This window comes from Danio rerio, chromosome 20 (genome assembly GCF_049306965.1).
Source record: "Danio rerio strain Tuebingen ecotype United States chromosome 20, GRCz12tu, whole genome shotgun sequence".
Lineage (NCBI taxonomy): Eukaryota > Metazoa > Chordata > Actinopteri > Cypriniformes > Danionidae > Danio > Danio rerio.
In genome coordinates this window covers 31,815,841-31,887,929 of record NC_133195.1, presented here as the reverse complement: position 1 = coordinate 31,887,929, position 72,089 = coordinate 31,815,841, and the positions used below count along the sequence as shown (strand labels likewise).

The window sequence follows — 72,089 nt, the reverse complement described above, 5'->3', positions numbered from 1 at the left end:
CAGTGACCAGTCAAATGTGAATAATGACCATCTCTAGAACTGTGGTGATAATAATACCATTTAGAAGTTTTATTTATTCCCTGTGGATTTTTAAAACCTGCTGTTTTAGAGGGCTTGGTAACTTGTGTGTTCGGTGGCTTGTCACAAAAGGACAGCATATCTATAATTCTGCATATAATTTCTCCAGCAGGTTTGCATGAGGCCATTAACTATGGCTTTCTGTCAAATTAGGTCATCGGAAGATTTATCCGGCAATATTTTGAACATTGCAACTCACAACCTTTTTTTCTATTTTAAAAGATGGCTGTGTAATAAATTTCATGGGAATATCGATCCCTTTGGCTGGTTTACTCCCTTAATAAAGAATTCGGCTACAGAAATGATTTGCAAGCAGTACATCTGTCATTGCAAGTCTATGACTTCCAGTTCTGATGATTGATGAAAGTGGCCTAGCAATACATAAACCAACACACAAAGCCCAAGTGCTCTGAACGAAAGAAAGAAAGAAAGAAAGAAAGAAAGAAAGAAAGAAAGAAAGAAAAGACTTTAACAACTAATTAATTACAACAGTTCAAAAACTGTATCAGGTTAAAAAACAATTAAAGTAATTTTTTTAAATAAAAGAAACATGTATATACAAAAGAAAAAGAAATAGAAAAAAGAAAAAATAACAAGTAAATAATAATAATAACAACAGTTACAAGAAAAACTAATTCCACCAAATTTACAGCAATATCACAACGTCCTTCTTTATTAGGTTGACATAAAATACTTCCAACACCCCATACAAGAAAGAAAGAAAGAAAGAAAGAAAGAAAGAAAGAAAGAAAGAAAGAAAGAAAGAAAGAAAGAAAGAAAGAAAGAAAGAAAGAAAGAAAGAAAGAAAGAAAAAAAGAGAATAATTTGAAATAAAAGCAAACAACTATCAAAAAAGAATAAATAGTTCTAAAAATGTAAAAAGCAAGTTTTATAGAATTAAAATAAGCTAAAAGAATAGTTTTTAACATAATATAGCATACACTTCATATATAAATGTATATATTTTATTTTAAGACATATGACATATTCATTCAATTTGATGGATTACTTTTCCCGAATATACAATATACCACGATAAAAAAATACATGTTAAACAGATAAATGGTGTGTACTTAAATTCAAGATTAGTGTGTGATAATTATGTTCTTTCAAAAAATAAATAATAATGATATAAATGATAAGAATCACTTTTTTAAAAAGCCTTGAAATCTATATTTTTTTTATATAATTTAACTATTCTCTATGAATAGGCCCTGTGCATTTTTTCTGTAATACCAAGCTCTAACAGAATGTAATTGACAGAAAATCTGAACCAGTCTGACATATTAAGCTGCATTTCAACCAAACTTTACCAACCAAACTTGAAACTTGAAAGGATGTCTCGATCAGGTTTTTTTGCCCTCGAGTCCAAAGTATTTGATTTTGAATATCTATACTCTCAGAAATAAAAGTATGCGAGCTGTCACTGGGTTGGTACTTTTTCAAAAGGCAAAAATTTATACCTAAAAGGTCCATATTAATATCTCAAGGGTCAAGTAAGAATCAAGTAATATATAACATCAATTCTTTACTTTTGGACTTTAGTGCAACAGTAAAACAAAACAAAAAAATCTAATATAAAAACAAATAGCATCTCAACTTAAAATACCCAGCAGGCAATCCCCAGTTTACATATCTCACAGATTGCTATGGCAATGTTGTCGTCATTAGCTTTACAATACCTCCAGACCACAGACATACTCGCGCTTTCCTTTTCAAGCTGCTTCCGTGTTTTACTTTGCCAGCATTTAACCAAAAGCATCTCTGCAACAAAGTCATGTCATGCCACACGCATTGCTATTTCTGTGTGAAGTCAAGAAAGAGGTCTAACTCTGTGCCACCGCATAACTATTGATGTGTTATAAAATGATGAGAATATATATTCACATATACAGTCGAGTCTTAATCAGGAGGTAACTCCATGATCAGGCCCAATTTCTGATCACAAGATCGGATCTGGACATCCCTACTTGAAACAATAAAATTATAATCTAATATAGAGAGACTATCCTCTAATAAAGTAAAATAAATCAGACCTTTCAGATACTGATAACATGATGCTAAACATAGCACCTTGTTTATTTTAAACTTAAAATCCCACACATAGATATATAAACAGACTCTTCAATACATCAATATAATCACAGCTGTTTCTTCTTTTAAACAAACATATATCACATTTTTTCCTATATGTCTAAACATTTCTTGGAAATAATCACAGTTACTCAGGGTGTAACTTTACTTTTACTATCCACATGCTACATCTAAACTTTCACATAAGGCCAACCAGCGAATCATTCACAAGAGTCATAAGGTGATACTTTTATTGAGCATGCAGTTTCCCAGGAATGCACTAGAAGGGCAGGATCTTTGTGGATGAAAACTCCTCCCAATATAATGTATGTGTTGAGTTACTGGAAGTGAGGCAGCAGAGGATGGAAAGTGAAAATGGAGACAGCATTAATGAATGAGGGGTATGTGCCAACCACCGTCCATAGTCAAGCATGGAAGACACAGCAGGGAGAGCTGCAGATGAAGTTTTATGTACAGTTAAAGGGATGCGAATTCAGTGATGAAAGACTATGGGGGTTAGGGCCCAACATCTCTGGTATTTATTGTTATTCTCACATAATTTTGGGTAACCTTCTGAGAACATTATATCATGAGATTTTTTGTTTTAAACAAAAAATTATTTTAAAAAATCGACATTCATTTATTTTTAAATTGCTATTTTCTGCGATAGACGTCATGGAGTATGTTTTAGTGTTTTTTTTTCTTAGATTTAAACCTAATAGATTTATTTTTTTTATATAGAAATAGAAATTTGATTGATTGATTGATTGATTGATTGATGATTTTTTTATTTTAAGAAGAAAAAACCCTTTCCATTCAGATAAAATATATACAGTTTAAAGACCATTTTGAGGGATGTGAACAATAACAATGGTCCTGACATATTTCCTGTTGTACATTTTAAATTTCCATTGTTACTGAGTCCAAAAAGTTCCACAGATTGATAAATAATCTTACGATAGCTGTTATAACATCAAGTTATAATTGAATCGCCTCTTGTTACAGATACAAACTAGTTTGATAACAAACAGGAAATGTTCATGGGTCAATGACATCCCCACACTGAAATGGTCTATACTGTATGTACAACATTTAACATAATAACTTTTTTAACAGAAATAAATAAATATGGGAGACAATGCAACACTTTTTAACCGCTTTTTAAAGCATGCGTTTATAAAAAATAAAATAAAATAATAATAAAAACTTTAATAAATTATTGAGATTAATCCACCTCCCTCCCCTAAAGGCCCACATGAAGGCAATTTTTAAAGGAAAAATGCCATTTGTTGCCCATTCATTTGTTTTACGTGTTGTTCATTAAAAGGTTCGGACACTGCCAAAAACAATGTAATACTAAAAGAATTACATGTATGTGTTCCATCAAATATTGCACAATAACGTTTGTATCTCACGCAACTTATATCAAGGTCAGCGGCATCAGGAAACCCACTATTAGCTCTCAAGAGAGACTGATAATGGAAAGGAAACAATCAAAACCAGGTGGAGCAAAGCATGTTTAAGCAGTTAAGACATTAAATGCAGGGAGAGCGTGGAGAAAACACATGCCTGAAGGCTCTGAGATGTGACCCCTAACGGAAAAATTGGGTTTAAAATCCTGTATTAGAGTGCTGCAGAGAAAAGAGAGAGCAAATGTAAAGACCTCATTGACCTTTAAAAATACTGCATAATGGCAGTTCTGCAAGATATCGAGATCACAATTATAAATGTTAATTATATTTTATTTAAACAAAATTTTTTAAAAATTGTTAGGGACTGTTTAAAAAGTCCACACAATACATTTAAATAAACCTGAAATTGGCAATCATATGTAATTTCATGCACAGCAGTTAAGAAAGCATCTTATTATAGGCTGCGTCTGACATCACATACTTCAATGCTATATAGTATGCTAAAAACAGCATGCGAGCCGAGAATTAAAAAAAAAAAAAAAGGATGCGAGAATTACCCGGATGACCTACTACTTTCGGCGAGACTCTGAAGTGTGCATACGATGGACACTACGCTATCCTATGATGCACCGCAAAAGAAATCACGAATAATAGTAAAGCCACGCAACTGACACAGGTAGGTTACATGACCATGACAAAATGGCAGATGTAGTATGTCGGAACAAAACATACTTTTATACAGGGCTTGACATTAACTTTTCTGATCATCAGCCACTGTGGCAAGTAAATTTCCTACATTACTAGCCACTCGCCATTTTCATTAGCCACGCTTTTGTTGTTTTATTTTATATGCATATATTTGACTTTGGCGTGCTAAAATTACTTTATTTAGATGTTGTGCTGTCCACATGCCCCTTAGTGTGCATGAGCAAATGGGTTGTATCGCATTGCAATTAGTTTTTATTTCACTTGACTTTTCCGGGCTCAAAAGGATTTATCAAATTTAGCTCTGACCATACCAAAAATAAACAAATTATTGTTTCTTAGCCACAAATTTTTAATTTTAGCAAAATATAGCTGTATACGTGCGCTTTTTTTATTCAACAACTGATCTTTTAAAAAAAGAATTACATTTAAATAAAATAATGTTCTCATGTATCTAAAATATGCACAGTAATCTGACCTGGCTAAAGCTCCCAGATCACAACGTTAAATTTAACGTTTCATCTCAATGTTAAAAAATGCTTCTAAATCATCACATTTACACCATCTTTTCAGTTTCAAGTTTCTTCTCAGTTTTGTGTGGTGTGGTGCTATTTAGTCAACTTTGATTTTGCGTTACTTTCTGTTCTTTCCTGCTGTCAGTGGAGCAATAAAGCAAAATGACAAAAAGCTGATCCCGAGTGGTCCTGATTTAAGCATTCGAAATTCTGATTGGCTCACAGAAAAAACCTTATAGAGCCAAGGTAAAGTTCGACTTCGTTGATTAAAACCTTTTTTGTTTTTTAAATAAAAAGTCTTAAAATGTAAGCAACCAATAAAAAAATCACATCATTTAAATAAGTTCATTCATTCATTCATTTTCTTGTCAGCTTAGTCCCTTTATTAATCCGGGGTCGCCACAGCAGAATGAACCGCCAACTTATCCAGCAAGTTTTTATGCAGCGGATGCCCTTCCAGCCGCAACCCATCTCTGAGAAACATCCACACACACATTCACACACTCATACACTACAGACAATTTAGCCTACCCAATTCACCTGTGGGGGAAACTGGAGCAACCGGAAGAAACCCACGTGAAGGCAGGGAGAACATGCAAACTCCACACAGAAACGCCAACTGAGCCGAGGCTCGAACAAGCGACCCAGCGACCTTCTTGCTGTGAGGCGAGAGCACTACCTACTGAGCCACTGCCTCGCTCTTAAATAAGTTGTCATTTATTAAGAATATGTGAATAACTCCAGTAGAGTTAGATAGAACCTTATAATATTTAGAAGGTGACACAGTGCATTAACTAATACAACCTTATTGTAAGTGTTACCAATTTAGCCCAAAATTACAGATGCAGAAATTTTGACTGTTTTAAATGTTTAATTGTTCAAATATAACCCTTATATGTACCTAAACAGTTCCTAAATGAGTATATTTTATTCTAACATTGTAATTTTATTCAAATGACAAAACACAAATTAGTTCCTGCTCCTTTGAATACAAGTGCCTCTTTTGCCTGCAACTTTTTGCTAACAATGACTAATGCGTTTGATAGCAAAAGCATTACTTTACTACAGACATGTCTCCCAAAACAACATTTTCACTGCAGTTTTGCTCTGCTTGCTGGACAAAGTGGGGTTCACACCTACTTGGGCGGTCTAGTAACTTGTACACAGACCTTCAAAGCTTAATTCTAAAATCTAAATAGTTCTTTTGAATGGAAATATGACATGACAAAAATTCAACTCAACTTACATGAACAGTAGGAATGACCACTACGGCCTTATAGTAGTTGTATAATTCTGGTAGTTCTAGTGTTATCTTAGTCCCTCTTCTTTGTAATTCATGCTGTCATTACAGTACAGAACATCACTTTCAGCATTATCTAGAGCACTGAATAAGCAATTGTTTCATGTCAAAGAAAGGAAGACAATCAGACTCCCTTTTAAAGGTTTTAATTTTAGTTAGGAATACTAATCCTGGTCTGCGCAGAAACCTGACCACCCCACCACACCAATAAGTGAATGCTCGTGTTACACACAACACATACAGTACTGTACAGTGTTTGAACAGTGAACAGTTGTTCTGCCATGAACAAAAGGCCAGCACAACCTCATGCCATACCTGACCGATTTCAGAAATCCCCTAGACACAAAGCGGGAGTGATGGACAAGTCTCTAAGTATCTTGTCATGCAGTGTCCAGCCCGCAACCCCAATCATCCCTCTCAACACTGATGCAAGTAGACCAGCAATTACATAATGGGCTTATAAACTGCATAAAGACATAGAGAACAGCTCTGTTTCGTGCCACAGGGCTCCTCACCTATGTCCTGCCACAGAATGCCAGGAATGTCCTGAGATCTCCCATTCCAGGGGGTCGCAATAGGAACAACATGGCATCGGGCCAACTGAGAGAAAACAGAGCGGTTATTGTTCCATTACTCAGCGATCCGTTCACCCCCTACAAACGCACACACTCATATGCAAACAGTAAAATCCAACAATTTGTTTTTGTTTTGAGCCAATGGCTTGTGCAAGCAGCAACTCCCATTGGGATGAAGGTGATGATAGCTTGAAGATCGAATTCATCAGTGCATATTATAAACCAGCAGCTTGTGCAAAAAAACCCTTGTAAAAACTGGCAGCTCTAAAAGACGAGCGTGAGACATGAAACCAGAAAGTGATTATTATAAAATGATTAATTATGAGCGATGGTGTGGGTCTTTTCCCACAGCTGCCTTAGCAAAACTACATTTTGGATAATTCTCACAAATAACATCAAGAAAGCAATTCAGTCATGATGTATGAGTCCTGCAGAAAGACCGGAGACAAAATGTGCATAGTTAAGAAATACCAGACACTGAATGAAAAAAACATGCCATCATACGAAACGCATCATTAACTCGAAATGACATTAAGTAGACTGTTGACACTGGAAATGAGTATTTATGCTTTAAGTTCTTTCTCATAGGCACAAAATCTCAGTGATAAAGCGTAATACAAATGACATGAACAGAGAGATCCTTATCAGCAGAAAACCACTTTCTGAAATGTACTCTAGTTTGATCCAAATAAACAGAGCAAGGACATTTTCAAAGTATGTCTGATAATATTTGTTCTTCTGGAATAAGTCTTGATTGTTTTATTTTTGCTCTAATTAAAGCAGTTTATAATTTTTAAAGTCATTTTAAGGTCAAAATTATTAGCCCCTTTAAGCTTTTTTTGATAGTCTACAGAACAAACCATCATTATACAATAACTTGCCAAATTACCCTAACCTGCCTACTTAACTTAATTAACCTAGTTAAGCCTTTAAATGTGACTTTAAGCTGTATAGAAGTGTCTTGAAAAATATCAAGTAAAATATTATTTACAGACATCATGGTAAAGATAATATAAATAGGTTATTAGAAATGAGTTACTAAATTATTATGTTTAGAAATGCAAGGAATATATAGACAACAACATAAACTAAATATAATGTCTATTATAAAGCACACCAAACAGACACATACAATGAGTCATAGTCCCACTTGGTTCCTGTTTTATCAAAGGTCAATTCTTCAAATAAACATTACATCATCTAGACTGGTGGTCCAGGTCTGCAGCAACTTTCTAGAGGCCAGAACACATATCTGCTGATTAGCAGACAAATCGCTGACATCACTTTTCCTCTTGGCATTGTGTTCATTCATGTAAATGTGATAAGTGAGACCCGGAACTCCTATAGATTCTTAAACAGTTGATGATAAGGGTAACTGGTGCTTTTCTTAAGCTGATCAGTGTGCCTTCCTGATCGTGCAGTTTAGATGTCAATTTTTCAGTTAATTTGGGTGGCATTGAACATGCACAAGAAAGCTAAGAATTTTTCACTTAAGAATGTTGACTTAGACACAGGAAACTAAATGTGATTAAATGTTTAATATGCTCTACAAGATGTTTTGGTACATAAACTGTAGTAACACTGAAAGACATCTTAATATAGGTTGTATTGAAAATTGATAGCTACATGTTGATCAAAGAAAATAAACATACAGACAGCGGTAAACAGAAATATAAAGAGGAAAAAACATCAAGCTGTACATTTACATTTTTACCATTTAATTTCTGCCTCATGCATGTTTTTTTCATTTTATTTCATGCAAATACTACTAATTATTATTTACTGAAATGTTTTTATTATTATTATTATTAATATCATTTTTATTATTATATACTGTTTAGGTATTTCTAAGGAAAATGAAAAAATATGCATTGTATCTCCTGTATATATCACTTTAATATATACAGTATATGTCACATATAAAGTGAATGTGAAAAATTGTCAAAAGATTCGGAAAACCTTTTAGCCATTTGGATCAAATACTAAATGTCCTTACCAGGAGCAGCTACTGGCAGTACAAAAATGTAATTTCCAAAAAAAAAAAAAAAAAAAACAGGCTTAACTGTAAATGTTGCGCTCTATGTAATGATTTATTAATGCAAGACTCAAGGGAGCTTTTCCCTAAGAATAATAGACTGTTTAACTTAAGTGTAACTGAGCTTAAAAGTCAATCTTATCCCACTGAATCACTCACAGGCCCATGACGCCTCATAAAATGGAAAGGATATTTTCTATTTATTATGTGTCATCATTTTTAGCCATATCCCATACAGTACGTTTAGTGCTTTAAGTTCTAAAATTATATAAGACAAAAAAAATAAAAATAATTCTTCAACTTTTTGGACCCCAATTTCTGATTTGGAGTACAGATATCTCAATATCTTGAGCGTCTGAAACCACCACAAAGAATCCATTCCTGAAAAGTTTGCAACAGCCAAATGAAACTTAACTGGATAATTTTATTTCCAGACAAGTCTTAAATGTCCAGCACTAGTGATCATAATCTGTGTACAAACTGAACCTGGAATAACAGGAACGTGACATCATCTTTCTAATCTGTTTTCATTATGCCTTCTTCTGCAAACCAGGACAGTTGGTTATGCATATGGCAGACATGAGCTATTCAGATGCATAGAAGAGTGCAGTTTAAACAGACAAAGTTGCTTTGAAACATGTTAGTCATATCTGCCATTTGATTTATCAGTATCTCATGAAGAAATGATCTAGGCAATAAATGGAAGAACATTTGTGGAACGACATGTTTCCTTCTTTTTTTATTTGCACTGTCATAGCTATCTTTCCATCCATTTATTTTTATACACATTTTGGGATATGACATAAAAAAGATGCACGGAAAGACCAAGATGTGGATAAAATCCTAAAAAGTGCGCAAAAACCAAGTGAACTTAAATGAAGCAGATACATTTTTACATGGTCATCAGATATGAAAATGATGGAAACATATTGAATGTATTTCTCAGTGTGCAACTGGGTAGTAATTATTATATGAATGATTTTGATAAATTACTATCATCTTTTACAAGGGTACAAAGAGCAAGAGAGATTCCCTAGTTGCAGCGATGTTCGTTCTTATTATTGAAGGTTTGTTAAGTTTCCTATAAAATTACCATTTTATTCTCTTGAACACATGGGATAGAGCTTTATTCACACTTTTTAATGCAAATATTTGAATTTTCAACAAAAAAATGGCACTCTGGAAGAAAACTTTGACATTTAGCCAACAATTTATTGGCCAAAATGTTTCATTCATGTTAAAAAACTGCCCAAAATACGTGTCATCAATAGTGATGCACACATATTGTCAGTCAAACTAGTCTTTTTTAACCCTCTCTTTTCTCCTATTACAACAACACACTTTGGTTAATCTCATTAGGTTTAAGGTTGCATTTGACCCGAGAGCCATTTCTCAGCTCATGCTTTGACTCGGTGGATGAACAGCGAGATCACAGACTAGTTTGAAGAAGATAATATCTCCTCCAAGGCTTGTTTGGCTGAGGTGTAAAACTCACACTGGTCTCGCCTGAACTTCAGCGGGGCAGTGACCTCCACTGGCCACCCACCGGCACACAGAACAGATCGCGTTTGTCAGAGATTCATTCCCTGGATGGGACAAGGAAGTTAAGAGCCACTCTGTGCGGTCTGAGAACATCTATTTATGGCTTTTAACCTGAGCATGAAAACGACCCAGACTGATGTGGTGGTGTGATGTTTCAGAGCAAATTCCTTTGACTCAGGAATTCAGAGCAAAAGAGGCCAGATGAATTTTAGTCACACTTGAAAGTGAATGGAAAATAAACAAATGTATACTTAGTGTGGATGACAATAAACCAAATGTAAATTTCAGAACGCTTTGGTATTTTGAAAACACACTGAGGGTTATATAACGTTTGTAGAGTGTACAGAAAAGCTTAGGTTTTGAGTTTATAAACAATAAACTAAGATTAAAGTGTTCAAATAACAGAAGAAAGCACAAAACAATAATAATAACATAGCAACAACAACAACAACAATAATAATAATAATAATAGTACAGTCTAAGTGTAATATTTACATAACTATTGGCACTTAAATGAAGAATTGTATTAGTTTTTACTGTCAAATAATAATAATATTAATAATAATACAAATAATAAAGTATAAATAATTTAAAATACTAATAAAACAATTATAATGACTATTAGAGCTGCAAGACATTGCAAAAGTCTCACATTACGATATGTTGTTATTTTTATATATATATATATTGCAGTTTCACCAGACTACTTGAATATGTCCATTAGTAAAGAAGTTATATTTTTAGATTGATTCTGTAGTGGGAGTGTGTCAGGATAAAATCTAACAATCTATTAGCATAGATATATAGAATCAAGAAAAATGTACATTTGAATTAAACAGTGATTTAGTGTATTCACATACAGTAATTGAATAATAAAAATTAAATGAATCATTATTAAAGTTTACAAACAGTACAATTTCTTATTCCTCAAAATCATTATACAGTCACAGGCCTCAAAAACACAAGCAATGATAAGATATACTAGAAGCTCAACACTGCATATCCTGCTATGTGACTATTGCAAATTATCATATTGCAATTTCTATGCTGAAACGATATATTGTGCAGCCCTAATGAAAATTATTGTTATTGTTTTAATTTATTTAATAATCTATCATTTATTTATTAATTAATTATAATTTATTTTAATTAATTAATTTATTTATTTTCTTTTCGGCTTAGTCCCTTTATTAATCCGGGGTCGGAATTAATCCACAGCGGAATGAACTGCCAACTTATCCAGCACGTTTTTACACAGCGGATGCCCTTTCAGCCGCTCACACTAATTCACACACATACACTACGGACAATTTAGCTTAATCAATTCACCTGTACCGCATGTCTTTGGACTGTAGGGGAAACCGGAGCACCCGGAGGAAACCCACCAAACGCAGGAAGAACATGCAAACTCACAGAAACGCCAACTAAGCTGAGGATCAACCCAGCGACCCAGCGACCTTCTTGCTGTGAGACGACAGCATTATACCTACTGCGCCACTATGTCGCCCTTCATTTTTTTTTTTATCATTAATTAACAATTTTAATTAAAAAAAATAAATTAAAACTATACAGACTTACTTAAAAATAAGAATTGCAAAATTGTTTAAACAGAAAATATAAAAGTTCTACACACTGAAGGTTTTATAATGTCATTAGGGTGTACATAAACTCAGGTTACGAGTTTATAAACAATAAATTAAAATGAAAGTGTTTAAATAACACTGCAAAACAGTATATAATAATAGTACACAGCCTATGTTTAATTATATTTACTTAATTTTTGGCATTTAAATGAATAATTGTATTATTTTTTAAATTCAAATAGTAATAAAGTTTAAATAATTTTCAAATATTACTAAAACAACTATAATGGCAATTGCTGTTGTTGTTTTAATTAATTATACTAACTAAATCTAAATAATTAAGTATAGCTAAAATTAACCATTTAAGCTAGTTATCACACTAATATTTTTCTTTTTCATTTAGTTTACCAGGCAACACTTTATTTTGATGGTCCATTTGAGTATTAGTAGACTGCCTGCTTTATATCCGTTCATACTGCTCATTCATCAGACATTTAACTGACTATAAGACACTTATCAACATAACTTACCCTAACCCCAACCTAACAATCTACTTATAATCTAATAATAATTAGTTGGCATGTAGATGCAATGTAACTTAAGTTCAACAAACGGACCATCAAAATAAAGTGTGACCATTTACCTTAATTAAGAACTTAAAAACTATACTTAAAACTAAAAATAGCTAATTATTAAAACAGAAAATATAAAAGTAAATTCTAACTACTGCTCAAATTATAACCGATAAACGTTAAACCACACAAAATAACACTGGAGTGAATAAATGTCTTTAATTTTATGTGAACTATCCATTTACTTTTTCCTGCAAACGATACTTTCAGAAACAGACACACAAGCACATCTGAAGAATGTCTTCCCTTCTTATGTGTCTTAATTCATGTCTTACATAAACATGTCCATTATGGCTTACACCAAATCTCAAATTCAAAGCACAACATTTATGAGGCCTTTCCCTGAAGAGACGACCACAAATGCAAACATTGGTAATTGAGAAAACCAGCTCGTCAAATAGTTCTGCACCTTCAAAATAAGACTCTTACATAATGTTTGTGTGAAACATGTCACTCTCGAATATTATTAGCCATAATAGCTTAAGACTGGAAGGTATTACAGATAATTGCTAAACATATGCTACAGAATCCTACAAATGTGATTTAGTCTGAAGCTCAGACTGTTTTGTCATACCTTACAGACAGAAAAGCCACAAAGAATCCCATGACGCTGCCAAGCAGCTCCTGCATGACTTTATTCATCAGGCGCAGATATGCAATACACCATAGGATCTGACCACCATTTGATGAGATTTCCGTATTTACTCCAAGACTACATAATCTAATACTCTGAAGCGTTTGTGTAAAAGATGTACAATTCCTTGCGGAGCACATGGCGAAAGTGTTCTTGTGTTTTTATTTGCACCTACACTTAATAAAATAGAAGTCTTTGTATCTATCTGGCTCTGCTGTTATATCGATCTGTCTGTCAACAGCAGGTGTGTTTTTCATGTCTAAAAGGAATGTTTAATAAGAAATTAAAGTTGTGTTATTACTTTACTCACTCTTGGACACCAACACTGGATCTGATTTTCTTCATAAAAATAGATTTGTCCAGATTTCTTTTGTGTTCACAGAAGAAAATACTGTTTTTTTTTCTGAAATTATAGTTTATTTGTTTATTTGTTATTTGTTGAAATTATAGTTTATTTGTTCAATTTGGTCTGCTTCATGTGAACAGTGACAAAATGGCCTTTTGATCTGATGACACTGATGTGCCCAATGATTTAATAATAATTTCTTTTTAAAGATGATAGTAATACTATCAGAAGATTTTTGAGCATACAAGTTACAAGGATTTGCAGGTAATCTAAAGTGTGGTGCTTTTTTTTGCATTCAAGAAATAAAATAAATGGCAATTGTTAGATGATACAAGACATGTACAAAAAGTGAGAAAATGTTATACTACTTTGGAACGTGCTAAATGAATAAATTGAATTTTTATTTCAGATCTATTGCTTTAAGATACTGTAAGAACTTTATTGGTTTGTCCGTGTTTACAGTACATCATCTGTGACCACAAGAACTGTATTAATTTAAGGGCTGTTTATACCTGATCATTTACAGTACAGTAAATGCCCTCAGAAATGCATTAGAGACAGATATAAATCCGATGACTCACCAGTTCAAGAGGTGGACTTTGAAGCAATGCAGATGACACTGGACAGGTCAAAATGCATCTGGTTGTTAAAACCATATATGGCACATACAGTGTATCGGGAAAGTATTCATAGCGCTTAACTTTTTTTACATTTGTTTTTTAATGTTACAGCCTTGCTCCAAAATAGATTAAATTAACAAATTTCTTCATAATTTTACACACAATAACCTATAATGACAATGTAAAAAAAGATTTTTTGAAATTGTTGCAAATTTATTAAAATAAAAATCCTGAAAAATCACATGTATATAAGCATTCACAGCCTTTGCCATGAAGCTACATTCTGTTTTCACTAAGGTACATTCTGTTTCCACTGATCATTCTTGAGATGTTTCAGCAGCTTAACTGGAGTTCATCTGTGGTAAATTCAGTTGAATGGACATGATTTGAAAAGGCATGCACCTGTCTATATAAGGTCCCAGGGTTGACAGTGCATGTCAAAGCACAAACCAAGCATGAAGGTAAAGGAATTGTCTGTAGACATTCAAGACAAGATTGTCTCCATGCACAAGGCTGGGAAAGGTTACAGAAAAAATTCTGCTGCTCTGAAAGTTCCAATGAGCACAGTGGCCTCCATCATCCGGAACCACGAAGACTATTCCTAGAGCTGGCCGACCATCTAAGCTGAGTGATCGGGGGAGAAGAGCCTAAGTCAAGTAGTTGATCAATAACCTGATGGTCACTCTCTCTGAGCTCAGGGCTGTATGGTAGAGTGGGCTGTATGGTAGAGTGGCCACACAAAAGCCACTCCCGCCTGTCATTTGCCTAAAGGCATCTAAAGGACTCTCAGACTATAAGAAATTCTCTTTGAAGTGAATGCCAGGTGTTACGTTTGAAGAAAACCAGGCACCGCTCATCACCAGGCTAATACCATCCCTACAGTGAAGTATGGTGGTGGCAGCATCATGCAGTGGGGATGTTTTTCAGCAGCAGGAACTGGAAGACTTGTCAACGTTTCAAAACTCCTGCACTCATAAAATGACTTTTGCAGCATGTTAAAACTACTTATTTTTAAAATGAGTTAAAACAACAGTTAACAGTTAAGTTTTTGAGATGTACATTTTAATTGTTTTATGTTCAATCCACTTAAATGTGTTAAAAACCAACAAGTCAATGTAATCAAATTGTGTTGAGACAACATGAAGGAACTGTGTGGAACCCAGAATTTTTTACAGTTTGTAACCTTCATATAAAATCATTAGTACAGACAAATAGCTAACATTTCCTTAAAATCTCTAACAATAAAATAAAATGAGCGTTTTTATGATGCTACAGTATAGTATACCCTTTTTAAATTTGCATATAGCATGAGATTTGAAGATCAGAATCATAGTCATTTATTAAAGACACATTTATGTGGACAATTGTTTAGAACAGTTTTTACTAATAAGATAACTATCTGATTAGAGAAAATGCATTAAGTAAGGAGGTCTACTACGACCAGTGGTGGAAAGAGTACTGAAAAAGCATACTTAAGTAAAAGTACCATTACATGCCTAAAATTGTAGTGCGAGTAAAAATATCTGTTGAAAATATTGCGCAAAGTATGAGTAAAAAGTAGACCTTTTAAAAGTACTCAAGAGTAGTGAGTAGTGATTTTTACACTGTTAAAAGCTGATTCATTTGCATGTAATTTATGGATGTGTGTAAACATGACATTCTGTAGTGCATTTAGTCACTTTTCAAGAGTTCACACTTAGCTGATGATTTATAAAAGCTTGTTTGGCATGCTGTCCCGGGAGAGAGCCCCGAGCTCAAGGGCTCCTCGAGCCCGGGGCTTCCTCCCGTTGGCAGAGCGAGAGGGAAGCCTGAGCTCGGTGGATCTCAGAACTCCCCTGCTGCGGTACCTAAGGGAACACAAGGGGTTAGACAAAAGCTTGATTGTTATGTATGTTGAATGTCTTTGGTTGGTGAGAGGCAACCAGAGAACCTGGGGAAAACCCACGCGGACACGGGAAGAACATACAAACTCCTCACAGAAACACCCACCTGTCCTGTGGAACCAGGGCTGGCAGTGTTCTTGCTGTGGGGCTCACAGTGCTAACCACTGGGCCGCCATGCCGCCCATTCAGAGGTAAAGGAGGAGAATATTGGAGGAGGGGGGTTTCTTCTAAACGAAGATAAAGTGAACTGAAAACTGGCTATTTACAGTAGCTTAGGGCTCATATGATTGGAAGATAGTGATTAGCAAATGCGAGACTGGCCGTGATAAATCATAAGCACGTGATCCTCTTAAAATTAGTTTATGAATAAAGTTCACTTATTTATAAGATGCTAATATTAGGTTAGATTTACATTGTGACGTTAGGTGACCAAAATTTTATGTCCCACCGACGTTACTTTGACGTCTAATAATGACGTGAAATGACATTGATATTTGGTTGATTTTAGCTTGTGATAGAAAGTGACCAAAATCCAACGTCGAGCCAACATCTTAAACCAACGTCATATTGACTTTAAATACTAATATTTATTTGTCAGGTATGGCAACCAAAACATCTGATAGACGTCATAGTGGTAATAACCACACAATCTCAAGCTGTAACATCATTAGACGTTGATATTTGGTTGATTTTAGGTTGGATGTTTCCTAATCCCCACACACAAGAAAAAATAAAGTAGTGACGGCAGGTTGAAGAAAAGTAGTGGAGTGAAAGTACTGATACTGCACTTGTAAATGCAAAATGTACTTAAGTGAAAGAAAAAGTGCACAGTTTTAAAACTACACAGTAAATTACAATTCCTCAGAAAAAACTACTTAATTGCAGTAACTTAGTCATTTGTAATTTGTTACTTTACACCACTGACTACGACCAATCAAAACTGCCTGAATTGTTGTTTTCTGTCAAGTGATTGTGAAGTGTTTTGGATTAAAGAATAATCTGAGTAAAGCTGAAAACGTAGCCTTCAAAATATAGTTTGAGTCCCGTCAGCTGACTGTGGACCTCACATTGAGACTCACCCATTCCCAAATGATTATTGTGGATTGCAACTAAATCGCGTATTGTCTTCACCCTGTTCTCGAAGTAAGCATGACCAGTCAACACTAATCGCACAAGATTAGGTCAGTTCAACTATTATTAAGTGGTTTCACTCAGTCACCTGCCAAAATAATACAAGTCATTTGACCCACTGAAAAGTGCACAGTCCTTTCAGATCTTCAACCTACATAAGGTCTACGATGTAAAGATTTTCAGTGACATCAAAGTTTTGATTGTTGACTTTGGTCTCGTGTAGCACAGGCAGATCAAAGGTAATCTTGATTTATGAAGCTGTCATGATATACTGAGACACTGACATAATGATAATGTAAACTCTACTTAAGTGCTACAATAGATCTGGAGCCACAGATACACATCTCGGTTTCCTTTCTCATCAATCTTCACATTCTCGCACAACTATCATATTGATAACTATACAATAGAGCTATAGTCATATATCAGGTAACATAATAGGTCTGATGCACAATGTATAGAGGCATGATTCTGCAGTATCTGACATTCAAGACTGAAGTCAGACAGTAGCAAGTGGAAAAAAATGAAGAACAAGAAACTATGCAGAAACATTAGCCATACATAAACAAAATCAAAGAAAAAAGAAAAATCGAATGGATTTTTTTCCCTGAGCTTTGCTTTCTTAACATCTAAAGAGGAAACGACTTCCATCTTAGTGAACTGAATTCCTGAGGGAAACTATTCAGAGGGAGACAAAGAGCTTCCCGCAATTTATGACGATATTATTATATAAATATTATTTAGAAAAGAATTAAACAACATCCATCAGCTTACAAGAGGAAAGTCATGTGAGGAAGACATGAGATATAAACCATTTGAGCTGATTGATGGTTTGGTTTAGTTATGCGTGCTTCCTTTGGGTGACAGCTTAAGCGTTTTCATCATTTGAAGCCCTGTCATGGCACAGGAGATAAGAACAGCACGCGTGTGAAGCTCACAGGAGCAGCGTGACAAGTTCAGGAAGCATGTCGGCTTGAGACTTATCAAAGTTAAGCCTTCTTGCCTGATCCAATATCTGCCACACCATTAACCACTTCATGAGCTCCCAGACACAACAGAACACTCCCTTGACGTGCAGATTGGTTTGTTATTTAACAGGTCTTAAAACAACACTATAGGCATGCCAAATGAGAGAAAATTGTCTGAAAATGATTTTTATTTTATGTCATACTAACAATGTCCAAGCATGCAGCATGACCATTGACTTCCATAGTATTATTTTGTTCCTGTTATGCATGTCAGTGGCTGCTAATTTTTAACAATCTTCAGAGGAAAGAAATCCACAAAAGTTTTGTACCACATGGGTAAATAGGGGGAAAATGTGCATATTTTGAGGATGTGTGATCTGATGTGATGCACTGGGAGGTTTTTACATGAGCAGCTGCTGTTTGCAGTATTTTCATCTTTGGGTGCCTTGACATGATCTTAGTTGCTGTAAGTGCTTTGAGTGGTTGTATAATGTTTGTTGTAATGTTTGGAAATGGATATTGTGCCACAGATCTTCCCCTGTTTGCAAAGAGAATGATTTATAAATCTGCTGTCAAACAAGCATTTAGGAAAAGAAGTTTCCCTGCAGTTATCCACCAAAATAAAAGCTTTGAAACAACCATAAATATTGTTTTTATTTTTTTTAATAATTATTTATTATTTTGTTATTAAATTGTACAAATTTTAAATATTGTATATACATTTATAAAGAGGTCATGAGTATAACAACAAACACAACAATAATAATAATAGTAAGAATTGTTGTATGAAAACTAAATTATTGTTATTATGAAATACTTTGCTTTACTTTTATAGTCAAAATTATAGTGATAATTACAAATTGAGTGGTGTAATTTTTTATAATATGATTAAATTATTTCAATTAAAAAAAGCTTATATATACCGTATATATAATGTGTATATAATAATAATAATAATAATAATAATAATAATAATAATGTATATTTAATGTGTACTTCAAGAGTTCCCACTTAGATATGCTTGGCACTTATAGCAGGTTTGGCATGCTGTCCCGGGAGAGAACCCTGAGCTCGGAGATATTTGAGCCCAGGGCTCCCGCCCGGTCTAGAAGCATATCAGGAGAACCGAGATCAGGTAGGTCTCGATCGCTCCCCCTTTAGAAGGGGAGAAAAAGGAGGAGATGGGGTGGAAGGGGGGATTCTTCCAAAATGAAGATAGTGCAATGGGGAGAAAGTGATCCATTTATACTAAGCTAGGATCATTCTGATTGGATTATTACTGATTACGGATGAGTGGCCAGCGGTGCACAATCATATCACGTGCTCCTCTCGAAATTAGTTTATGAAACTTCACTTCAAGAGTTCCCACTTAGATATGCTTGGCACTTATAGCAGGTTTGGCATGCTGTCCCGGGAGAGAACCCTGAGCTCGGAGATATTTGAGCCCAGGGCTCCCGCCCGGTCTAGAAGCATATCAGGAGAACCGAGATCAGGTAGGTCTCGATCGCTCCCCAAAAAATGCCTCTAGCTCGGGACAGCAGCCGAGTATTTCAAAGAATTTCCCCCAAAAAGCTAGAAAGTTTTTACTATATCCGGCTGCTGGATATAGTAATTAAGGAATGAAGAAAGAGTAGGGGGCTCCAGTTGGAGCAAAGTTTGAAACTGACTCCTGTGGAAGCCAGAGCGGGGGAGGGGGTTGGGTGGAGACTAGTGAAGGGGGGCCATAAGGGGTGGGCGGGGTTGGCTCATTAAGAGTCAAAAATGCTCGAGGAACACTCCAAACAGAGATAGAGCAGGGAAGTGGCAGCGCTATATATAAATATATATGTATATATGAGAGAGTATATAAATATATATATATATAATGGGATAATCTAAGGCCTGGAGGGGGTGATCAGGAGACTTCTGAGTCAGAATGGGCGCTGCGGGAGTTGGGTGCAGCAATTTTTTATTTTGCCATCTCTAGCAGAAATCGTGAAGTGTGATTTGGGCGGTGGAGATTTCTGCTAGAGGGTGAGTGGCAAGTTTGGCCAGACTCTTGCTGGAGTCGATGCTCGTGGAACACTCCGACTGGAGATGGAGCGGGGAGTGACAGCGCTCTATATAAATATATATCTATAAACGAAAGTCCATAGATATACATATATAATGAGTTTCAGTGGCCTGGGGGGGGCAGTGACTGACCCCTGCGGGGGTCGGCGCCCGGGGAACAGGGCAAGCTGGCCTACTCTAGCAGGAGTCTGGGAAAGGGGATTTGGACAGTGAAGACTCCTGTTAGAGGGTGACGGGATAAGTTAGGTGCTCGAGGAACACTCCGTTAGGAGATGGAGCGGGGGAGTGACAGCGCTATTATAAATATATATATCTATGTACAGGTGTATATAGATATATATATATATATATATATATATATATATATATATATATAAATAAAGATTGCTAAGGCCTGGAAGGGACGGTGAGACGACCCCTGCGGGGGTCGTAGCTCGGGGTAACACTTCTGCAGAAGTCAGAGCTTTAGGGGGGGGCGGGGTCCGGCAGGAGTCGGGAAATGGGAGGGGGCTGTGAAGACTCCAGCGGAAACGGCCAGGGTGGCGGGGTGACGGGGGGCTTGGATGAAACTCCAATTACCTATGTGGCTGGGGGAGGAAACTGAGTGTTACTCAGGCTAGAAGGAAGAAAAAGAAGAAGGTGGCTGGGTCACACCCTCGCCCTTGAGTGGATGTGGGATTATGGCTGACAAGAGCCATCTGGGCTTCTTTGGGGGGCCAGTGGCTAGGACGCATGTCTTGAAGGCATCAGGTGACCACCTTTCTAGGATCTGGATTTGTTGCTGCCCTTTGTACTTCTGTGATGGCTGCTCATATTCTGAAACATAGTATACAGGAATAAGAGAAGTAATTCAACACCTTTAATACTTTTCCCACACATTTAAAGACCTTATCACCATTTTCAATCAAAATAGCTGGCGAGATTTATCTTACGGAATATTTACTAAATATTAAAATGTAACAAATGAATCCAACTAAACATTCGAATACAGACACATGTATATTAATATCTAGCCGATTCGACAGGTTGTCACCTATAGAGCTGCAGACTGATAGTGTTGCAGTAAACAAGCGGCAAGCTGTCAAACCTTAGTAGAATTTTACTGATTACGTAACTACCTAGTATCCTGATATTCACGGCTTGAATAGTCAAACTTTAGCATACGATGATACCTTGTTTAACAATAAATGTATTACCTTGTAAAAGAATCTAAGACTTTCTAATACTTTAAGCCCTCAAACTCCTCTATATTGACTTATCAGCCCCCAACACCTTCTGATACTCCGGAGACACCCTGTGTAAGAGTGACTGATAGTTGATCTGGGGGATACCTGTGGAGCAAAGAACTGCTATAAGCATCTCTTAAATCAGAATCGTGTGACAGGGCGGTTGTGTCATCTATAAATGGGAAAAAGGGGGGGGGGGGGTGCAGAAGGAGAATGAGGCTCGGCGGAGCGACTCTGCTATAGCGGAAGTACAAATGATAGTCAGCTTTGGAGCGTTATGAGTGCTAAATATTGTCAATAGTGATATGAAGAGTAAATGGGGGGGGGTGGTATATGTGAATATGGTATCAAGGGTGTGGGCTGTATAGGCAGAAGTATCGTTGCGAAGAGTGTAAATGCATTAGGAATGGATGAAGAGTGTGATGGGTTGAATGAGGGCAGTTTCAGGAGCTGGCAGTCTTGAACTCTAAAATGGAAAACAAGAGAGAATTAGAAATGAAATCTTAGCAACATGGCACATGTACAGCAGACATGATTAATTGTATTGGCTGATATTCGTGGGAGGAGTCTTCATAAGTGTATGGATGATTGTGAATGGAAGCGCCTTTGTTAATGCATGTTCCAATACTTAATGTCACAATGTGCTAGGGTTGTAGAAGTGGGCATTTGTCCTCCTGCAGGGTGGTATTTAGAAGGAGAACTGAGCGTATGGGGCGTTTCTATGCTGGAAGTCCAGGAAACCTCTTGGAGAGCTGGTGAGATGATGATGGAGTGGAGTTTAAACCCCTTACTGATATAGAAGTTTTTAAAACTCGAATGTACTTAACACAAAGTATAAGTATGAAAAGCTACTCCATGGCCAGAAATGTCCTCTTGTTTGTTGCAGTCGAGCAGGAAATTGTTTCCTTACTGTCATTATAAAATGACTGAAATTCAGGTGTATTGAGAGTCACAATTGGCGTGAATCAAAAGGGTTACTGCTTGATGTGTAGGTTGTCTATCACTTGCTGGATAATACTCATTTCAGAATTTTATTTATTTATTTATTTATTTATTTATTTATTTATTTATTAATTTTTATTTTTTATTTTTGTAAATATATGTATATATAATTATTAATAAAATGTAAATATATCAACTGCCTACATCAAACTTAAAAAACGATGTTGCCACTTAATAGGAACTGTGTGAATGTAATGTTTATCATGGCTTTACTCCATCCATGATAAGTAACATGTCTATAATCTCAACATGATTATTTGGCCGGAATCAAAGTCTCTGCAAGCATTCCATTCATGAATTTGTCGGGAGAGAAGGCGGGACCGTCTCCAGTTTTGGAAAGCTCATTGGATGGTGATACTTCCCCTTTAAGCTATTGGCTCCTTGGAGTCACGGTCAAGAGTTCAGAGTGCAAATGCCGGCGGCCATTTTGTAGATCAGATCGCTACAATGTTTATGCGTGAAAGTATGGCTCCACTCTCACCAGCAGCTGGTTTGGATATCAGTGCACCTTTTCATGGATGTATATCGACGAATGAAGGTGTTATGGAATAATGTTTATGGATTAGATTGCCTGGTCATTTGCCTTCGAACTATTTCAGCTGTCAGAATGTTATGGATCTGCTGACCAGCGGGAGGCTGAGAGGTGAGTTCTTCATTTAAAGCGTTCTATTCACGCTGATCTCGCCAGACTTCCCTTTAAAGCATGCACGTTACCGAAAGTGGACCGTTAACGTTAGGTGATCTGTGAGTTCGGCTTCTCTCCGGTGGCTTGAATCGCCGGCGTCATAAGTTTAGACGAAGTTGTGGCTTGTGTAGTGAAGGGCAGATGAAGTAGAAGATGGAAGAGTTGATATGCCGGCTTCCTGCGGGGATTCTGGCTCGATTGCTGGCGAGGCAGCTGCTGGAGTTAAGGGGAGAGCGGGGTTCTGGTTGGAGAAGTTGTTGTTGTTGATTGTTTGTTCTTCCATGCCAGAAGGTTGAATGATGCTGAAGCGTAGTTTAAATGCTGGAGCGTTTGTAGCGGGAAGCATTCTTCCAAAATGAAGATAGTGCAATGGGGAGAAAGTGATCCATTTATACTAAGCTAGGATCATTCTGATTGGATTATTACTGATTACGGATGAGTGGCCAGCGGTGCACAATCATATCACGTGCTCCTCTCGAAATTAGTTTATGAAACTTCACTTAATAGTGCACATACAGTTTGATGGCTGGTAAAAAAAAGTGCTCAAAAACAATTTTTTGCTGGTAAATAGTCACCAACAATTGAAAAATGTCACAAAATATTATTTTTAGGTCATTTTAGGCCATATTTTATTATTTAGGCCATGTTATTTACCATTAGACTAGGAGTCCTGAGTTTTGAGATGTTATGTCTGAAACTTTGTTGGTATAATTTTGTCTTAAAGTATATGAAGAACTTCAGATGTGCGTAGAAGAAGCACAGAAATGCATTTTTTCAGGGTCCGAGCCAACATAGCACTACTAGCAGAAAAAGGAAAAGGTGTGGGTAGAGTAAGAAAACACTCATTTTCCAAATGGACGTGGCTCCTGTTTTTAATACAGCAGGGGACTCATTTATAAAGACACGTGTACAAGCACCCAAAACGTGAAAGATAATTTCCTAAATGTTCCTATAACCACTTGAGAAAATAAAATAAGAAATTAAACCTCAAAATTTTGAATGTTACAAGACTTCTGTCTGTTTGTATACAGATGATCATATACTGTAGGCAAAACACAGTTTTATGCACCTGTCGATATTGATGTTTTGGGCACTTTTTTGTTTGCATTTCATAAGTTTTTTTATTTTAAAGATTAAAACTTTAACACTTTTTGGTGTTTCTTCTGTGTTCCTTTTCAATGTATGTCACTAAACATTTCCAATTCAGCAGTCCTTACACACAGCAATACATACACCAACACTACAGAGTTTTATTCATTTGTAAATGCATTTTCTTCTTGCAGTATTTCTGAATTATTGCCTGAAAAAAAAATAAAGTCCTAAAAACCTCTCTGTAAAAAGCCTTGACTTTTAATACTGACTTGATCCAATGTTCAAATTTTTGTCCTAAAGAAGTGTGTCAAATAGGGCATATCTAATTAAATAATGCCTAATTTGCAAATACAATTTCAGCAATACATATTAAAAATACATTCAAAGACAAAACAGTCATTTTAAAGACCGCATGAACCAAAAGTTGCTGAAACTTTTATTTTAGTATGTTTTTTTAATTTTATCTGAAATAAAAATATTGAGAAGGGGCAGGGCGGGGATTTCTTTTTGTGCATCATTCCCCTGTAGATCTAACGGAAAGAGGGGTTAAGAATATTATGGCTGTAACTGTCAAACTGACATCAACATGCAGAAGGAAATAGTCAGATTTGAATGAAGATTACCAAAATAAATATTGTTCTTTAAGTGGATTCACTTGCATAGATTAATTGTTCACCTAAATGATAACAATATGAGCTAGCAATATAACCATTGTAAAAAAAAAAAAAAATCACAAGGACTTTAAGTTATAATTTAAGTCTCACAACAGTATTTCTTCAGACAAAATTGTTAGCAAAGACACTTAAAAAGGCAAGAGGCTCGAATACAGGGAATTACAAAAAAAAAATATATATATATATATATATATATATATATATATATGAATATAAATGGGTGACCACACAAAAAGGATTCAAATGAATAACAAATTGCCCATATTTAATTTATTAATTCATTCAATAACTCTCTTGAACTTGAACAACTCCCTGTCAGCAGACATAAAATGTTTGCACGCATACTTCTCTTCCTTAAAAAACTCTCACATTTTCTGCTCAGTGTTAATCTAGGCTCCAATTCATGGATCTGATTGTACGTGCGTTTATAAACGAGGCCCTGGAGCTTAAACAGATGCCCAATCTTACTCATCTGCCTGACAAGATAATTCATCACATCTTGCAATGAGAACAGAAAAGCTGTTCACCACCATCCCAGAACATTGTCTTTTAGCAGATGAGTGTGCTCATGTTTAAATTCATAGCTTGCCTACTTTGTGACGCAGTTTTGTGATGCATTGACAGAGGAAGATTTTGACAGAGGTGAAGGCTTGCATTGACCTCGACTGACTTTAGTATTTTTGACAAACAAACATGCTGAGGGGTTTGTTGCTAGAGGAACGAAGCTGTAAGGACTGGCATGCTGAACAACTCATGGGCAGGAGAGCAAAAAACAGCAAGATTGGACAAACAGCACAGGGAAAGTACTAGTCAGTTGAAGCAGACAGAAAAATATGTTTGTTTTTTTTTACAACAGAGAGAAGATCACACTGTGTCCAAAAGACACACACTCACACATGCATTAAGTTTAGATTGATGAATACATTTATTATATTAAACAACTTTAAATACGTCATATTATAATCATATCAAAATTTATTTGTTTATTTTATCATTTATTAATATTAAATACTTTAGAAGTTCCCATTAAGTGCTAATGTGAAGAATCTATGTATAATTTTCTAAGCATGATACCATTTTGCCTAAGTAAAATTACATATTCTGTTTTTGCAGATTATTGGATTAATTTAGGCAAAATTATGAAATTTAAAATCTTTTTCAAGTATTTCCAAAGTGAGTTTTTAACAGAGCAGTGGCATTTTCAGTTTTTTTTTTTTTTTTTTCAATTATTGATATTTTTCTTGAGGAACCTTTTCTTTTTTTAATCTTGGCTAGAACACAAACCTTTTTTAAATATTTATTTTTCGGGTCAGGATTATTATCCCCTTTAATATGATTAGTTTTTGATTGGCTACAGAAAACACCACTGTTGCCTACTAAACCCAACTTGACTAGTTAAACCTTTAAAGTGCACTTCAAGATTAAAAAAACTAGTATACAGTATAAACTAGTAAGTAAAATATTATGAACTGTCATAATGGCAAAAACAAAATAAATTAGTTATTAGAAATTAGTTATGAACAATATTATGTAAAAATGTGTTCAACAAAACATGAGAAATATTTGAATAAAAATTGTGTTCAACTGTATAAATTATAGTTATAAAATAACTAAATTACCTGGACAAAATATTTTTGTAAAAAGTCAGTTTCAATATATGCTGTATTTTCTGAAAGCAGGTCTAAGTACAGTGTGTTATGCATCAATTTGATCAAATTTGATCAATTACTTATCAAATACTATTTACTTCACTCAAGACTTATACAAAAGTATGGGGTTAATTATTTTTTTAAATAAAATTATTCTGTTCCATTCACTAAAAATTGTTAAATTGGTAAATATTTATTAAAATGTTAAATAGCTGCTTATTGTATGTAGTTTAAAATGAAATTATTACTCCATTCATTATTGTATTACCATTAAATAATAATAATAATAATAATAATAATAATAATAATAATCACTTTTTTTTAATCAAACTATTTTTGAAGTTATTTTATAGTACAATAACATTTTATAGTGCAATTTTACAATTTGTAATGTATTTTTAATTACATAAATGTAGCCTTGGTGAGCAAAAGCCTATTTTAAAACAGAGATGGCCAAACCAGGGCCTGCAGGCCAAAGGTGGCCCATGGTAACCTTTGATTGGGCCCACTATCCCATCTGAGAGGGTGAATGATGAGGATGGTTTAGAGTCTGTAATTTCTAATTTAATGTCCTCTTTTTGTTTGTTTGTTTGTTTGTTTGTTTGTTTGTTTGTTTGTTTTGTTCAAAACGTACTTTAAAAAAAACACTTACTGTCACCCAACGGATAGAGAACAATGCAGAGACATCAGTGAGCAAATAAAAGTCAAAGCCAGGTTCTGCTTGACTAGTGTATTTAGCATTGAACTCCACTGTGTTATAAAGGTTTTTCTTTGTATTGAGATATCGTTTAAAATTAAACGTCATTAGTATAATGGTCCACGGCTCTCAATATTTGGTTTTTGGCCCTTCATACGAAAAAGTTTTGGCACCCCTGTTTAAAAACTTTTAAAAATCATACTGACCCCTTTTGAACGGTAGTGTAACTCTGAAGTCTTGTTAAGTGAAAGTGGATGGGTTTATTGGTGGAGCAGGGCAGAAAGCTAGTGCTGACAGTGTATCTCACTCTGACCATTTTTGGCAGCTCTCCCAGACGAAGGTCTTGGTGAGCTCTCAACTTCTGTCATGGAGTCACCAGGACAAAAACAGCGCCAGTTCGTCTGCACTGTCTGACTGAGCCCGTACCCATCATCTCTACTGTTCCCATGAGTATCAGGCATACACAGGCCACAGACCTGTGAAGAATTGAGTGTTTTTTTCAGTATTAAAAAATAAATCAATTTGACGTGATAGGTTAAACATGATAGATTAAACTTCTAAGATAAGAGGCAAAAAAACGTTGTGTTATGAACTGCTTTATTAGAATATTGTACATATTTAAAAAATCATTATAGAATAAAGAAAATATCCAAAATACACTTAGAAGTGTTTCTTTTGTTGCACATTATTAGTTTGTGTAAGTAGATTATTTCCAACACATACTTTAAAGCAGACTTTCTCAGAAGTATTATTATTTTTCTCTTGTATTGGGTCATAACATTTTACAAAAACCATTTTACCAACAGTCTTGTTTATTTCTATCTATATTATGAAGGATATCACTGAGACGTGTACAACTAGAGGAAAAAGGTGATACTTATCTCTACCCCATTCACCTGCAGTGTCTTGTTTCAATAATTGTCAGTCAAAGAGTTAAATAGTTCATGGAAATAATTCAATAGAGTAAAGTACACTGTTAGACTGCTGCATTTTTACAGTTATTCATTGCAGTAACACTCAGTAAAATACCACATACATTTTTTGAGTTCACTACAGTCATATGCGCAGCATTGTGAGTCATTTTAGAACTTTAACAGTAATTTAATGCATATTAGGAATATTGCAGTATTCTGCTGTTATCAAAGTAGTCAAGTACTGCTACTGTAGTTGAAGACAAAATTAGACAGTTAATAAAAATAATTTCACTTATTTGGAATTCAATAGTAAAATTAAAAGTTTTGCACTGCTAGTGTAAAATGCATAAAAATTACAGTATAAGTACTGTAAAAATTGTCATATTGTAAAATTAATGTAAATTATTAATTAACTTCAAATTAATTTAGGACATTTTACTATAAAAATAAGTTGCAGTAAGGCTATTCTACTGTAAAATGAAATTGCGGTAGGGCCCTGCTACTGTAAAACACATTTACATGTAGGTTACTGTAAAGGGGCAGTTGTGGTAACTTGCTGGCAACAGTGCTGTCAATAAGTTAAAGCAAAATACAACAAAATGTCTAATGGTGTAAGGTGATTTAAATGATTACAAAATGAATAACAGACTACAGAATAGGGTTGTCCCGATACCATTAATTTATGTTACGATACTATACCAGCTGAAGTATCATGATACCAAGTAGTATTGTGATAATGTAACTCTTCTTATTCTTTGGCCTTAGTGGCTCTTTGGAACAAGTCCTCCATTTAGACTTGTCCATATGATAATGACTTTTTTACACATTCCGGCCGGCCTGTCACACTCATACACTTTGGACAATTTAGTCTACCCAATTCACCTGCAGCATGTCTTTGGACCGGGGGGGAAACTGGAGCACCTGGAGGAAAACCACACGAACGCAGGGAGAACATGCAAACTCCTCACAGAAATGCCAACTGAGCCGAGGTTCGAACCAGCGACCCAGCGACCTTCTTGCTGTGAGGCGACAGCACTACCTACTGCGCCACTGCTTTGCCCTATTGCATACCTCAAATTATAGAGTAAATTGTCAGAAATACTATATTTTATATAACAGGCCTACTTGAAGTTAGTTCATAATTCCCTTCTTGAATAAAGTATTATTTGCTCGGCATTTCACCTAAAATTTATTCTTTTTTTTTTTTTTGGTATATTTTGTAGATAACTGACCAACAAAAAACATACATTTAAATAAAGATACTAATTATACCAAATAAACTTTGTTACAAAAAGAGCATTTTTCCAACACAATTATAGGCTATATGAAGTGGTCAAAAATTGTCTCAATATTTCCTGTTGCTATTTTGAGTTTTTCATCTATTGTTTTTTTTTCACTCTTATCAGGTAACAATCCAAAGTCATTTAAAATTTCACTTTGTGAGTCATTCTTTTTAAGAGATTGTCGCAGTTGTTGTAGCTGCTAAATCATATTTACAGGAGCAGAAATGAACCGATTCATATGTGCGTTCGAAACGTCAGAAAACGTGCAACCTTAAAGGGTTCCAGAAACTATTAAAATAAAATGGTTTATTGTTGCACAAACATGAGAGCATTTTAGTGACCTTTCCACATGCAACATTATCTTTTGTAGATCGACCATTAATGACGATATACTACCATTTACAAACTACAGCAGCACCGCCAGTATTTTGGAGCCATAGTATTGCGATACTACCATAGTACCGGTAAACTGTGCAACCCTACTACACAATACCAAATAGATAAATAAATTAGATTAATACATTATATAAGTGCAGGCCGGTAAAACAGAGGGTCATTCCAGGCATATGAGCAAATAGAAAAGATCAAGGAAAGGACACAAGGTGCATATTCACATTGGAGAACATCTGCACATACTGTACTGCGAGTGAGTCAGGAGAACCAGCAGGCACAAACCATGAACTCGGCAGCCAGATTGCCTTAAACACCATCATTATTCAACACAACATGTTCCATATTTCAGTGATGGCTTCAGAAAGCTGCAAGTTTTTTTGGGCCTTCAACTGGTAACGTGGAAATGTATAAGGAACGCCAAGAACATTTCACAGATAAAATGATAAATTTTGGTGCTAAGTCTTTAAAGAGAAACATGTTAGCATGAGATTTTCTGTTTGTTAATGTGGTCTCAAGAGTTAAGGAAACGACTTTGAGATTAGCTACTGTACTTCATATATTTTCTTCATGTAGTTTTTAACAGAAATTGACTTTTAATTTATGTCATCTAGCTCTTGGACAGACAAACACAAAAATATGTCAATACAACTTTAAGCAAGCAACTGAGAAAGAAATTGGATGTGTATCATTATTGGACATATACTAATTTACCAACTTCTGTATGGTTAATGTTTATTTAACAAAAAGGGAAAATCTCTCATTGCTCTTGACTGAGTAATTCTGTTAACTATTTATTTGTACAGTTTGATTATTACTCTTTTTATTAGAACATCTACAAACTTGAAAAACTTTTTATTAGTTTTATTAAAGTTTTTATTAGGGCTATTGCTTGAAAATTGTTTATATTTTTATAACTGACTTTCAGAAACAGAAGAATTGTGATATCTAACATGGCATGTAAGATTATTTGAAGTTGCTGTATATTTTTATTTCAGTTTAATGATGTATTTCCAACTTTCAGTCACATCAAACTAACGAATGAAAGAGCATATTTCTAAGCATATTTCGCCCCCAAGCTGTCAAAATTATACCAATAGAGAAGGACTGCCATCCCAGAGACAAACAAAGGGTTAGATTTTGATTATAGATTAACAAAAACAACAACAACAAAAACACACAAAAAGGCTAAGAACATGCACTAGCAAAATAAAAATTGTTAATTTGGATTTCATTTAATATATCTTTGCTAAATAAAAAAAAATTAAAAAGTATCTTTGCTAAATAAAACAAATGAACACATTGACTGTTTCTTAATTCCATGAATGCAGAGATAGGACTTGCATTCTCATGGAGAACGTTCTTGGTAACCTTGAAAGAAAGAACTGCGAGAACACACAGCATCCTGTGGGAAAATGAGATGCTGCATTCTTGCAGATGGTCATGTGACCTTCATGTGTTTTAAATAAAAAAAAAAATTTAAATATTACAGCATTCGTACAACGATTTGTTGTTTTTTCCCTTTTCATTATATAGTACCCAGAATAGCAAAGTCTACTAAAAGAGGTCGAGCCTTCTCATTTATGGCTCCTAAACTCTGGAATAGCCTTCCTGATAATGTCCAAAGCTCAGACAAACCCTCTCAGTTCAAAACCAGATTTAAGTCTGTAGGATGCACTTCTCCTGTCTTAATGCACCCGACATTTTGCTAGAAATACACACATATGCTTCACATGTTTGTTTTTATGTTTGTTTATATAACTTGTTTATTATAAAAACTTCATTTTTGCATCTTTTGTTTAAACAACAATTAACAGCAGCTACGCTAAATATTTTCTTGCTTGCTTGGTTTGGGATTTGTGGAGTTGCACATTAATGGATTTGCACTTAAGTGTTTGGACTTTCAGCAGTAAAAATTAAACCACACTGAATTAAACCAAACTGAACTTCAACTCTGAAAACTGGATGCAAGATTACTGAAGGATGTATATTCAGAAACAGCCCTTGACCACAAATTTTTACATATACTGCTTCTAATAATCAATTATGGTTAGCAATAAAAAATAACCTGATATATAATTTCACAATGCTGAATCACCAAATGCATTTATATAATTGCATTAAACAAAAATGACCTAATGTGAATTTATGTGAAGTGTAATTAGTGGTGACCTTACCCATATGGACCAGTAACATATGTTAAGTGTAATGAAAAAGACTGCAGCGCTACATTTCCACACCTGGTTATAAGTTACTGCTTAATCTGACACGGACATCTGGTCACAATAGGCCTAAAGTATGCGAGGCTCTTCCAAAGAGGAGTTCCCCATTCTGGAAAAAACCCAAAACAAAACAAACTTTGTTTAACAGGAAACAAAGCTTTCACAGGCCTAACTCAGGTTTTGTCTATAATGATTTAAAAAAAGAAAAAAGAAAAAGCCAAGCTAAGCTCTGAAGAACATGTGGAGACTTGAACAGATCTTTGTGCAAAACAATTCGTTAATACGAGACAGCACTGTGAATAAAAAAGGCCTCAGCATTTTAGATATAATAGAAAATGCAAATGATGAACATGCGCACGGTAGCTACCTAGTCTAATTTTAAACCTGAATGACTCTCCCTTTGGCTAATATTAAACTAACAGGTGTAGGACTTTTACTGGCAGTAATATGTTCTTGTAAGGAAGTTTATATGCAAACCTCAGACTTCTAAAACAAGACTATGAAAATGAGGTCAAGGTTATGGTCAGCTAACCTACATTCCTCTACAGGGGACCAAACTGGTGAAATATTAATTTTAAGCTCTCTGATGGGAAAACATTTTGAATCTGTACACTACTTGACAAAAGTCTTGTCGCCTATCCAAGTTTTAGGAACAACAAATAATAACATGACTTCTAGTTGATAATTTGTTAACAGAAGTAGCTTATACATAAAAGGCAAAGGCCTCTACTGTAGATTACGCTGATTTTACCATAATAAAATATGATCATGCCTTGATTTTTAATTAATTAATTGGGACAGTCAGGTCTGACTTTGCTTAGACAAAAGTCCTGTCACTTAACAGAAATAATGTACAGTATAGAATATAAAGTCATGGTGCAGTAAAAAAAAAAAGAGTTAATATTGTGTATGACTCCCATGAGCTTGGAGGACTGCATCCATACATTTCTGCAGTGACTCAAATAACTTATTAATAAAGTCATCTAGAATGGCAAAGAAAGAGTTCTTGCAGGACTTCCAGAGTTCATCAAGATTCTTTGGATTCATCTTCAATGCCTCCTCATTCATCTTTCCCTAGACGTGCTCAATAATGTTCATGTCTGGTGAATGGGCTAGCCAATCCTGGAGCAACTTGACCTTCTTTGCTCTTAGGAACTTTGATGTGGAGGCTGAAGTATGAGAAGGAGTCTCAGGCTGTTGATGTTGCCATCCACTCTGCAGATCTCTAACACTCCCCCATACTGAATGTAACCCCAAACCCTGATTTTTCCTTCACCAAACTAGAAGTCAAGTTATTATTTGTAGCTCTTACAACTGGGATAGACAACGAGATTTGTGCCAGTAGGTGTAAGACTGTATTGTAATAATGGTCAGACAAGTGTATATTCACATGAATCAATGAACATTCTGTAAATGGAAACATTATCATGCTATAGGTGAGATATATTGGGTATAAGGTGATACATGTCTCAACCTATTTTAGGTCACAAAAAGAGCCCTAAGCTACAAAGATGTCAGACAAAACTTAGCTCAAAACAGGCTTTATACTGTCAACACACAATGTCCCATATGAACCTCAGAATATACATTACATCAATCTTTTATTACATGAAACTGTGCAAGTATTCAATTTTGGACATCTTTTCCATCAACAAGACCAGAGGTAGAATTTGTCTTTGACATGGTCCAGTCAATGGTTTTTCTGTGCTGTGAATATCAAAGTAAATGGTCCAGCAAGAGGGTGAGCGAGACAGAAACAGACAGGTATGGCAATAACGTATAACACAAACACATGGCTTCTATTACACGAAGAGCAGCGCTGAGGAGGACCCACAGACAGATGGCAGCTTCAGCCATGTGAATTTGCAATTAGCGGTACTGAGTGCTGAGTTCAAAGGCTACCGTCTGGAAAGGTGTGGGATTCTCTGGAAATAAGGAACAGTCTGTGGTAAAACACTTCTAGTAGCTACGACTATAGTGCTTGCGACCACCCAAACTCCACAGAGAAACCTTCTACAGTGACTTTTTATATACCTTTTTGTGTAAATAATTGAATTAGTTAAATTATAAATAAAACACACACACAAAAATAAAAATTGTTGCTTTAAAGTTACAAGTGAAGTCTGAGTTATCTTTTTTTTTTTTTTAGCTTAGTCTCTTTATTTATTAGGGTTCGCCACAGCAGAATGAACCGCCAACTTATCCAGCTTATGTTTTAAACAGTGCATGCCCTTGCAGCTGCAACTCAGTATTGGGAAACATCCATACACTCTCATTCAAACCCATACACTACGGCCGATTTAGTTTATTCAATTTACATATACCACATGTCTTCGGACTGTGGGGGAAACCGGAGCACGAGGAGAACATGCAAACTCCACACAGAAATTTCTACTGACCCAGCCGGGGCTTGAACCATCGGCGCTCTTGCTGTGAGGCAACAGTGCTAACCGCTGAGCCACCATGTTGCCCCAAACCTGAGTTTTGTTGAAGAATATTTTTTAACAGATATTAAAGATTAACTATTAGTGAGCATTAGATGATGGCAAAGGTATCCAAATGTGAAGATTTACATTTATATCAATCATTGTACACTACAGTTATTTATTTATTTATTGATAACAATAAGATGGGGACCAAGTTGCATATTAACTAGCCTTTTGACTGTTTATTAGTGCCTCCTGCATGACAATATTCTACATTAATCTCACTTAAAGCTCCCTCAAACATAATAGAACATTTACTTTCTATTAACTAATCCTAAGAAAGGCATCATGGTGGGGCAGTGGGTAGCACAACCGCCTTGTAGCAAGAAGATCGCTGGTTTGAGCCCTGGCTAGGACAGATGGCATTTCTGTGCGGAGTTTGCATGTTCACTTGGGTTTCCTCCAGGTGCTCCGGTTTCCCCCACAGTCCAAAAACATGTGCTATAGGTGAATTGAATAAGCTAAAATGGCCGTAGTGTATGAGTGTGAATGCAAGAGTGTACAGTATGTATGTTTCTCAGTGTTGCAGCTAGAAGGGCATTCGCACCGTAAAATATACTGGATAAGTTGGTGGTTCATTGTGGTGACACCTGATAAATAAAGGGCCTAAGCCAAAAAGAAAATGAATAAATGAATAATTGAATTCAGCAAGAATACATTACACAAAATTCAAACCAAAATAATGATTTCTGAAAGATACTCCAAGAAAAAAAAAAAATATTGAAATAAAATGACTTTTTTTTTTGCAAATAATTACTCTATAAAAGACTTAAAATCATTTAAAAAAACAAATTTGACCCTGATTTTTTAAGAGTTGTTATTGGTAAAATTATTGCAGCTCAAGTGCAGGAATGTTTATCTAATATTTATTTATTTCATTCATCAGTCAGTGATGCTTAAGAGCCAAGCCTAAAATCTGGATGTAGATATCATTTTTTAAAATATATAGTTATCAAGTTATCAAATATCTTCAATGATTTTTTGTTGTTGTATTTATTAAATTACAATTTTTACCAACTGCTCACACACATTTTTAAAGCAGCGCCATCTTTAAAAAAAAAACAAAAAAAAAAAACACAATTCTCAAAACAGCACACACAAAATTCAGAATGCCTCACACCTGCCTCCTTCAAAAATGTATCACTGCATTTAAAATACCATAAACACATGCCAGAATAAGGCATTTTCATCAAATGGCAAACACTTCTTTCACAATACTAAATATTTAGGTATACCATATAAACACTGTTGTTCAAAATCTAAAGCTCTTTGCTTTTTTGGGCTTATATCAACATTTCAATACAATGTTCTACAGTTAAAATAATCTGCTAAAAGGTGTAACAGGTACACTGTAAACACCAATTACATGTAGAAACAGACACTCTTTTAGGCCAAACATTACTGGTTTATACAGTAGCATACAACAAAACCATAAACATACTGTATGTACAAATGTAGAAAAAAATATATATGTAAAGCAAAAGTATTCTCTCCAGAATACAGTAAAAACACAATTGTGTTTGAGGGGTTTTGAGTGGGGGGTTCTAATGCCTGAAATAGAGTCATGCAGGCATCAGGTTGGCCATCATACATTTTACAGAGCCAGGCTGAGAAGAATTTCTTTATTCTTTTTTTAGAGGAGGTTTGGATTTAGAAATTAAAGTAAATATGGGGTAAAAAGAAAATAAATAAATGAATGAATGAATGAGTACATATGAGGTAGATACAAAACTACAAATTGTGGATGGGTGACAAACATGTTTTTTTTTTTTTTTTTTTTTTTTTTTTTTGGCCCAGAACAGATTTTGACTACAGATTTACTGCAGTAAAGCAGTAATTGTTTTGTGATCAGTTAAGAAATTAGTGTTTTCAAATTTAAGCAGTGTGTGTGTGTGTGTGTGTTTGTGTGTGTGTGTGATCAAGTGAATAAGTGTAACATTTTGACTGGTTGTGTTTGGAAAAGGAGAGCAAGGAGTTTCCTGCTAGATTTTTGTGTTTTAGGTAGTGAATTGTGTGTTTTATTTTGAAAAAAAAAAGTGTTTTATGAAGTTGAAAACTGAGTTCAAGGCTGAGAAATAGCTTCTGATTTTAGAGATTTGCTGTATATTTGAGTGAGACATTTCAGAAATAGTGTGACATGAACAGAATTTGTGTGTAGGCAGTTGGAACAAAAACGTAAAATGTACCTCTGCTAAATTGATGCACCTGTGTTCCACATGACATGAATGAACTGTCTATTATTTTATCTGTTTGGTCTTCAAAAACATCAGGCCTCCCAGGAGATATAATTCCATTAAACATAGCCAAGTGTACATTGTGGATTTATGGTCTTAAACAGCATTCTGGGGTTCAGACCTTGATGATATTCTGAGTAAAATACATAATAAAACCACCAGTCTGGGGACCAGCAGAGGTTAAGAATCATATACACTCTCCAAAACACACAAAGTCAGTCATTCGCTTCTATTCACATGTTCTTTACCACGAAGAGCACACAATACATGTGGAAAGTCATGCTGCTATTCTCAGACTCTGCTAGAACCGCAAACTGGCAGGCTGGAGATGTGATTTCTGAAAACTTTAACATTGTGCACGTTGCAAACAGTGTCTTTAGATCTTAGCTGCTTAAAATAAAAGAGTCATGTTAACTCTTCACTTGATTGCTCGTGCATTTAATTGTAAACTCTGAGCCGATGAGAGTCAAAATAGCACAAATATGCCTTTGTTCCACTCAGAGCCAATGCCACAGGACTCTCTTAAAGACATTTTCATCTATAGCCACACATTTATATCTAAAGCCAAAACAAACACACAAAAAGGAAATTGCTAAGGTCTATATTTCAGCGTAATTTGCAGTTATTTACAGAAAAAATGACTTCCAGCACCTCCTGAAGCGTATCTGAGAAGCACTTTGTGAGCATGTGGGGAAAAGGGCTTCTCAGTTTCAACAGTGTCTCAAATCAAGGTAAATAGCTAGTAAATTTAAATGATTTTTTAAACAAGTATCGTTCCAATTATTGACAAATGCCCTGTTACACTGTATACGTTTTAAAGCCATGAAAGTGTCACTCTTGGACTATTCTCCTTAATATGTTGTTCCATCTCCAAGCACAAAATGTCTCTTGATGAAGGTCATCTGGTCATGTCTAATTTCCAGAAAAAAACTGAACCGTGTCCAAAATCAAACACAGCTGCCTTTTTGCTACGTTAATCACTGACTTACCAGAGGGAAGCTTCTGAATAAACTGCAATGCTTATTTAAATGTAATCATCCATAGAATTTAATGAATAACTATTATTTATAAATTAATGTTATCCACTCAATTGGATGTCATTTTAAAAGTATATGAACCAAAATCTGATCAATGTATAGGTGAATAAATATACAAATTAAAACTTGGAATAAACCACTGAGTAAATATTAATTTAGGTAACACTTTATTTTGACGGTCCATTTGAGTATTAGCAGACTGTCTGCTTAATATCTGTTGATACTGCTCCTTCAACAGACATTTAACTGACTAAGAAACTTTACAAGTACATGTCAACTTACACTAACTCTAACCCCAACCCTAACCTAACAGTCTACTTATAATCTAATGAGAATTAGTGGGCATGTAGATGCAATGTAACTTAAATTCAACAAACAGACCATCAAAATAAAGTGTGACCTGAATTTATTTATGATCCCTTCATTAACGTTTTGAAGTGTCAAAGTTTTGGTTAAACAGGCTGTCAATGGAGAGGTAGAAATCCATTAGATTTTATTGAAACATTGTCAGTTGTGTTCTGAAGATGAACAGAAGTCTTTTGAACTCTAAATGATGACAGAACTTTCATTTTGGAATGAACTAATGCTCTAGATCTTAAATGAATTCTGGATTTCTATATACTAGAATCTGCTACAGACTGTTAAGTTTTGTTAAGTTTTATCTCAGGAAATTGATGTTAAGGCTGATTTCAACACACAATCTCAATGTTTCTACTAAGCAAACTACAGTAAACAACACATCAGTGATAATGCTTAGGTCCACAGGGTCCACAGATGGCATCCTCTGTCATATGCATTTGCAAGAATGGTGTTTCCTGTGTTCAGAACAGTAAGACATTTCACACTTTTCTCCCTGTTGATTCGTTCAGCAATGGAGACAACATTCAAAATCTGGGATTTGGTTAGCTACACGACATGTATCTCAATAATACTAGACATAGACAATGTACCTTACAGGGTTATTTTTGATGCACAAAAAATCTTGGAGCTTTTTAAAATTAGACACGTTTGACAATGCGTTTTGTGGTTTAAATGTTGCTGACAATGGAGAATGAGAGAGCTCTTTCATTTCTATTCATTTAAATTACAAAGATTGTAGTGTCCTGGTCTGGACTCTAGAAGGCAATTTGCTGTATGCTGTTGTAGTTAACCACTTCAACAATACAACAATAATTCTTTGCTGCTGATGAGGGGAAGCTTGGCCCACCCTGGGCCTACATCAGATAACAACAATTTTTTTTTGCAATGCGTTTCATAACTGAGAAAGCAGCATAAGATGTGACCATGAGCTTCAAAAAAACATGTTTTGGCAAGCCATACTCATTTACAAGCTTGATTAAAGTATTCTGTTTTAATCATTTTAAACAATTCAGGCTGCAAAAAATGAAAGTGAAACTAATTCAGCACAGAGCGCAGGTTTCTGTGCGCATCACACGTCTGAGCATGCATTACTAAAGGCACTTCCCTTTAATACCATTTTATGCATTTGTAATACATACAATAGAAAGTCTTCAAAAACACAAACAGTTTAGCAGCACTTAGTGGGATAATCAGGAGATGTATTGGGCCCGCTTAAACATTATAGCATTCTTCTCACGTAAAAAGCAAATAATAGGTTCACTATCTGTTAATGAGGCACAGAAACGAATACATCACAGGCAGTTTTAGTAGTAAAGTTCGTGCAAAGTGCAACATACAAAATTTAAACATGAGTGAAAAGCACTTTGAGGCAGTTGGTGTCAAAAACATCAATGTTTCGACAAATATCCACTCATAATCTTGCTTTTGCTTTGCTCTCTCTAAACGCGTGCTGCTATGTGTGTCATTTGTAGAAACAATATCGAGAACTGTTCACTGTTGTGGTTAACAATATTAAAAATTCAGAATTCAATAATGAATAGAATAAATATTGAGAATTCAAGATGTTTCAGGGAGCGGCCGACGCACACACACACAGAGCGCTATGATAAAGCACGTGAAACGCCATGTGTGTGTCGATTAAAACATGTTATATGCGAAATAATACTTTTTTGATTGGCTATAAATTGTAATTAGCTCTACCACTAACAAGTAGGCTAATATGCAAAGAAAATCTGCCATTTTATAATTAGTTTGTTAGTCATAAAAAAAAAATACTAATGTCCCTGGTCCATTAAATAATAATTATAACATTAAGATATTTTAAAATCACAAAATATAGAAAATGGTATGGAATGTTGATATTATTTGAAGGTATCATCTCAAAGTTGTAAATTCCAGCATAGTGACAACACTACAGTTATTGTAAAGATTATTATATGCGTTAAAAGCAAAATGGCGGATTATATTGCATGCAAATTTATATATAAAAAAAGTTAAGGAATAAAACTCTTTAAAAACAGCAATAATTTCCAATATCTTATAGAAAACATTTTTTTTTTTTTTTATAATTCCGCTTTTGGCGAACATAAATGATTAAATGTTTATTTTAGGGAATAAAAAGTTGTTTTATTGTTTGTCAACTCTGTCATGGATGATTTTAGTAATGTTTGGAAATAATAATAAATCATAGCAAGAAAAATCCTAATGGGTAGTTTAGTTACTAAATTGGAACTGAATTGACAGTAACAATTTACAGTTTTACAACTTTATAGCCAAACATTCTACTTGCTATAACTGCAAAGATCACATAACACTAATGAAATCAGGATTAAAATATTTTTAATTCGTCCAATATGTGATTAATGATATATTTTGTTTTCCTTTTGTAATTCAGGCAATAGTATTGACAGTTTACAGTTTAAACATTTCATATAAATTATTGATGATTTTTTTTTTTTTAAGAAAAGCAAAACTAAATATTTTTGATTGCATAATATGTGTGCAATTCCAGCGTTATGGATGTGACATTTGCAGTAAAATCTCAAAACGTAAATTCACATAGAAAGTATATGTTAACATTATATTAAAGCATCTGTTTATATTTTCTAATACAGCTAACCACAGAGTTATAGGAGCAGAAGAATATCAATCTGTTAACATTTTTTATATTTTAAATGAGGAAAATAAACATGCGTTATATACGAAAAAAGTCTGCGAGATTACTGTGTACAACATACTTTGTAGAAATTATTTATTTAAACATAACCTTTTTAGTTTTGGTAGTTTTATATAATTTTATTATCCTAAATTTGTTCTTAAAAGTTTAAATAATTATGTTCCAATGCTGTCACATGAGCAACTGCTAATGGTGACTTCCTTGTTCCAAAGTATAAGACCTTTTTTTGGTCAATTTGTTTTCTCTGTTAAGGGAGACAAATTATGGAATGATTTACCTGTTAGCTTAAAATTAGAAAGTAATATCAGTATTTTTGGTATTATACTTAAAAACTGGTTAAAAACAAAATTGCAATGTACACAAACAGTCTACTATTAGTTTGTTTGATAATGTCGCCTTTGCTTTTGCCTATTAAGTTAATATAAAAAATAGAGTATATTTATTTATTAATAATGCCCTCCTGTGGGCAAGTGTTGAGAATTAGCAAGTCTGCTGAAACAGTTAAACAAATGCATTTGGTTGTCCAGTGTAATTGAGATTTCCATGTTAAAAAAAGGTTGAGATAAACTGATTCAATTTCTTTATAATAGCTATTAATTTTAATAGGCTAAACTTTATTTTTAGCAGCTTTTTGAAATGCATACTAAAAAGTATTGTATAAAACATATTAATGACCGTTTCAACTGTGTATTAGTAATCTCTAGTCATGCTATGTAAAATGACACAGGACAGAGGAAAGGAAAAAGAGCAAAAACAAATGCCAAGAGAAGGTACGAATTATGAGATCACTGGCACATCGTCAGCACAACATGGTGTTATTCCCATGTAGACTAGTTGTGGAGAAACACAACTAATAAGAAAATGATGCAGAATAAAGGCGACATTTCTTTGAGAGAATCCGCTGGCAGTGGAGGAAATCAATTTTATATAACCTAAGTTTTAGCAGGAACATGCAGATAAACTCACAGCAGAACGTTTTGTTCGCACATGAAAGTGAAATCAGAAGGGGAAAACAAAATCTGATATTTTTCATTGCTTTTTAATTTTCATATCTGACTCACATCCAGACCATCTGCTCCGTTTTTATATCATTAGATCCATTACATAGTAGCAGGAAAAGGAGGGTGGGAGAGGAGAAAGCACTTCACTCCGTCCACATGCGCCACTATTTTGATTTTGATCGGATCACACCAGGAGTGTTGAAAAGGACACATTCCAGCAGATCTCACCAAGGGTGAACTGAAGAGCCGCTCTCTGCGATTAGTCCGAGGCCTTCTGTTATTAACTTTATCTGTGCCGGAGCTGCCACTGAAATATTTTGCTCACAATACCCTCGGGGATAATTCTGCGATAGCATCTGGACCTAATTAACCCTGCAGCGAGTGCGGTCACATTAGAGGCTCGAGTGACGCCGCTTTCAAGGCAACATAAATGCTGCTTCTGGCTCAGGTTGCAACGACTGTGTTCGAAATACAACAGAGATCAAAATCTTGTCAATCAGATAAAACTAGTTCTGTAACGCTTTCCAAACGAGAATGAATTTCATCTGTAGGACACTTGAACCTGTGACAATCAAAGCAGACAGTAGGTCAGTCTGTATTTTTAGACATGACCGTCTTGTTTACTCAAAAGAAGCAGGGTTTGAGACAGAGATGCTGTAGTATCCAAGCACAACAGATCACCGGAGACAAATAATCATGCAGAGCAATGACTACGCTTCTGAAAATCCATCTTAAAGACACGTTTTCTCTGCATGTCAGAGTCATTGCCTTACAGGACGAACAGGTCATGAACTGCCTTCTAGGCCCGTGTGCTTAAACCGTGACCTCTTTCTTTGTCTATTTGGCATAGACTATAGTACGACGTGTACATTTGTTCTTCATCAGTTATTAGTCCTGTTAAAAGGTGTTGGTTTAGGAAACAGATTTCACCTCACAAGCCAAGAGCAAAAAGGATAGCCAGACTTTATAAATGCAAAAACAGATCATGCAAATAGATTTTGACTACTTTTATTTTTCAGACCAGAGACTTGTCATGTGAGTTTAGATCAGTCGGATGTACCAGCAAACTGCAGTCAAACTCTTTTGATCTTGTTTTATCTAGTGTAGGAGTCTGCAATAATGCTGTCTGACCTGTAATTCAGTCTAATAGAAGATGACATAACATTCATATATTAAATCATTTTCACATTCATCTGAATGATTGTTGTTTTATTTATTAGTTAGAATATTTCCTCAAGTATTTAAATTAATAATTAATCAAAGCCGACTTGTTAACCAGTGAATGATTGAAGATTAGCTGATTAATTAAAAGAGATTAAACAATTCATCAAAAAAACACTCGACAGACATTTCTTAATATTATCAGTGCTGAAAATTATTATGCTTATTATTATTAGATGTTTTTTAATCAACAAGGAAGAATGCAAACTGGTCAATTTACCAGACATGTAGAATTTGTGTGGTTCGTTCACTTTTAATTTGTTAATAAAATTCAATTATAATATTTAAAACAATTGTACAAATCTCCACAAACTTATAAAGCAGCATAATAATTTTCAGCACTGATAATATTAAGAAATGTCTGTTTAGTGCTTTTTTTTTTAGTTTAATTGAATAATCTAACAATTTCATTTAATTAATCAGCTAATCCTCAATCATTTCACTGGTTAACAATTAGGCTAATTATTCAGTTATGCAGTTAGTTAAAATTGAGTGATAAATATTCTAACCAATAAATAAAACAACAATCATTCCAATAAAAATGTAAAAATGATTTAAAATATAAATTTAGCATTTGTATTACTGTTATATAATATTCTGAGCTATGCAATTTCATACTTGCTACACAGATGATTTCATTCACCATTTAGCAATTACACAGCATTTTTTGTAGTAGCTTTTTAAGTAGTTGTTGTCATCTTCTATAGGACTGGATTACAGTCTGGTCAGACAGCATTATTGCAGACTCTCACATTAGATAAAACAGATTTTCGAGTCTTTTCATTAGTTTTTTTTTCCTGTAAATGATTCAATAAATACCGTACCGTGCCATTCATACCGAGGTATTACCGTACCGTGAAATTCTGATACCGCTACATCTCTCTCTCTCTCTCTCTATATATATATATATATATATATATATATATATATATATATATATATATATATATATCATTTACAGGAAAAACAAAACTAATGAAAAGACTCGAAAAAAGTCCCAAAAGTGTTTATTTACCTTAGCACTGAACATATCAATGACATACAAATTAGCCATCTATCTGTAAGCTTTGAAACAGGAACTTCAATTTTTCAATTTTAATAACAAAAAATTATTAAACCATGTAAAAAAATAAAGTTTCAATTTGGTATTGTTGAAAACACATCACATTCAATATTTAATCACTCACTCACTCGCTTGGATAGAGATGGGTTTTAAGGAAAATGATATAACTATAATCTGGTAAAACCTGGTATCTCTGGGCATTTACAATGTCCCCTGCAACAGAAAAAACCCTCTTATTTGGGACTGAGGTTTCTGGGACAGGGACATGACTTGGCCCAGGTTGACAGCAGTGGGTCAAGCCATGAGTGAGATAGAGGTCTCTTTGCGGTACAAGTCAATGTCTGCATCAATCTGAACAGTGTGCTGTATTCTGCAGCCCTTATGACTGTTATTAGTCGTATTCCCAAACTTGCAGGCAAGTGCACACATAGTGCACAATTGTAATATTGAAAAAAATTGCTATTGCGGTATGACGGTACAATACCGTTTACCGTACAATACCTTTTACAATACCGTACAATACCGTTTACAATACCGTTACATCAATAAATATATATATATATTATTTATATATATACACATACATACATACACATACATACAGTTAAATTCAGAATAATTAGCCCCAATTTCTGTTTAACCAAGAGAAGATTCAACAAATTTCTAAACATAATAGTTTCTCATTTTTAATAACTGATTTATTTTATCTTTGTCATGTTGACAGTAAATAATATTTGACTTGATATTTTTAAGACACTTCTATACAGCTTAAAGTGACATTTAAAGGCGTAACTAGGTTAATTAGGTTAACTAGGCAGGTTAGGGTAATTAGGCAATTTATTGTATAATGATGGTTTGTTCTGTATCAAAAAATTGCTTAAAGAGGCTAATAATTTTGACCTTAAAATGTTTTTTAAAAAAATTAAAAACTGCTTTTATTGCAGCTGAAATAAAACAAATAATACTTTTTACAAAAGAAAAAATATTATCAGACATACTGTGAAAATTTCCTTGCTCTGTTAAACATCATTTGGAAAATAATTAAAAACAGAAAATAATATTCAAAAGGGGATTAATAATTCTGACTTCAACTGTATATGCTGACCCTAAACTTTTAAAAAACACTGTATATTGCCACATTTTATGCTTTGTGTTATAAATTTCTATAATCAACATGTAATTTATTTTGTATTATGAACAATGAACAAACAACAATAGTCTTACAAATGACCTTTAACCTACTGTGTAATAAATCTTGCAAATGCTGACATGTTAGTTCATAGCTCATTACGAAAATGAACTGTACCTTATAATAACATTACCTACAGTATGACCCTTAGATCATAACCTCACAATAATGCCTTTAATTGTTATTTTTTTATTATAACTCCACAGGAAAGTTGGGGTGTGGTAAAAACACTGGCAAATTTGGCCAACATCCTGCAGAGCTAAAGTCATCTGTGGCATTCAGGTCTCAACACATCTGTACAAGCTGCTAAAGATTTTTGCTGTTACTTTACATATAGCCTGAAAGCATACTTGACATATTACAATAAAAGTGCGCAAAGGTGTGGTTCTAACTACAGTACAGCGAATTATGTCACAGGCCTTATCAGTAGTGCTGGGAAAACTGTCAAGGAGGAGTTTAGGATGAAAGGTGTACTTTATTCACCCAGAATCTGTGCCAACTCAATTACAAAGAAAGGACCAGGGTTTCTTAAGAACATTCTTATTTCCTTGCATTAAGTGCTGTCGAAAGCACCTGTACGACGTAGTTTTAAAAAGTATTTCAGCAGTTCCAGTAGTTCTGAGTCTTGACTGTGAGTGATTTGAGAAAAGTGTAAGAGGATTCTATTAACATTTTATTTTGTAGTGTAGAGTATTGCAGACAATCAAAGACATGTTTTTTGAGTCTGCAAAAGAATGAAAGTAAATCACAATCCATTGAATGCAACAGCATTCATTCAGTGTGAGCTCTGTACTTTCTCATATTGATTCGTTTTAACCAATAATACAAAAGTCCAATGTCAATAAGAGATTTGCTGAGCGGTGCAGTATATTGTGCTGTGCCTGACCTGATTAAAAATTAGCTTCACTGGTTATAAAGGGAATGCTTTTTGCTGACCTGCATCATCTTGTATTAATTCTCATTTTAAAGTATCAGATTATAAACAAGTGAAAGAAATTTAAACTTTTAAACAAAAATCCCTTAATTAATTAAAAAAAAAATTCTACGCTCACTTGTGGTGGTTTTGGACTTAATTATTGCAAATAATGGGAGATGAAAATGTATTTACTTAGTAAACTCTGATATAGCAAACATTACACCCAAATAAATGTCTGTCTCCATTATGTTTACTTTGTTCACTGTTGTTACTAGGTTACCAATACTACAGTCAGCCACTTTTATGTCATGAAAATGCACATAATTTACATTTGCAATTTTTTCTCTGCTTTTCTCTGTAAATTTTGAAAAGTTTACTTCTCATTAGGATGGAACCTATGCTATTCAGGATTTATTTGGCAAATGCATCTACTGTACTTTGTGTACAGTGCATCCGGAAAGTATTTATAAAGCTTCACTTTTTCCACATTTTTTCATGTTACAGTCTTATTCCAAAATGGATTAAATTAATATATTTCCTCATAATTCTACACACAATACCCCATGTTTTGTTGCAAATTTATTTCAAATAACAAACCTGAAAAATCACATGTACATAAGTATTAACCGCCTTTGCTCAATCCTTTGTTGATGCACCAATTAAGCTGCTGAAAAATCTTAAGAATGATCAGTGGAAACAGAATGTACCTGAGCTCAATTTAGAGCTTTCTGGCAAAAGCTGTAAATACTTGTGTACATGTGATTTTTCAGGTTTTTTATTTTTTAATAAATTTGCAACAAATTAAAAAAAAATTTGTTCACATTGTCATTATGGGCTCTTGTGTGTAGAATTATGAGGAAATAAATGAATTTAATCCATTTTGGAACAAGGCTGTACCATAAAAATGTGAAAAAAGTGAAGCGCTATGAAGACTTTCCAGATGCACTGTATATAACTTGTAACAAAGTCTAAAGATGAAGGTAGGAAAAGCTGGCAACCATCAAATACCGAAAGCAATGAATAGACGTGCAAACAAAAGATTTATTTTTCTCGCTACAAGTTCACAGTGCAAAGTTTCAGGAGTAACACTTGAATTACAATGTAAGGTTAAAGTGTTATGGATAATCATTGCAAGACACGATAAAACAAAGGTATTTTACAACAGATTTCGGTAACGTGGAACCCCTACTTTCATGTTTGTTTCAAAAAGTGTTTTTACGCCTTCAGCAGTCAGTAAGAATGTAGATAAATAAGCACAGTGAATGCAAACAAGTCGGCAGATTCCATCTGGTCCTACTTTTAAAACGATACTTTTAAATAATTGGTTTTAGAAATATTGACTCCTTCTGAATTCAAGCAGATAGTAGTCGTCCACAAAAAAACCTTGTTAAAACAGACCATGGATCATAATCTTTCTTGCTCTTGTGTTTTTCTGCACCACAGACAAAAAAGCTGCACGTGTTTGCTCAAAAACACCAAATCCTGTGTGCAGGAGAGTGTGACTTGGAGTGTTTGGTGTTGTCCAATGCTCTCTTGAGCACACAACGTGTGGAATGTCGGGCACACGGGAAATTCCTTGGAATTAAAAAAGGTGTTCTAAATTTCACAGTCAATTTTAACAATGCAACAGGGATAATAGGAAATTTCTGTACTCTGAACATCTGTTTGGTCAGCATTTTATAAGCTGCCATTTCAATTTTGTACATCTTTAAAAAAAAGTTGTCTCTGTTAAGTTCATGTTACTTTGAGAGAAACTGATATGTCATTTTATATCAGCCTGGCAGTGGGAAGAACTGATAAAATCACTATCAGAATCAGTGCAATAACAAGGCTATAGAGCTGTGACTAAAGGAACATGACAGGGCAGCCCAACATCTGAAACCTGACAACCCTGTCCTCCCCTTCTCATACCTGAGCCTGCACAGGTTGTAAAAAGACTTTTAAAAAAAGTTGAGACAATTACATTTTTGTCCTAATTAAAATCTCATTCCTCACATAACTGAGCCCGATTGAAGAGAAGTCTGCCCTGCCACAATATCTGCAGCCTGTTGAATCTTTGTAAGCAGGTTAGCACCTGGACCTGACTCAATCACGTTGAGCTCTTTTTCGTGTCTACTTAGGCTTGGATGGACAAATACAGACCAAATAATGTCAGAATTCCTGTCTTAGTGATTATCCTCGTAAACACAGGTGGCTTGCCCGAAACTGAAAATTCTCTGTTAATTTACTCTCTCTCAGGCTATCCAAGATGTAGGACAGTCATTTTCTTCAGCTAAACATTCAAGAATATTTTCAGCTGAAATGTGGCCCTTGGAGCTACTGGCACTTGGGAGAGTCAAAAAAACATATAGATCATTTTCAGGGATGTAAACAAATACAATGGTCCCAGCGTATTTCCTGTTTAACATTTTTAATTTCTACAGCTTCCGAAAATCCAAAAAGAGTCACATATTGATAAATGATGTTATGATTGCTGTTAAAACATTAAGATATAATTTAATTGCCTCTTGTTACAGTTTTGAAATAGTTTGATGTTCATGGGCTAATGACATCAGCACATTGAAATGATCTATACTGTTTAAATATGAATGCCTGTGGTTCTTGGTGATACACCAAGGCCTAATGAAGCAAAACAAACCTCTGAGTGTGTGTGAGTGTGACAGTATAGTGCAAAAGTTAATAAAGAAAATGCATGTGTATCAGTATATTGAGCCTGTGCATTGCATAGTGACTTGTTAAACAACAAATAATGTAAAATTTGAAAATGTTTATGACTGTTTAACTTTTGTAACATTAGTAAGGCTTAATCTACAAATACAATACATAAACATCATTATTATCCTCTTTAAACCATAAAATAAAGCCATCATGAGAAGATTTAGGCCATTTTTCTCATAAACAACAAGCAAGCCCTATTTTACTGTCAGTAACAAACAATTATATTCCTTCACAGAATTCAAGAGAATGTCTTTAACTTCAGTATCAGAAGACATGGGAAAAGACTAGCATTGAAGTTCTCATTAAAAAATATTTACATTACGTGCTACTGTGAAGGCTGCAGAAAGGTGGACATCCCACATATTAAAAAATCTTTTCACCCCAAAATGATTTTTTTTATAATTAATTACTCACCCTCATGTAGTTTCAAAGCCCTGAGATGCTATTCATTAATCTTCATAAATTAAAAAAAATTACATATTTTACATGAAGTCAGAGAGCTCCCTCATCCTCCATAAACAGCAATGGTCCAGAAAAGGAACAAACTCCACGAACACTTTCGTGTATCATCTTTCCTGCAACAGGTAAGGGTGTTTGGTACTAATTAATTGTTTCTTCGATGCACCACGATGCAGATGCAAACAATTCAGTATTGGTTTAGCAATAATCATAACCGGTTATTATGTACTAACTTCATTTATCACATATGCGCTATATGGTGGTAGCTTACAATGGCGAGGGAGGAGACCGCGAGTATTTAAAACGCTCAAACTACTTAAAAAGCAGATAACTGTGCACAGTTCACTGCTTGTGAGTTTGCTGAATAGTCTTTCACTGAAAGGGAAGTACACCAGAACCCAGCTAGGAAAAAAATGAAAGCTGCCAACCAAATCGATGGCATGATAATTGTAACCGAACTGAACCATGAGACCAGTGTAGGTTCACACCTCTAGTTTACTAGGGCTATTACAACATATTACAAAAAACAAAAATGCGGGCACATGTAAGATTCTCAAAGGCAGGTGCTTGATTAAAACAAATACTGTCAAAAAAAGTAAAAAGAAAATCTGCAAATTATTTTAACGTTTCGACCTTCATGGTCTTCATCAGGTTAAAGAAGAAAATAAAAGAACACAAGAAATACTCAAGCTCTACACATCACACCTGCAAACAATAATCACACGAATCAACCAACAAGCCAGTAAACAAAGTGAAAAAAGCCAACAGAATACATATGACAATATGAGATACATGCATACAATTAAAAAAAAAGATTTCAAATCAGAATCCAAATTTAAACCCCCTCGAAGACAAAGTATTCAATGTGTAAGTGTAACACATCACACCTGCAAACAATAATCACACTAATCAACCAACAAGCCAGTAAACAAGGGCAAAAACTACAACAGAAGACATATGGCAATAGCTATGTTTCCATCCACCTATTTTATGCGCATTTTTTTGAAACGCCATGATGCGCATAAATTTTGAAAATGCGCATAAAAAACTTATGCACCTAACTGGGTAGGATAAACTTTTTATTCGATAAGGAAAGATGCACATAAACTGCGATGGAAACACTTTTACCGCACAAACTCCAGGATGCGCATTAAAAAAAAGTCATGTGATTTTGTTAAAAGAGATCATGTGATGCTTAAAATGTGTGTGAATGGAAAAAATGTCAGGCTGAGCACAAAAAACATCTGAAATGTTGTTTTGGTTATTATAAAACGCCTTACCATTTCAGTATTAGTGTTATTATATTATTAATGACCTCCAGATTCAAGAGCGCCTGTGCTCCGCGGCTGACACCTTCAAATGCCACTGCTCGCTCACTGCTTGTCAGGATTGTCTTCTGAGGCGCATTCATTTAGAAAAGATTGATGCAGCATCTCCTACTGCAGAAAATGCAGTTTTTACAGTTGATATTTGGCGCCAGTTAATCAGGAAGTGACGATTTTGTTCGCTTTGACTCGTTGGATGGAAACGATGCTTCATTCGCACAACTTTTATGCGATAATCCAGTTTTGTGCATAAAGTTTATTTGCATTTTTGGATGGAAAAATAGCTAGCGAGATACACACATACAAATCTTTAGTAATTGTATGTATATATCTCATATAGCTCATATTGTCATATGTATTTAGTTGTGGAGATTTTATCCCATTGTTTACTGGCTTGTTGGTTGATTGGTGTGATTATTGTTTGCAGGAGTGATGAGTAGCACTTGACTATTTCTTGAGTTCTCCTGTTTTCTAGTACAACATATTGTCATTAGAGTCAGCAGTGCAACATGCAAGCGATGTACTACTAATAGTAAACACACAACCTAATTTGATGCAGAAGACATAGGCGAAAAAGTCATTTTTACAGTTCTTGGGTCATTTTTTTTCACCAAATGTTCTTGTAACTTCATATGATTAGAGTTGCACTGAAATCACATGGAATGTTTTTTGGTTCTTTTTCTGGACTGAATGAGGGAGCTCTCAGATTTAATCTAAAATATCTACATATCTGTTCCAAATGCAGGTCTCAAATGATTGGAACAACATGAGGGTGAGTTATTAATAACATTCATTTTTGAGAGAACTAATTATACATGTTGTGAACAGACAAACATCTGCATGTTTCATATTTTCAAATCTATGAGATATTCTAATAATTTTGCCACCAGCTTATATTTAAATGCTGCCCTCGTAGTACAAAAACAGAGCCAGACAGAGTCTAAAAGCCATGGAAGCTTGTTTCAGTACAGAACATCTAAGTAGCTTATTATCATAAAACATTAAAACCATAACTTTCTTTCACCGGACGTGATAAAAACGATTACATGCCTTTGTTCTGTTCTTTACTAATCTATCTAAGTAATGCGGTAAGCATCTCCTTCTTACCAAACCCTAATGCTTACTGCAACGTCTATAAATCCATTGCGAAGCTTAAACTCTAAATCAGCTCAACATAATCTCATCATCAAAAGTTGTGACTGGCAGATGACCCAATAGCATAACACTGTTCCACATTCAGACTTGCTTAACCGCATGAATGAAAGAAACAAAAGGCCGCCTGGTGGACCTCCCAGCCACTTTGGCAGGAATGATCCTCAAAAAAGAGGGGTTCCTCCATTCCACAAGAGTTACATAACATCTGTGCTGCTTCAGTGTGCAGAAGCCTTCAGGTTTATTTTAACAAGCTCCCGTCTAAGGACCCTGATTGGCATGAAACAAAAAACAGTAATTAGTAAATCATGTGGGTGGCCTAAAAGAATAAATCAGCTGTTGGGTACAAATCGTCTTCAAAAGTTTGTGTTGAGCTTTTGGGCTACAGTAAATTTATGGATTATGTTAAATAGTAAATCAAGACCTAAACTCTTTTGAGTACCTTAAAAAAAAAGAAGATTTTTTTTTTATTTCATTTGTTCAAAGTTTTGTAAACTCTATTTGTTTTTTTACAGCACATAAAAAAATCTTTCCAACATGTTGACCACACAAGCCAAATTCTTCCAGGCCTCAGCAACAACAACAGTGGTTAGAAGGTCAAAGCAGGTTTTGTTCTTGAGTAGCCAATGAAGTCCATATGCCAAATCAAGCAAATTTGTTACAAACATTTGTAGATTTGCACAGAAAGGATTATAATTATTATTATTATTATTATTATATTTTATTTTCAATTAATTTTTTTTTTTATCACAGGAATTACAAATAGGTGTCATAGTGGCACAGTGGATAACCACAATCATCTCACAGCAAGAAGGTCGCTCATTCAAGCCACGGCTGGGTCAGTTGGCATTTCTGTGTGGAGTTTGGATGTTCTCCCTGTCTTGGCGTGGGTTTCCTCCGTGTGCTCTGGTTTCCCCCACAGTCCAAAGACATGCGGTATAGATAAATTTAATAAGCTAAATTGGTCGTAGTGTGTGTGTAAATCCAAGAGTGTATGAGTGTGTTCCAGTGCTGGGTTGTGGCTGAAAGGGTATCAGTTGCGTAAAAAAAATGCTGGATAAGATGGCGGTTCATTCCGCTGTGGCGACCCCTGATTAATAAAGACTAAGCTGAAAAGAAAATGAATGAATAAATGAATGAATGAATGAATGAATGAATGAATGTATGGAATTACAAATATGTATATATAAGTTCATATATGACATATCTTAGATATGTAACATTCTAATTTGAACTTGTTTGTCATAAATAAGATTTTTATGGGGGTTGTCATGGATTTTAATCAATGAAACTTTGAAACAAGCAGCTATTTTACATCACATACTAAATGAAAGGTAATATATGGAAAAACAACATAAAACAGGAAAGCTAGATCTGTAGTGTTACAGAAAAGTTAGGCTTGAATGTTTTATCCACATTTTAGATATGATCATTTGTTACAGTATATGCCCGCATTTAGTTTTAACAACTGCGGTTGACTACAGAGTATAGTATCATATTATGGATAAATCACTTATAACAATGCAATATTCTATTAAAATGTCCATTCTGATTTTGTAGCAACTGTAAATATGCCCTCTCAAATTTGGTAACCAAAGAGCAAGGAATCGTTTTAAACTAGAACAAAACACATTCTGTCTTGATCCTTATTCCGGAACAGACTAAAACAAAGCAGCTCAGCCAGAACAGCGCGGCCGCTTTAATCCGCATCAATATTTCAAACAAGGGCTCACCTCTGCAGAGAAGCACTTGGTCTGAGTGTAGTGAAGGAGAGAGGGTCACAGGATCTTACCAATGTCAAAACAAGCTTGAGAAGTGTTGAGAGCTTAGTATCAAACCCTACAACATACAAAGCCACAAAGACTCACAACTGTAGAGTCACCTAAAGTTTCCCAGAGCTGCACTTCTGTTCCTGCTCATCACCTCACTTGGGTTACAGAAACTCTCAGGACTTCAATTGCTCTCATAATCACATTGTTCTTTGTCTGAGAGTATAAAGCTGAAGTTGACAGAATAACCAGATATGATATGAATTATCATTGTCATAATTTACTGTATAAGTGTCTACTATACAGCTATGTTCTGTTTAAAAACACACAAAAGTTGTGGATACACAAAATACCTTCTATACAACTGGAGACTAAAGCATGGGGAATGTTTTATATTTCTTAATGGGCAAAGCCATTCTTTCTTGCTGGTTAACAGCAAAACAGCTATATAAATGTACATTCAAATTACAAAGTTTGCATTTCATACACACAAAAAAATAATACTAGTGATAATAATAATACAATTCAATTTAAACAGCTAGCAAATTTTGTTATTTGAATTGATTACTTCACGCTTATTATGAATTATCACGTGGTCTCGTATTACATTTTCACAACATGATTTTAAAGAGCCCCTATTGTGTATTATAAAAGGTCATATTTTGGTTTTGAAGGTCTCTAACAACAGGCTGATACATGCAGAGTCAAAAAACACGTTCATTGTCCTATAATATATATTTATAGTTACCCAATTATCCCAACGACTCCCAAATGATTCATCAGCGATTCATTTGTTCGAAAACCCCTCCTTACGCCCCATTCACATGGGGCGTCAGCGACAACGCTTCCTATTCACTTTAAAAGGGTGACGTCAGGCCTTGCCGAACTGCACTGTGGATCCATCGGTGACGCTTCAGTGATGTTGCTCGCTGCAAAAGTTGGGACTTTCTCAACTTTTTAAGCACTGACGGAAGCGTCAGCCAATCAGATCGATGTGGGCAAATACACCAGCTCAGACAGTAAATGATTGCTGGCTAATTTTATTGGCTGACGTTGCTATGACAATTGGTCTGCCCCGACTTCAGACACGCCCTCTGTCAAGCGTTGACGCTGGAGCCCTGTGTGAATCTGGCATTCTGATGACCTGATCTGATGACCCAGTTTGTTGTGATTGGTCGACTGGGTTCAGTGCGAGACAGAGAGAAATGCCCACCACGGCTATGAAGTAGCACACAGAGTATAGGTGAGAGCCTAATGCAGGAATGTAATAAAGCAATGCAATTAAACACCAGCAAATTACTCTACTCTTAACCCTAATCCCAAGTAATAACAACGACACACATTCAGTATTAATCCACACAGTGGCAAAAGCTGAACCATTTTGAAAATTGACCGTGCCGCATGTTTAGGAACAGCTGATGGTGCCTAGCAGAGACAAGGGGCAGAGGATCAGAAACGCATTTAAATCAGTAAGGAAGAAGCATTTTCAACATGGTTTTGGATGCAATATGTGAACAGCCCATAAAGATTTAACCTGAGAGATACAGAACAAGCACTGATCCATAATAGATAAGTGATTACAAGCTGCGTGGAGCGATTACAACTTAAAACACACAATTAAGCACATATTTTGTAAACTACACAAAACGAGACAACCATTTTATTCACACTTACATGTTATGATGTAAAAGTTACTGACAAATTTCCTGTCAAAGTCTAACAAAGTCCCAGACATAATAGTCTTTGCCGCTCCTTCCTTTAATAGCAAACAGCCAGCAAATCCTGCATTTCAGCGTAGGTTATATCAAAAATCAGAAAAATGACAGGAGCAAACACAGCATAGGGTGGCTATACTTGGTATTGCTGTGAAAATTAACTTCAACCCTTTATTCTCCGCAGCCGAATCTCCATCTGACAGTAGCTATGTTTCCATCTATAAATGCAAATTAACTTTAAGCGCAAAACGGGATTATCCCATAAAAGAGGTGCGAATAAAGCAGCGTTTCCATCCAACGAGTCAAAGAGAACAAAATCTTCCTGATTTACTGACACCAAATATCAACCGTAAAAACTGAATTTGCTACAGTAGGAGAAGTTGCATTAATCTTTTCTTCATCAAATAAATGACTTGCGGCTCAGAAGACAACCCTGACATGCAATGGCGTTTTAAAGGTGTCAGACGCGGAGCAAAGACGCTTGATTATAGAGGTCATTAATAATATCACTAATACTTAAATGGTAAGGTGTTTTAGAATATTCAAAACAACATTTCAGATGTTTTATAATGTGCTCAGCCTGCTGGTTTTCCATTCACACACATTTTTATCATCACATCTTAACATCTCTTTTACCAAAATAACACGACCTTTTTTAATGCGCATGCTGGAGTTTGTGCAGTAAAAGTGTTTCCATCATAGTTTATGCACATCTTTTCTCATTGAATAAAAGGTTTATCCTACTCAGTTATGCGCATATGTTTTGTGCGCATTTTCAAAATTTATTCGCATCTTGGCGTTTGCATCAACCGTTTTTTATGCACAAATGCAAATAAAAATGCAAAAATAAAAATAGGTGGATGGAAACATAGCTACTGATCATCATCTTTCCGTCATGGTCAGTCCTGTGATCCCCCGCACTCCGGTAGTCTCTGAAGGAAAAGGCGCATTCACGTTTTACCGGATTCGGCACTACATATTTGGTGATGTACCTTGTCAATACGTTCAAATAAAAGATCCAAACCCAAAATGATTCATTTATTCTAATCTGAGTCAACTATTTTGTTAAAGAATCAATTAATCACGGTGCACTTTCAGATTTAAACCTCAGCTGGATGTTTTCATTCACTTAGTGCTGCTGTGGTACACACTGCATTGAAGCTCAATTTTAAAAAACCCATAATAGGGGCTCTTTAAAAATAAATTAGAATGACAATATTGTTGTGATCCCTAGAAAGTTTGAAAAATTGTAATGTCTATCAAATTAAATTTTAACTTTATTTTGTGCTTTATTCAATTTAAGGGGCTATTTTTAAGAATGTTTAAAAAGATTTTTTATTGCCAATATGTGAACAGCCTGTCCACACACACACATACACACACAAACAAACACACATCATTCCACTGAGGCCAAATGAGTTGTGTATAACATGAGATGTTTCACTTCTCAATGGGTCTTCTGTTACGTAATCTCATGATTGCAGATCTGACAACGTTTCTTATGTCAGGTCTTTGCTGAGGATTTGAGCTCTTAAAAGCGGCCAGATATCTTCCACATGCCTTGAATAGAGATGGTTTGTGGATCCCCACTGACTGTAGGCCAAATCTTTCCACCAAGAGGTTAGAGGTCAAGAGAGGATCGGCTTTTTGGCTCATGTTGTATGGCTTACAGCTCCCTTTTCATGCTCTCAGAATTATCATAAATACGAGTTTACCGGACATGGATGCCCTCAGAGGTCATGTTTCTAGATGGGGTGTGCCATAAATTTTCAAACCAGCTGGAAGAGCAGTTGCTGAAGTAACTATTCAATTAAATCTGATCTAGATTACATTGTCTTGTCTTTTTTTAAGTAGCGTGTAAATGAACGTTTCATAAGAAGTCAAATAAGCACATATTTGACCAAATTTCCAGATTCATCGCCAAGCTGACAATCTGGACCAGTGGATGTTTATATGGTTGTCAACCAGGGATGTGTGGTCATCATTCCCACCTGCCATCATTAGATATGCTAATGTTAAAATAAATATTTGTACACTGATCTGTGCTTTAAATGCAATTTCTGTATGATTCAAATAATTCCATTCATTTTTATAATCAAAATCTCAAAATCAAATGTATTTTGAATGTTTCCTGTTCAATTACAGCAAGGTGTTGTAAGATTGCGCAATCACTTGCAAAACTGGGTTGAGCATGTGTCTTTTGCTCACTCCATACTACCAACGTAATGCTTTTTTATAAAAGTTGTATATATAGTAGACATTTTTATTTCATGTCCTCACTTTTCAAATAATAGTAATGTAATCCTCATATTTCTTTTATTTATTTAGTGATAGATCTGACATAAAGCAGCAATAAAAAACATAAGGTGAGGAAGGCAGTGGCTTTTCCGCAAAGAAGTGGGTGCACGTGAGGTCACGTTTATTCTTGTTTAGTGGTAGCTCTTCTTCACGTAGTCACGTAAAGCTCAATAGGAGTCTGTTATTTTGTTTTGCTCTGACTGACTCCAAAAGAACAACAGCATATTATAAGTCTGTAAAATGAACTATTAAAAGTGCTGATGATTGTTATAGTAAGTGCTGTATTGTTGTCTTTCAGGTTTTATCCTAGCTTTAATGCGCTTTTTAAATAAAAAAATAAAAAGCAAAGCAGCTGCTTGCCATTGCAACAGCAATGTGATCCAATGGACGGCCGATTGCTTTCACTCCAAAATGGCGGAATCGCAGGGCTGTTTCTGGGAGCTGTTGTTGCAATGGAACATTCTATTGGGTGTCACCTCTTGGTCATTCTAAGCTCTTTGCCTGACCTGTCTGCATCACTGCTCTTATCAAATGTCCAATCTGCTTCATTTTCATGGTCACTAAAACCCATCTCATCCTCACTTTCATCTGCAGGAAGAGTTTGTTCTGTCCTTTTCTGCTTTCACTTAGCATAGAACATGGTGGTCCTCACTAATACACTGTTACCTGTATTTATATCTAGCCAAAAGTATTGCCATTAAAATTTGGTTTTATCCATAATGCAAATGCCATTAACATATGACTAATCAACATTATATTACTAGCATTCTTGTTGTTATTGTTAACTTAAAAGATCACAGCTGTCCTGCTAACTAGCTAACCTATTACAATATTGCACATTCCACTATTGCCATTTGGCAACACATTCATTTGATCAATTAAAAAAAAACTACTGTAATTGGATAAAAACTTTGAGTTATGAGCATTTCATCATAACTTAAGGAGGTGATGTCTCCAATTTTTTGTGGATCTGACATGAGTTGATCCTTTCTAAAATAATTTTAAAATATCATCATTTGTATTCTAAAGATAAACAAATGTCTGGTATTGGAAAAACATGATGGCGTGTAAAAGATGACAATCTCAACAGACCACAGCAAGCAGCTACACTTTAATAAACCTGATGTCTTCCCAAAATAATCCTGACAGCACAGTTTTGAAACAGTAGTGGAGGAACTTCAAGACTAGCACGTTGAACACCTAATTTTAGACTGACAGTGTTTGTGCTCCACAAGTAAAGTTGTAGCAGGTGGTTGCGTGTGGCTTATTTAGTTCACCAGATGTTTCGTGAACGACAGACACTCCTGGGCATCTCTGATTGCAGCGGTCTTGAACATCCACTTATTTTATAAGCCTGAAATCTCAAGAATTGCACCCATGACACGGACAAAGTTTCATCGTGTGCATGAGGCGAGGCCAATCCTTAGCCTCAAGCGCTAACACACCCGCACTCCCAAATCTTATTTCCTTTCAACGTGGTTGAGTGAAAGTGGAACATTCCAGCCTGCCAGACTAAAAGGTGAGAGAGCACAAGCAGTAAACACACTGTGTCACATGTTCCTGCTCCTTCCTGTCTAACCCTCGCTCTGTTTTCATTTTGACTCTGTCCTGGACCAAGAGGCCAAAGGAGATCCACGTCCACAAGCTTTCCCCAACGACACCATAATAGACCATCCCAACAGCTTGTCTGTCAGCACGGCTCTGTTTTCCTGAGACCTGTTGCTGATCCATTGCGGCACCACTGAGAAAAGTCACTCCCAGTATAAATATGGATTTTATAGGTCTGTAAAAGGGAAACAGACCTCGGACAGGAAACTCTGAATAACTCGCAATCAACCTCATATCCCCTTTCTCATCCGATTAGCGTTTTTAGCATAGCATTCCTTCCTTTGAGCACCCGTTTGACCTTCTTGTGTCAGACGTGTATCATGGAAAAAAAATACTATCAGACTAATTTCTCCTGGCTTCCTGTTATTTGGAACATTCCATGAACAAACTTTGACTGTATCAGCGCTGCTAATGAGAGGCTCCGGCACTTGTTTTCCATCTCTTTGAACTTAATGGTATGCAAAAATGCTGACTAATGACTTGAGCATTGTTGCTTTACAGACAAGAACCAATGAGAGGACTGCAATGGACAGCTGACAATGGTGAATGTAGCAAGGAATTCAGGTAACCTGAGGTATTGTTCCTCAAAGTGATGCTTGTGCTTATCCTGGATGTTGCGAAATGTAAGATTTCATTCATATATGCAAATTCATTCATCTCAGAATACAAATGTCATTTTATTTAAATCATTACACAACATGAAGCTCAAACTTCAAACGGGAATGAATGCTCTCAAGATTGTAAATGTCTGTGGAGGATGCATATTTTTCAACTGTTTTGATTCATAAAACGCAATCATCAGCAACCACAAGCATTTTTTTGTATTTCTCTGCCACTGATTTTAAGTTTATGAATATCGAAGGACTAAAAGTTGAAGGGATAGTTCACCCAAAAAAGAAAACTGTCATAATTTACTCACTCTTTACTTATTTCAAACGTGCTTGAGATTCTTTCTTCTGTTATTTTGTAGATATTATGAAAGGTGAAAACCTGTAACCATTGACTTTTATATATAGTGTATCCGGAAAGTATTAATAGTGCTTCACTTTTTTCACATTTTTTTATGTTACAGCAATATATTCATTTATTTCCTCATAATTCTACACACAATACCCTATAATGACTATGTGATTTTTTGAAATTGTTGCAAATTTATTAAAAATTAAAAACCTGAGAAATTACATCAACATAAGTATTCACAGCCTTTGCCATAAAGCTCTAAATTGAGCTCAGGTACATTCTGTTTCCACTGATCATTCTTAAGATGTTTCAGCAGCTTAATTGGAGTTCACCTGTAGTAAATTCAGTTGATTGGACATATGAAAATGCATATACCTGTCTATATAAGGTCCCAGGGTTGACAGTGCATGTCAAAGCATAAAACAAGCATGACAAAAGAATTGTCTGTAGACCTCTGAGACAGGATTGTCTCAAGGCACAAAGCTGGGGAAGGTTACAGAAACATTTCTGCTGCTCTGAAAGTTCTAATTAGCACAGTGGCCTCTATCATGTAAATGAAAGATGTTTGGAACCACCAGGACTCTTTCGAGACCTGGCCGACCATCTATGCTGAGTGATCAGGAGAGAAGGGCCTTAATCAGGGAGGTGACCAAAAACACAATGTTCACTCTGTCTGAGCTCCAGCGTTCTTCTGTGGAGAGAGGAAAAACTTACAGAAGGACAAGCATCTGTGCAGCAATCCACCAATCAGGCCTGTATGGTAGAGTGGCCAGACGGAAGCCACTCCCAGCCTGGAATTTGCCAAGAAACAATATTCTCTAGTCTGATGAGACTAAAATTGAACTCTTTGGAGTGAATGACAGGAGTTACGTTTGGAGAAAACTAGACACTGCTCATCACCAGGCTAATACCACCCCTAGAGTGAAGATCTCTGTCGCTTCCCTTCCAACCTGATAGAGCTTGAGAGGTACTGCAAAGAGGAATGGGCAAGAATTCCCAAAGACAGGTGTGCCAAGCTTGTGGCATCATATCCAAAAACTTGAGGCTGTAATTGTTGCCAAAGGTGCATCAACAAAGTACTAAGCAAAGGCTGTGAATACTTATTTACATGGAAACAGATTTTTTATCTTTTTTCACATTGTCATTATGGGTTGTTGTGTGTAGAATTTAGAGGAAATAAATTAATTTAATCCATTTTGGAATAAGGCGGTAACATAAAATGTGGCTTGAATACTTTCGGATGCACTGCTTTTGTTTTTTCTACTATGACAGTAGATAGTAACAGATGGTGTCAGCGTTCTTCAATATATCTTTGTTTGTGCTCAACAGAAGAAAGAAAGCCATAAAGGCTTGGAACCATTTGAGGTAGAGTAAAAAGAGTTTTAAGTACATCCAATAAAACTGTCCTTCCAAGTTATGATGCAACTACTCTGGCAAATCAAGAGGAGAGCTCTTCATCAATATATCTAATTCTAACATCCCAGTTAAAAAACTTTTCAATGCAACTTTGTTTTCAGGTCAATTTTACTTTGTCAGATAAGACTAGGTTAGATATTTTTGGCTGGAATGCATGGCTGTGCAATTCTGTGTCTCGGTTATGAAATGCCATGATGTGCTTCATTCAGTTGTGCTTTTTTGCCAGTGTTAATATTAGGCCCCTCATGACCTCTGCACTCTTTAGAGCAGGGGTGTCAAACTCAGTTCCAAAAGGGTCGAAGCCCTGCACAGTTTAGTTCCAACCCTGCTCAAACACACTTACCTGTAGGTTTCAAACAAGCCTGAAGGACTCAATTAGTTTGATCAGGTGTGTTTAATTAGGGTTGGAACTAAACTGTGCAGAGCTGCGGCCCTTTTGGAACTGAGTTTGACACCTGTGCTTTAGAGTGTTGAACAACTGGCCTTCTAAAATAAGTATATCCAATAAACCAAAAAATAAAACCAAGGACAGTTCACCCAAAAATAAACACTAAAAGGCATTTACTTACTCTCAAGTTGTTTCAAATCTGTAAGAGGCAATATGACAAAAGAAGACAATATGAAGAATGTTGGTGACCAGATAAAAATACTATATAGACCAATAGTTTGGTTATCCACACTCTTAAAAAAAGATCTCTTCTAGTCTTCAACAGAAGAAAGAAATTGAGGTTTTTAACAAATGGAGAATTAATAAGAGATGACAGAATTTTCATTTATGGGTGAACTACCCCTTTAATGACGCCTGTTATTAATAAAAAATAAGTTTGCTTTGTAAAATGTTGGCTAGAGACTTCCCATGTGTTGGATGATAAGATTATGTCCTGCAGCTCCCATTTTTTGAACTCGACACTGTTTTCTAGCAACTGTATCTAAGAGTACGGTGAGCACATTAGAGAAAAATTCAAGATTGAACCCCAAGAGCAAAATAGTGCTACTGATTACTCTACTTAATGTGGGCCGCTTAAGCCACACCAAACTATAGGAAGCTGAATGAAAACAGTTAGGCTTGGTGAAAATAAATCTGTTTCTGCCTAAATGTCTGCAAAACCTGCGGTACTCCATACCACTTTCGCTTAAGACACGCAAAGTTTGACATATCTCATTAACAAATCCTTCTAAGTGAACCCATGCTGTACTTTAGCATGTTGTTAAGAGACTATATTTTTTGCAGGAGAGTTTTTTCTCTTTATAGCCTCCCGATGGGTCATTAAAGGTCTCTAATCAGAATCTGTTTAGCCTGAGCCACAGAGTCTTCCTCCATCATCATCTTACTGATGCCATTAACAATCCCCAAGTTAATTGAATGAGGGAACCAAGGCAGAGACTATAAACACATGTACACAGGAAAATCTTGAAGACTTCACTAAAATGGCTTCAATCGTAATGGCAAACAGAGTTCAAGAAAACAGTGGCTGCAGACAGATGTAATCTGACCTGTTCTGTCTGGTCATTTGCCTCCAGTTTAAGTTACTCAAAGGAAAATTGCTTTAACTAAGTAAACTTTTTAATAAAACTAAACAAATACCTATTTGAGGATTTCTATTGCACACATTTCATATATTGTGCTTGGTTTCTTTCATTCATTTTTTTAACTCTTTTATGCAAATGTCACAATTCAAACAGCATGGGAGTCAAGTAAACATGATAATTTCTTCCTCTTTAACGTACATTTACGAAAAATATGAATTAACACATTTCATACAATGCCTCAAGCAGTAAATGATGCTAAGAAAACCGCCTGTAAACAATAATGTACACTTCCTGACAAAAGTCTTGTTGTCGATCCCAGTTATACGATTAACTTTAATTCGTTGATCATTTGGAAAAGTGGCAGAATTTAGATTTTTCCGATGAATCATCTGTTGAACTGCATCCCAATAATCACAAACACTGCAGAAGACCTATTGGAATCACATGGACCTAAGATTTTTACAGAAATCAGACAAGTTTGGTAAAGGAAAAATCAAGATTTAAGGGTTACATTCATTATAAAGGGGCATGCGAGAGGTCTTCAGAGTGGATGGCAACATCAACAGCCTGAGGTATCAAGACATTTGTGCTGCCCGTTACATTACAAACCACAGGAGAGGGCAAATTCTTCAGCAAGATAGCAGTCCTTCTCATACTTCAGCTTCCACATCAAAGTTGAAAGCAAAGAAGGTCATGGTGCTCCAAAAATTGGCCAGCCTAGTCACCAGACAAGAACATTATTGAGCATGTCTGGGGTAAGATGAAGGAGGAGGCATTGAAGATGAATCCAAGGAATCTTGATAAACTCTAGGAGTCCTGCAAGAATGCTTTATTTGCCCTTCTAGATGACTTTCTTAATATGTTATTTGATTCATTGCAGCGATATATGGATGCAGTCCTCTAAACTCAATTTTTTTTTCCACTGCACCATGACTTTTTATTCTATACTGTACAGTATTTCTGTTAAGTGACAAGACTTTTGTCTAAGCAAAGTCAGACCTTACTGTTTGAATTAAATAATTAAAAATCAAGGCATGATCATATTTTATTTTGGTAAAATAAAAGTAATCTAGAGGCCTTTGCCCTTCATATAAGCCACTTCTGATATCAAATGATCAACTTGAAGTCAAGTTATTATTTGTTGATCCTTAAACTTGGATGAGCAACAAGATACATTATGTTAGCATTACGTTTAGCTCTGGTAAGTAATTCACTGTGCATAAATGTAATGTATAAATGCAGGACACAATTATATAATTAAACATTGAATGTAAAACTGCCTTATCTATAGTACATGTCTGCATAAAAAAACAATAATTTGTACATAAATTGTATTGTATCTAAAAATGAAAAAGCCACTAAACTAAATTATTTATTAACTGCAGACTTTAAAAGTATTTAATTATGTATATGCATAAAGGCTTTCTATTAAATGTATAGCATTATCTGGGGATTTTTTCTACTCTTAAAAATGTCATTTTAATTTATGTAATGTGACTATTCATGTAAATGCTAAGAGATGGATTTTAAACATGTTTGTTTAAAAAAAACTATGTGTATAAATAAATCACTGCATAAATCTATAGATGTTCTCACTAATAAAATTAAGTGCAGTTAACTTATAATGAATAAGTTTGACCACCTTACAATATTTGAACAAGTAATCCCAATGTTTTAAGCATTTTAACTTAAATAGATTAAAGTAATCTTGACTTACAATAATATCTATTTACAATAATTTGGCAGTTCATCCCACTGTGGCAATCCTTGATTATTAAAGGCACAAAGCCGAAAAGAAAATGAACGAATGAACATTTGAGTGGTCACTGTACAATATTTACACAATAAAAATATTTTAGAAGTCTAGGTATTGGTTTTTGTCTACTTAAATGTTTTAGTTCAGCTTACTTGATAATTTTAAGGCAATTAATTTCCTAATATTTTCCTATTAATGTAAACACTAATAAGAAATTAACACAACTAATTATTTTAAGTCAACGATACTGAGGTTTACTTAACTAGGAAGTTGTAAATACAAACTGTTTTGAGATTATGCTCATTTAAAATTATTATACACATTTATTTAGAAAAAATGAGGAAACCAATTGCCTTAAAATTTCCAAGTAAGGTCAACTTATTACATTTCACAGTGTAGATTTATACAATTATATTTCTTAAATGTTTATAAAATTTCAATCTAAACAGCTACAAAAAATTAAGGCAAAATGTATACATTTTTTTATAACATGCTTTCCTAATAAACTTTCTATTTTAAGAGCCCAAATTATTTATAATTATTTAGTAATTACATGAATAAAATGACTAAACATGGCAGTTTTAATATTTTTTTCCTACTTGTGAAATGAAGTCAGTCAGTCATAGAAAATCTACAATTAGTCATAGATATGAGAAGAAACAAGAGAAAAGTTTGCCAGTAAGACCTTTAGTCAGTGTGCAATCATGTGTTCAAGTGAAAAGAAAACCTGCCAACACCATGTCTTGTCATACTTATTGATGATAATGAGGGTCGGTTCACTGACTTCAAGCTGCAAAAGAGTACAGACTTTGACCCTTTATGTCGACTCAAATGCAGGCCTTAGGAATCATCTCTCAACATAATTCAACAATCAATGTCAAAACAACTCTCTCTCTCTCTCTCTCTCTCTCTCTCTCTCTCTCTCTCTCTCTCTCTCTCTCTCACATAGAACATTTAGTTCTGTTCATCCACCCAAGGCGATAATCAATAGCACAGACCTCTCAGGAACCGAATATCTTTAAATGGCAGACACTGACAATAAATCACTAAAAGGCCACTTTTTACATCTGTTCTGTCAAACATGCCTTAATATTACCAAAAAAAAGTATATCAGCGATGCCCTAAGGGTGCTGTCACCACATATTCAGTGATGAGCCCTACAGGATCAAGTACTCATGGCATGCGGTAGTAAAAATTAATCATTAAGCCTGTGAAAATAGCCATGAAAATAGCTTGCAGCGAATCACATGGGTTCATACGTGAGTCACTCTCCCCCCTCCAGTGATGTGCATGAGCCTCTCACCTGCAATCTTCCATCTGCGCCCTATTTGGACGCCTAAATGACTTCACATCATTTCGCACTCAAAATTCTCCTGAAAAAATATGTAAACCAGTCTCAATGTTTGGTCTGCTTGCTAACACATGCAGAATTTGCATATTACATTGGCGTCGGACATAGCACAGACCTTGGTCATCACAAAAAAGCTAAACATAAACATCTCCCTGCAAAATTTTTACCACAACTACTTCAACTATGGTATCAGTTCTATGCAAAAAGGCATGCAACGTGACTTACTATACTTAACGAAGCACCAAAACATTTACAGATTAAAGCAAACAAGCTTGAGGGCATGGTTTCACTCGCTCATTAAAACCACCGAAACCTCAAAGCCGACTTGTCCACACTGGCAGCGATGATGATGATGATGATGATGTTGTGGATGACTAATGTATTTACATGGTTCATTCTGACATGGTACGTAAGTTACCCAACCGCTGAGCAGAAATGCTTGCGTGTGTGTGTGATTTACCGGAGCACCTGTGAGTTTCTTTGCATGATTCAAAGCCAAGTTAGAGCTGGTGGTCCTTCAAGCTTGACTTATCGCTTAATTCTGGTGGACTCCACTAACTCAAAAAGGAAATAGTTGAAAGGCACAGATAAATGCTCACGGTTAAGGGTCAGTGGCTAAAGCATTTTGATGAGAAATGACCATACAAAACATGAGAAGTGATGTAAGTCCAAGTTCAACGGGTTTGGGTGAACAGTAGCCTTTTGATCTGCCTGGTTACACTACCCCAAACCGTTTTAAAGTAGTCATGGATTGACAAATCAAATTTGCCTTGATCTTTTATCATAAAAGAGGTCACTGTACAATAACAATATCCTGAAAACAGGATGTCCTGAATCCATAATAATACCATAGTGAAATCTTTTAATGAAACCAAGTTACCGAAATCACTTTTTTTGTTTTGGTTTTTAAAGTGTCACTATTTACATACCATTTGACGTGCAAATAAATAATTATGAGAATAACTAATGAGAATGTGTAAATAAATGACTTTATAAAAAGAAAGATCCAGATTTTTTTCTAGCAGTTTCATTATTTTCTGCAGCTAAGATCTTAAAATGAGATGAGCTGTCTATTGTACTTGTTTGCATTTCATTACTATAACAAGGCTCAGAAAATTTCATATTAGGAGCTGTATTTATAGACTTTGATACACTGATTATCAGCTTACAAATATAATGTGTTATCGCTTATTGGTATCGGTGAAAATTTCCATATCAGTACATTCCCTGTTTTGGCAAATTGTTAACAGAGGCTCATTGGTAATATGTGCCCAGGGCTATATTTTGAGAACTGCAAAAATGCGCCTGGGGCTTTGTCTGGCATTTTGTGTGTACAAAGAATGCTACATGGCGGTATGACGCTAGCAACAACTTCTGTTCCTTTTTGCACTACCACTGACTGCTTACCTCCATATGGATGGCTTTTCCAGCATGACCAGTTTGCTCTGTAGCTCGACACTTAGAATGTGGAGCAGAGTGGACCAGGGTAAGAATCCAGCGAAAGATGCTTCCAGAAACCTGATAAAACAAAACAAAACAAAAAAAAGCAGTATGAAATAGTGTATGCAGTAGAAGTATAATATTGACTAACACTTTTTTTAATGATCTCACAACAGACATTCTCCTGAATGTATGACAAACTGATAATTGAATTTGTTCTTTAAATCCTAGCCTACTAATATACTATAATACTAATAGGGGTGTCACAATTAATTGTATCTTCGATGCACCGCGATGCAGACACTGAAAAAATTGTATCAGTTCAATAATAGATTATAAACGGTTATTACGTACTGACATCATTTATCTCATATGTTATAGCTTTCTATGGCACCCCTAAAGATGTTATATTTTATTTTGACTCAATTTATCTGTTAAATTTATAATGATTCTTTCGATTTTATTTGGTAAATTTTATATTCATTAATGCAGATTGAACAACTCGCTCCTGTACATTAATAGCAAGAAATGTCAAGATACAATTGAAGTTGCTAAGGAAATGAAGTAAATTGAACCGCAAACTTGCTGTTAATTGGGTAGATTAAATGATCTCTTACTTCTATTGTCATTGTAAAGGTTTTAAGTTTGAAATGTTGAAAGTGTCTTTTTATTTATTTTGATTGTGTGATTTATTTTTTTGTTTATTTTATGTTTTTAATAATGTTTGTATTATTTGGATATCATGTTTAAAATGTATATTTGCTGTTGTTTCAATAAAATAAATAAATACAATTTTTTTTACAATTAAAGTGAGCACGAGTATTTAGAAGACTCCAGCTTCGTAAAAAGTTACAGCAGACGCCCTGTTTCTTTGTTAAGGAGAAAACAAAAGTAAACTCAATTTCTCTCTCTCTGTGGAACTTTGACCTGCTGGTTTGAGGTAACGTTTCCTCTCTTCCCTGCTGTTACAGCAATACTTCTGGATACAGAAATGATGCATGTATGCAGAGCAAGTTTTCTCCTCAGTGTCTATCATGGATCAGCTGTGATCGCCACTACCATTTATCTGTATCATTTATCGGTGAATGGTGCCAGAGCATTAAAGCCAATCGCAGGCCTTTCTTTCGAGCGCATAATCAATCATAGGGGTGTAAGAACTCGCTTGACAAGGCTCAGAAAGCGAGCAGGAAAATTTAGATTTGTTTACTTGCTATAAATGCTCATGTTGTTTTGTGTATGTACTTGAGTTTTTTTTTGTATTAAAAGACAAATTTGTATTACAAATAATATATAAATATATTTGTAAATTTTAATACAAAAAATGTTGTGTTGTGAAGTGAAATATATTTGTATATGGAAAGCATTGTCGATGCACGGTGATGCACTGAGATATCAAATTGAAGCAATTCTATGGCATGATAATTGTAACCGAACCTATGTAAGATCAATGTAAGTTCACACCTCTAAGTACTAATATGGTTAAGAGAGTTATTTTGGGATGCAGTAGCAAAGATATTATGGTGAAAACATTTTTAAAGAGAACCATCAAAACAAGATGCAACTGAATTTTAGTTTTCTCTAAACATGGTTAAGTAAATGATTTTACATATTGTATGTAGTTCCATTATTTTGCCATGCCAAAATTTTATAATATGGCATCTTATATAAGATATTACAGCTCAACAAATATTTCTTAGAACTGAAATTAATGTTTAACATTGTGATGATCATTTGAAAGATCATTTAAAACCGAAAACTGGAGTAACCGCTGCTAAAAATTCTAATAAAAAGTATTCAAATAGAAAACACTCAACTGTACCGAACACAAACCTTTGAACTGCAGCATTTTAGTACATTTCAGCATGTTCAAAATAATGTAAGCGTTAAGAATAAATACCTACAAAGCCTAACACTAATCTAAATAAGCCTGATGTTGAGTCTGACTGTCATTTTCTATCATTTTTACAAAATCAGGAACACTTCTCTAAACATGCTCTTTCAGCAAAAGATTCAAAAACCCTAAAAGCATGTGGTCAGTAGTACGCATGGCCTCCAGATGAGAGCATTTCTGTGAAATAGTGAGGGGGTCGGACGTTTCATAACCGACATCCACCCCACCTGACTAGCAATGTTCCCTTTGACTGCTATTTCCAGCACACTCCCTGACCTCCGTCCAACAGCTGGAAGTTGACTCACCTGCAGTTGAGGGAGGCAGATTTTGGAAGGCAGGTGGGAAGGAGGGAATTCCCAGCAACCTTATAAAGATACAAAACACCAACTCCAAAGTTATCGTCTTGCTCACACGGTAAATTCACCTTTGGACAAGGACGAACACAGACGGCAGACATTCCTGAGATTCCTATCCATGCCACTAGATACTGTTCCAGTATCCAAACCCCATATTATTTTGTGCTTGTCTTGGCGATTTCTCTCTAAACACTCTCAAGTATCTTCTGGGATATCTATTTTGTGTTTGTTCACACTGCTGATTTTCATCTGCGCATTTGTATGCAAAACGCACGTAACAATAGAAGCTCTCATGTGAAAAGGCATATGTGGACCACATGTGCCACTTTTCGATCACAGCTTGTGATTCTCAACTACTCTCCACTCTCTAATCACTTCCTAAACAAGCTCAAACAAAGATCTGGCTGTTAATGTTATCTAAATATTAGTCTTTTCCTAAACAGGCCGTACTCTCCAACAAGCTCTTCACATTAGTTGTAAAAAAAAGACGTTTACTGTAAGTCTGCGCCTTGGGTTTTGTAAGGCAGAAGGCCGGAAAATCAAACACGATGACTATGACGCTGTTGACTCAAAAATAAAAACTGCATTATAAACCCACCCTCATGCGGGTTCCACAACCCACAGTCCTAATTCTGTCTGCAATTATTCATTTCTTGTTTTAGAAATACATGTTTTTATGAACTGTTCTTCAAAAATAAAAGAAGAGCAAGTATTCAGAAGTATTCAGACCCTATTAAAATAATTTTTTTTTTTTTATAGCAGCCATTTGCTAAAATCATAGCCAGCTTTAAGAAGGGTTCTGGTCCTCCCAAACCACTTCCATTTAAGGATTATGCAGGCTACTGTGCTCTTAGTAACCTTAAGTAACCTTAGTAACCTTAACGCTATACTGCTCAGTGAGCGCCGTCTTTTGGATGAGACTCTCTGTGGTTGTTAAAAATCCCAGGATGTCCTTCGAAAAAGAGTAGGGGTTTAACCCCAGCATCCTGGCCAAATCTGCCCATTGGCCTCTGTCCATCATGGCCTCCTAACCATTCCCGTATTCCAATTGGCTTCATCTCTGTCTCCTCTCCACCAATCAGCTGGTGTGTGGTGTGCGGTCTGGCGCAAAATGGCTGCCGTCGCGTCATCCAGGAGGATGCTGCACAATGGTGGTGGATTAGGAGATTCCCATCCCCCTTTGTGTAAACCGCTTTGAGTGCCCAGAAAAGCACTATATAAATGTAAGGAATTATTATATTTATTATATTTATTAAGTGCAGCAGTAATTTTTTTGTGACCTTGGCCAGAAATCTGCCTCTGAGCTTTTCAGGCAGTTTCTTTGACCTTATGATTTGTTTGCTCTGAGATGCATTGTGAGCTGTAAGGTCTTATATAGACATAGCTGAACTCAAATAAAGATGTAGAACAATCTCAAGGATGATCAGAAGAAATAGGCAGCAACTGAGTTCAATATACAGCAAAGAAGCTGAATATTTAGGACTCTGATATTTTAGTTTTTCTTTTTTTAATAAATGTGCAAAATGTCAAAAATTCTGTGTTAGAATCATGTCATGAATCTGAAGGAGATTAATTCATTCATTGACTCAATTGTGTCAAGTTATCATGACAAATACAAAGATTATAAAGGTGACTTTGTTTTGGATCCCTGTTATCTTTGACTAATATTTCAAGAGTTTACTTTTAGACATTGCTTTACAATATTAGCAGGTTTGGCGTGCTGTCCCAGGAGAGAGCCCTGAGCTCGAAGACAATTGAGCCTAGGGCTCGCTTGGTCAATTAGCATAAAAGGGGGTACAAAATCAGAGCTCCCCTGGAAAAAGGAGGAAAGGAGGAGATGGGGATCAATTTGATTGGATTATTGCTGATTATAGGAGAGAGACCAGCTGCAATCAATCATATAATGCGCTCCCCTTGAAATTAGTTTGTAAAATTTCACTTAAATTTGTCTGAAACATTAAATTGTGACAAACATGAAAAAAGATGACATTAGTAAGGGGGCAAACGCTTTTTCACAACCTGTTTTTGTCATGATAACTTGACATTACCAAGAAAACATAACTTGTCATAAACATGATTGTCATGATGCCATTATAATTGTTTCTCGAATTTTAATCGCTTCATTAATATTTTGAGTGAAAATGTCATCAAATGTCCTTAAATATCAATGATGCTGTTGTAAAAAAAATTGACAGTGTACTGACACGTTTAAAGACAAATTCAGTTTGTTTCACTGAGAAAAG

General features: G+C 35.2%; 2 long non-coding RNA genes across 2 annotated transcripts; both read left to right on the top strand.

The window, feature by feature from the left end:
• Window positions 1-22,748: 22,748 nt before the first annotated feature.
• Window positions 22,749-49,812, top strand: LOC141379291 (uncharacterized). Its single transcript, XR_012395817.1, has 2 exons — window positions 22,749-22,955; window positions 47,546-49,812. It is a non-coding gene; the product is annotated as an uncharacterized lncRNA (long non-coding RNA).
• LOC141379290 (uncharacterized) lies at window positions 31,640-36,097 on the top strand. Its single transcript, XR_012395816.1, has 2 exons — window positions 31,640-34,247; window positions 34,832-36,097. It is a non-coding gene; the product is annotated as an uncharacterized lncRNA (long non-coding RNA).
• Window positions 49,813-72,089: the final 22,277 nt, after the last annotated feature.